At 37.6% G+C, this 72089-nt stretch overlaps 1 protein-coding gene across 1 annotated transcript; it reads left to right on the top strand.

The window, feature by feature from the left end:
* The first annotated feature begins 17114 nt into the window (after nt 1-17114).
* On the top strand, nt 17115-46469 carry LOC128103853 (prolactin-4A1-like). The gene is made up of 5 exons (XM_052728497.1): nt 17115-17175; nt 41975-42147; nt 43583-43687; nt 44804-44983; nt 46281-46469. Exons 1-5 carry the CDS (start codon nt 17115-17117, stop codon nt 46467-46469), a joined length of 708 nt encoding a protein of 235 aa, XP_052584457.1.
* Nucleotides 46470-72089: the final 25620 nt, after the last annotated feature.

The raw sequence follows: 72089 nt of genomic DNA, 5'->3' as shown, positions 1-72089 counted from the left end.
AAGTACTTTATACCTGGTGAACAAGATAACTGTGAGTTTAAACATGGTAATAGCACAAGAAGTTCAAGGAAGGACTCACACACTTCTCTTTAGAATATCTCTTTTCCTCTCTGTGCTACACCATAAGAATAGAAAAGGCCATGGTAGATCTTTGTAACAATAATTGGACAGTTAATTGCGTTTATCATGTGCTAAAGCAATTTAGATGGGATTAATAAGGAAAACTCAAGAAAAGACTGCAAAAAGAGGGAAGAATTTGAAGTGATCAGTGGTGGCTTCAATGCAAAGTTTCCAGTTAAAGTTTGATGAAGGGCCAGATGTAATACCTGTTTCTGGAAGACTGTGATGTCAATAGGATAGCTCACTGAAGATCCAAGGGGGTTCAAGAGTGAGTAGTGAGGGAACCTGTTCCTGTGGCGAATAAAATTGTTTTTGGAGGGAATCACTCCAGGCATTTCCTTTAGGAATAATCACAGCTACATGCATATGTAGGCACAGAGCACTGCTTCCTAGACTCCAAGTGTTAAAATTTGTACATATTAATCATTTACAAGCCTACTGAATGCTTCTGCTTTGATGAAAGATCACTTAATTCGCCAGAAATTTAAGACATCCTTGAAATTCATCAGAGACATTGAGTAAAAGGGACAGATATGGAGATAGAGACCATCCTTCATTATATTTGAGTTTAATTTCTGATTTTCATTTAAATCCATCTCATTGCCTTTAAAATTAACTTTTTAAAACAAATATTTATTTCAAAATAAAAAAATAACTGGACTTAGTTCAAGCAAGGAGTAGGTTCTGATGTCTAGAAAACAGATTATACAGGGTAGATTTCACATGGAATGATATTAAGCTTGGGTTAGGTGTTCTTTTGGAAAAACATGATGTATATCAGGGTTGGAGAATATAACCTTTGAATCTAAAATTAAGATGAACTTTATGTGCTCATGGGAAATGTGAGCCTTTGGATATAAACATTGTTCTCCCAGCTCTGGACCATTTCATCATACAGATATGGGTAATAAGCAGAATATGGCCACAGGGCCCAGCCTGAGGCCAGTAAGACACAGCATTCAAGGGATATGCTAAAGTCATAAAAATGAAAGTGACCCCAGTTACCCATTTATCCTGACTAGTACAAGCAATGGAAGCCAAGAATGATTAGTGGTTCTATGGAAATGCCTCAAGAATATGAAGACTAATATTCATGGGAAATAACATTAGGGAAAAAAACTTTTCTTTTTCTATGATAAATCTGAGAAAAAAAGAAACTTTGTTGACGAAGCTTATTGCAAGTTATATTGAAAGGGGAAACATTTTATTATGGTATGAAAAGTGGCAAGTCAGAAAAGACATATCTGTTGCTCCATTTCATTTATCCTTCTGATTCAGTCTGAGACATAACCCATAAAATGGTGCTATGTATGTGTCAGGTGGGTCTTCAACCCTAAAACAGCCTGATGTTGAATCTTCCTCATAGACATGCCAAAGGGTTTGTCTCCTAGCAAATTCAAGATCGTATCAAATTTGGAATCTATATTAACCATCACAAATTTAACCCATCAAAAAACACATAACCATACAATTTTTAAGCCATAATGTTCAACTCCTTTACCATTAAGCTTATGGTCTTGTCATAACACATATTCCATTGAGTTCATTAATGAGTCCCTGTAGATTTTTAGTCTTAACACTATTCATGAGTCTTATACACCTTCTGACACTCAAGAAAATCTCTTAATTGTGATATTCTATAAAAATCAAATGAATATACACAATTCATTGTATAAAGATAACATCAAGCATTGTCTAGAGTTGGCAAACCAACTTCCAGAAGACCAGTAATAGCATTTAAAAATAGAAAAACAGGTATGGTGCATGGTTGGTAAAGGACAACACAGTCATAAGGTTACTGAAAATCTCAAGGCAAGATTCATTAGTTCCCTGTGAGGAGTTCAATGATGAGGCCCTACCTAGTGACAACTGGAGAAATACAGACTATTGATAGTAGGTTAGATGCAAAGAGTACTAAATGGAAAAGACTGTGTGATGTACAGCTGCATGTTCTGGTGGCAGATAGCTAACTGGAGCAGAGATAGAAGACCCTCCAGTATTGCTTTTCACAATACCAGGTATCACTACGCTAGCTACTGCTATGAATTATCACTAAAGTGTACCTGGACTACTAAAATAAGACATTTACCAAGCCAAGCCAGATGTACTGACTCATGTAAGAGTGGTACATGTGCTATAAGTTCAGCCAAACACATTTAGATTTAAATTAAGCCTAGTTCCATGGATAAAACCTATGTTTACTGGTCTAAATGTGGTTGAAAATCAGTAAACAAAGATGCCTTCAGCTCCAACAGAAAGGCCTTTGATGATTTTTTTTTCCTTAAATGAATGCAATTTGCACACACAAAGCCCTCTAAGCATTTGTATTTGGGGGGCTGGAGAGATGGCTCAGAGGTTAAGAGCACTGACTACTCTTCCAGAGGTCCTGAGTCAATTCCCAGAAACCACATGGTGGCTCACAACCATCTATAGTGAGATCTGATAACTTCTTCTGGCCTGCAGGCATACATGCGGGCAGAACATTGTATATGTAATAAAAAAATAAACCTTTTAAAAAAATTTTATTTGCAACCTACATTATTGCTTTTATGTGCCTAGTATGTGGAGGCAAATATTGTATAGTGTTTCAGAAATACTAACAAAGACTCATATAGATTAAAATGGTCAGGATATAGAACTATCACCTGTCCTTATGTTCCAATTTTCAGAAAACAGTTAAATCATTACATACATATATCAATACATCCAAGGTTCAGCGAACATCTAAGAAGTAGTGACTGAAATATACCTGGAAATGGAGAAAAGATCTTGGACATAGCTATTTCCTAAAGCATTAAATTGTTGTTAGTCTTCATGAAACAGAGATGGTTGTAGTCATTTATAACATGATGTGGATTCTAGTCCTGGTCCTAAAATAAGTTAAACAATGCAAATACAATTATGTTTGTCCTTATGATAATGAGGCTGCTAATATTCTCTGAAGGGTAAAAGCAATATGATCCTCAACTTGAATTTCAAGCATTACTTTTTCCTGTGCCCTAGCTGAGTGTTGTAGATGTAACAAGCCGTCTTATTAAATAAGAAACACAGAGCCAATACAGAGATGAAAGCCAAGAGGTCAGAGCAATAGCTCAGAGCTAAAAACGTTACCCTTCAATGTCGCTGTTGCCCTATCTCTCTGAAAGAGTCCTACTTCCTGTGTGTCTGTCTTTTTATAGTGTTTCTGTTCTGCCTTCTCATTGGTTGTAAACCCAACCACATGACCTCCTAGTCACTGCCTGACTGTACAGACCTCCAGGTCTTCTATGGTTGGTATTGAGATTAAAGGCGTGTATCTCCATGCTGGGTGTATCCTTGAACACACAGAGATCCGCTTAGCTCTGCCTCCCAAGAGCTGGGATTAAAGGTGTGCACCACAACCACCCAGCTTCTGCTAAGGCTTGCTATTAGCTCTGACCCCCAGGCAACTTTATTTATTAACATACAAATCACATTTTAGTACAAATAAAATATCACCATAGAGTATTGTCTTGGGGATGCTATTGCTACACTATAAGGGAGATATGAAGTCAACTAAAGGCATGACTACATCAAGAACACTTTCCTGACTTGGCAGCCAAACTGTGTTAGAACTCCTCAGAGATTTCTCTGACTCAAAAATTCTCCTCTAAATAACTGTTCCCTCCATTTCATCTAATTGACCTTAAAAATTACATGATTTTTTTTTCAATTTTACTTCTTTTTTTTTTATTTTGCAATACAGTTCAGTTCTACATATCAGCCACGGATTCCCCTGTTCTCCCCCCTCCCGCCCCCCTCATCTTTCCCCCAGCCCACCCCCCACTCCCACCTCCTCCAGGGCAAAGCCTCCCCCGAGGATTGAGATCAACCTGGTAGACTCAGTCCAGGCAGGGCCAGTCCCCTCCTCCCAGGCCAAGTCAAGCAACCCTGCATAAGCCCCAGGCTTCAAACAGCCAACTCATGCAATGAGCACAGGACCCGGTCCCACTGCCTGGATGCCTCCCAAACACATCAAGCCAATCAACTGTCTCACCCATTCAGAGGGCCTGATCCAGTTGGTGACCCCTCAGCCATTGGTTCATAGTTCATGTGTTTCCATTCGTTTGGCTATTTGTCCCTGTGCTTTATCCAACCTTGGTCTCAACAATTCTTGCTCATATAAACCCTCCTCTTTCTCACTAATTGGACTCCCAGAGCTCCACCTGGGGCCTAGCCATGGATCTCTGCATCCAGATCCCACAGTCTTTGGATGGGGTTTCTAGCATGACAATTAGGGTGTTTGGCCATCCCATCACCAGAGTAGGTCAGTTTGGGCTGTCTCTCGACCATTGCCAGCAGTCTGTTGTAGGGGTATCTTTGTGGATTTCTGTGGGCCTCTCTAGCACTTGATTCTTCCTATTCTCATGTGGTCTTCATCTACCATGGTCTCCCATTCCTTGTTCTCCCTCTCTGTTGTTGATCCAGCTGGGATCTCCCGCTCCCCCAAGCTCTCCTTCCCTCGACCCTTGCCCTTCATTACCCCCACTCATGTCCAGGCTGTTCGTGTAGATCTCCTCCACCTCTCCGTCATTGGGCGATCCCCGTGTCCTTCTTTGGGTCCTGTTTTCCAGGCAGCCTCCCTGGTGATGTGAGTAGCAGTCCAGTCATCCTTGTTCCACATCTAGTATCTTCCTATGAGTGAGAAGTAACCCATTCTCAGCACTGAGCTTGCTATTTTTTACAGTGTAGTGACTATTATGGGCATTCTTTTTCCATTATAGTATAACAGGTATCTTTAATTGTAGCAGGGTCCTTGCTGTTGTTCCCTTTGGGGGTGGGGGCCAAGTAGGCACAGAGTCAAACCACACAGACTCCAGGAGAATGTGGAAACAACAAGCTCAGTTTATTCAGGAAGAGGCAAGCTTTATATACCCTCCACCCCACCCTGGGGGGAGGTCTAATGAATATGCATCAGCTGGTGTGACATGGCTGCCTCTCATTGGTCCAGGTCATCTCCAGATAGTGTTTCAGCTGCTGTTGCTAAGACCATCAGGCAGACCCAGGCTGGCTCTCAGAAAGTATCTTTTTTACTTGTTTGAGCCGTCTGGCCCTCAAGCCTTTTAGGGATGAGTCATCCCACATTTAATTATGTGTGTGTGTGTGTGTGTGTGTGTGTGTGTGTGTGTGTAAATATATATTTAGGGAACTTCTATAATAATAGCATTTGATATGACTTTTTCAAAAATTCTTTAGTGTTATTTATTTTTCACAGTATTCCCTGCTCTATGCTGCCCCCCATACTCCAATTTAATCATTCCTGATCCATAGTTCCATTTTAACTCTTGATACCAGAGATTTCTTTCTCCCTTCCCTTGATAGCCACTCCTCTGTGGATTTTTCTAATGAAATATATACATCTGAAGATTCAATGCTAACATCCACAAATAAGAGAAAACATGAGGCATTTATTTCTCTGTCTGCATTACCATACTCTACCCCCATCCATTTATCTGTGAATTTCAAAAGTCTATTTAGCTTAATAACTGACTAGTTCATTGAGAAAATATACCACTTTTCATCCATGAGTTGATGGACATCTAGGCTGTTTCTGTTCCATGGATATTGTGAATAGAGCAGCAATGAAATGTATGAGAAGGTATCTCTATAATGGGGTATGAAATCCTTTGAGTGTGTGCCTATGAGTGCTAGGAATAGTGCCCATGCAATAGATAATTTTTTTTTGGCTCTTTGAAGAAGCTCCACATTGATTTCCATAGTGTTCTCATCAGTTTGGCCTCCCAGTATCAATGAATAACTCTTCAAATTCTCCATATCCATGCCAGCACTTGTCATTTTTAAAAATCATAGTCATTCAGCCTGGGATAAGGAGAAATATCAAAGTATTTTTAATTTACCATACCATGATAGCTAATAATGTCAAACATTTTATATTAATGTTTCTGAGCCATTTGGATATTCATCTTTTGAGAACTTGCTATTTAGTTCCATAACCTATTTTCAATTAGGTTATATTTATTTCTTAATATTTAATTTTTAGGGTTCTTTGTATTTCTAGATACAAACCTTCTATACTATTGAGTCTATAAGATGTATGGCTGGTAAAGATTTTTCTCATTCTATATGCTAGCACTTCACTGTAGTGTTGGTGCCCTTCACAGTAAAGAATTTTTTTTTTTTAGTTTCATGAGGTCCCAGTTGTTAGTTATTGGTTTTAACAGCTGTACTATTAGAGTTCTGTTCATAAAGTATTTTACTATAGAAATACATTCAAACGTATTCTCTATTTTCTCTCCTATCATATTCAGGGTTTTGGGCCTTATGTTAAAGTTCTTGATGCATTTGGAGTTGAGTTTTGTGCAGAGTAAGTGATGAGGAGCAAGTTTCTTTTGACATGTAGTTGCATGGTTTGATTCATACCAATTATTGTAAAATGCTGTCTTTTCTCTAATTTGTAGTTTTTACTTTTTTGACAAAACTCATGTAGCTGTACATGTGTAGACTTATTTCTGAGCCTTCAATTCTGTTCCATTGAGCAATGTTTCTGTATTTATATTATTAACATAGTTTTGTTACTACAACTCCATAGTACAACTTGAAATCTAGGATAACGATGCCTCCAGCAGTTTTTTGTTGTTATTCAGTATTATTTTGGCTCTTCTATGTCTTTTGGGTTTTTTTAAGGCAAGTTTAAGAATTTTTCTACTTCTGTAAAGAATTTTGTTGGAATTCTGGTGAAAATTACATTGAGATGCTATATTGTTTTTGGTTGGATGGCCATTCTCACACTATTAATCCTGCCAATCCATGAGAATGGGAGATTTTCCATACCCTGGTGCCCTCCTCAGTTTCCTATTTAGTATCTTAAAGTTTTTATTGTAAAATGATTTCATTACCTTTTAGTTTTTTTCCAAGATATTTTATTTAATTTTTAGGTCTAGGGTATTGTGGATGGTATTGCTTCCTTGACTTATTTTTTCAACATATTTTCCATTTGTATATAGGAAGGCTACTGATGTCCGTATGTTAATTTTGTATCCTACTACATTTCTGAATGTCTTTATAAGTTGTAGAATATTTCTGAAGGAGTATTTAGTATCTTCTATATAGAAAATCATATCATCTGCATAAAAAGATACTTTGATTTCTTCCTTTCTAATTTATATTCCTTTAGTATCCTTCACCTATTGCTCTAGCTAAGAGTTCAAGTACTATATTGGATAAGAGGGGAAAGACTGGATATCTTTTTCTTATTTCTGATTATTTTTGGCAATAGTATAGATTTTTCTCCATTTAATACAGTGCTTAATGTATATTGCCTTTATTATGTTGAGATATATTCCCCATCATATAAGTTGTGCCCTTTAGTACATTTATATGATTTTATGCATGTTGAATCATCTTTTCATCTCTGGGATAAAGCTGATTTTATCACAGTGGATAATGTTGAATTCAGTTTGCAAATACTGTACTGAGAAATTTTGCATGTATGTTCATCAAAGATATTGGCTTATAATTTCATTTTTGTTGGTCTGGCTTGGATATCAAAATAATAATGACTTTGAAAGAATATGTAAATGGTCCTTTCTTTTCTATTTTGCAGGCTAGCTTAAGGAATAGTGATATTAGTTCTTCATTGAGGTCTAGGATAGTTCTGTCCTGAATCAATGTGGCTTTTGAATTTTTTCAGTTGAGAGGTTTTCAATTGCTGTTTCTCTTTCACTTGATGTTATTTGCCATTTTAAGTTATTAACTTCACCTTGACTTAGATTTGATAGGTTGCATATATGTAGAAACTTACTCATTTTTGTTATTTTTCTTTATTCTTTTATTTTCTATTTTTTTTTGTTTTAAATACATCCCAACCTCAGTTTCTCCTCCCTCCATACCTTCCACCTCCCTTCACTCCCTCCCAGATCCACTCCTCCTCAGTTTCCCTTCAGAAAAGAGCAGGCCTCCCAGGGATCTCAGCCAAACGTGGCATCACTTACAATAAGACTAGGCACAAACCCTCATTTGTCAAGGCTGTGTATGGAAAACCAGTAGGAGAGAAAGAGCCCCAAGAGGCAGCAAAAGAGTCAGAGACACACACCCCCATTCCCAATGTTAGGAGTCCCACAAAACATGAAGCTAACAACCACAACATATATGCAGAGGACCTAGCGCAAAACCATGCAGGCTCCATGACTGTCGCTTCAGTCTTTCTGAGACACTTAAGAACCCTGCTTAGCTGACTTTGGGGGCCATGTTTTCCTGTTGTTGTCAATTTGGTGAATTATAACTTTTAATAATGTCCTTAATGTTTGCTGTGATGTCTCCCTTTTCATCTCTAATTTTATTAATTTGGAATATCTTTAATGTTTTTGCTCAAATTTGATAATGGTTTGTTATCTTTTCAAAGAAACAGTTTTATCTCATCAGTTCTTTAATTTGACTATATGTCAATATCTAACTTTTTTAAGGTACATTTATTTTTATTTTTATTTTTGTGTATATAAGTGTTTGGATTACATGTGGGTTTGTGCACTGTATATGTGCCTACTTCCCACAGAGGCCAGGAAAGGGAATCAGATCCCCTGGAACTGAAGTTATGGATGGTTGTGCTTTGCCATGTAGTTGCTGGAAACTGAACTATGTCCTCTGCAAGAGAAGCAAGTGCTTTTAAATAGTTAAGCATCTTGTCTAACACTGTATTTGATTTTTAGGGATGATGATTGTTCCTGTTTTTCTAAGGCCTTGGGGTGCATCATTAAGTTATTAAGTTATTTGAAATCTTTCCAAGTTTTTATATAGATGCATAGTGCTGAAAACATCAGAATATTTTAATTGGATTATTTGTGTTTGCTACATCTGTTGGGATTGAACTATTCTGTTGTGTTTTTTCTTTAATGACTATAAGGTTTTCCTCCTTATCTCTTGTGATTATAGTTGGCTTGAAGTCCATTTTGTCAGATATTAGAATAATACACTTGCTTATTTCTTAGTTCCATTTGCTTAGAATACATGTATCCATTCTTTTACCCTAAAATGGTGTTGTTGCTGGTTATGAAGTGTGTTTCTTAGAGTCAGTAAAAATATGGATCTTGCGTTTTTTTTGTCCGATCTGCTGATGTGTGCCTCTTCATTAGGAAGTTGACACCACTAACGTTGAGGTATTTGTGGATAAATTATATTAATCCCTGTCATTTTGTCACTTTTCAGTGTTTCATTGGATCTTTTGATTACGGGTCCTTGTGTCTTCTTCAATGTGTTTAATCTTCACTTCAGACCTAAGTGTTCCTTTCAATATCCTCTGAGGAGGTTTCTTCATGGTTGTAAATTCCTTAAATCTCTTTTTGTCATGGAAAGTTTTCCTGTCTCCTTCAATCAAGACTGACAGTTTTAGGAGTATGGTAGTCTTAGCTGGCATCGGTGCTGTTTCACAACTTGTAGAAAATCCATCCAATATTTTCCCATTTTCATAGTCTTCATTGATAAATTAACTATTGTTCTGATGATGAGCCTTGCTATTTCTCTTCTTTTTGTTGTGGTTGTTTTGGTTTTGGTTTTGTACAATTAGTATTTAGACTGCTATATGAAATAGAGAGTCCTATCATTTGTTATTCTGTATGCTTTGTGGACCTTTATAGATATCTTTCCTTAAATTAGGAAAATTTTCTTCTTTAACTTTATGAAAATATTTTCTGTGCCATAACTTGGGTTTCTTCTCCTTCCATAGCTTTAATTCACAATCTTGATGTTTTTTATAGATCCTCAGAATTCCCACACATTCTAGATTTAGCATTTTGTTTTGTTTTATGGGAGTAGATTTATTATGTCTACTCCATTAGATTTATGGGAGTAGACATCTCTTCAGCTGAACTATCTAGTTCTTCTGCCTTATATTCAAACCAAATTTTCATATGTCTTCTACTTAATCCAATCTGTTGGGAAGGCTTTCCTATGATTTTTTTCTTTAAATTCCTGAATTTATCATTTCATGCTTTATTTCACTTTACTTTTTCATCAAAGCATCTCTTTATTGAACTCAATTTTCATCTTAAATTATTTTCATTATTTATTATTTCATCTAAATGTCTATTTAATGGTCTTCAATAAGACACTTATTCCTATCCTCTATGACTTCCTTAATCATTATTGCAATTTTTTTTTTTTTTTGGTTTTTCAAGACAGGGTTTCTCTGTGTAGCTTTGCTCCTTTCCTGGAACTCACTCAGTAGCCCAAGCTAGCCTCAAACTCACAGAGATCCACATGCCTCTGCCTCTTGAGTGCTGGAATTAAAGGCATGCACCACCACGACCCAGCCATTATTGCTATTTTTAATCCATTCTCTTGCACATTATATAACTATTGTTTGTTTTTCAGGGGACATTACTAAAGGAGAACTAATTTTGAGTGGAGAATAATTGTTTTGGTTGTGCAAGTTTGTGTGTCTGTGATGAGTACTAGGTATTACACTTAGGCCATTGGTGGTGTTTCTTAGTATGAAAGTCTCGTCTCTGTATTGTTGAATGGGTATTTGAGATACATGGTTCTAGAGTTATGGAGATGGATTACAGGAATTGGCAGCACGAATCTTTTGTTTCTGTCTAGAGAAAGGGCTATAATAAAGAGTGGGATGAGTGGAGTTGACAATATAGAGTAGGGATGGGTAGAGTTGGCCAGAGTAGGTGGAATTGACTATAGGAGTTTAGGCTGTCTGCCTAGAGATGAGATGGCAAAGGCACTCAGTAGGTGTGAGGTGGTTTGTGGTCCAAGTCTTGGCTTTCTACCTGAAGTGAGTATATGGTGTGTTTAATAAAAACGCTTCCGTAGGCTCATATATTTGAATCTTAGTCCCAAGTTGGTGGACTGCTTTGGAAAAGATGAGGTAGTGTGGCTTTGTTGAGGAGGTATGGCACCTGAAGCAGGCTTTGAGGTTTCAAAGGCCCCCATCCGGCCCACTTTCTCTCTTTGCTTCCAAGCTGTGAATCAGGAAGTCAGCTCTCAGCACTGCTTCAGCACCATGTCTGCCTTTGGCCATGCTCCCTTCCATGATGATCATGGACTCACCCTCTATAACTGTAAACAAACCCCCAAGTTAATGCTTTCTTTTAAAACTGCTTTGGTCATGGTATCTTTTTACAGAAGTAGAAAAGCAGTCAAGGGGGGTGGGCTTGGAAGGCATACAGAAAGGTAATCATAGTACACAATTCCTCAGACAGGTCAAGTTATGCCTTTATTTGTTTTATAGTCTTTGCAGGTAAAGTGAATTTGTAAGAACAATAAACTAATTTTCTGAATGATTTGTCAATTTGTACTCATCATAGACTCTGAAAATCCTTCAGATGATAAATGAATGTAACAAATACATACATTTTAGACATAAATAACTGTCATGCATAAAGCAGCTTTGGGAAAGAAAAGTATTGGTTGTTTTTTCTTTTGGGGGGGGCACCACCAGGTCCCAAATAAATCACACATGGAGGCTTATTCTTAATTATAAATGCCTGGCCTTAGTTTGGCTTGTTGCTAGCCAGCTTTTCTTAACTTAAAAGTATTCTATCTACCTTTTGCCTCTGGGCTTTTTCCTTTTCTTACTTCTGTATATCTTACTTTCACTCTTACTCTGTGGCTGGCTGTGTGGCTGGGTGGCTGGCCGCTGAAGTCCTCCTCTCCTTGTTCTCTTTCTCTTCCTTCTTCCTTTTTTCTCCCAGATTTCTCCTATTTATTCTCTCTGCCTGCCAGCTCTGCCTATCCTTTCTCCTGCCTTGCCATTGGCCATTCAGTTCTTTATTAGACCAGGTGTTTTAGACAGGCAGAGTAACATAGTTTCAGAGAGTTAAACAAACACAACACATCTTTGTATCATTAAACAAATGCTCCACAGCATAAACAAGAGTAACACATCTTAAAACAGTATTTTATCTCATCCACTTCTCCTTCACAGGGTCATCCATGTGTTCCTCCTAGGGTCTTCCCTTGTTAGCTAGCCTCTCTGGAGTTGTGGGTTGCAGTCTGGCCATCCCTTCCCTCACATTTAGTATCCACTTATGAGTGAGTACATACTATGTTTGTCCTTCTGAGTCTGGGTTACCTCACTCAAGATGATATTTTCTGGTTCCATCCATTTGCCTGCAAATTTCATGATATCATTGTTTTTTACTGCTGAGTAGTACTCCATTGTATATATGTGCCACATTTTCTTTATCCATTCTTCATCTGAGGGGCATCTAGGTTGTTTCCAGGTTCTTACTATTATGAATAATGCTGATATGAGCATAGTTGAGCATGTGGCCTTGTGGTAAGATTGAGCATTCCTTGGGTATATGCCCAAGAGTGGTATAACTGGGTCTTGAGGAAGACTTATTCCCAATTTTCTGAGAAACTGCCATACTGATTTCCAGAGTGGCTGTACAAGTTTGCATTCCCACCCAGAGGGTAAGGAGTGGGGAATGAGAACATAGGGAAATGGGAGGGTCAAGCTGGAACAGGGACAGAGTGGGAGGGCAGGGAGGAAGATACCATGATAGATGAGGACATCATGAGAGTAGGAAGAGGCAGGGTGCTGGGGGGCTGGGGGCCTCTCAGGAATCCACAAGGTTGACCCCAACTTGGTCTGCTGGCAGTGGTGCAGAGGGTGCCTGGACCAGTCTACTCTGGTGACCGGCCTAGCAAATAACCTAGCTTTCATCATAGAGCCTTTGTCCAGTGACTGATGGAGGCAGATACGGAGATCCATGGCCAGGCACCAAGCTGAGCTCTGGGAATCCAACTGATGAGAGAGAGGAGAGATTCTGCAGGCGATGGACATCGAGATCATGATGGGAGGCTGTGCAGACTTGACCGGCCACACTAGTGGAAGCCCATGAACTGTGGACTGGTGGCTGTGGAGCCCCGATGGGACTGGATTAGGCCCTCTGGATACAGAAGATGGTTGTTTGGCTCGAACTGTTTGGGGGGCACCTAGGCAGGGGGATCGGGATCTGTCCCTGGTCTATGGGCAGGCTTCTGGGAATCCAGTGCCTGAAGTGTGATGCCTTGCACAGTCTTGGTGCAGTGGGAAGGGGCTTAGACCCGCCTATGCTCAGTGTGTTGGGCTCTGCTGACTCCCCGTGGGAGACCTCAATTTGGGGGATGTGGGGATGCAGGGTGGCTTGGGAAAGAGGGCTGGGGGGTGGAAGGAGGGAGGAGGGGGGATTTGTGGGTGGTATGTGGAGTGAGTAGAAAATTTCTTAATAAAGAAAAATGAAAAAAAGATATTTAATATCAGAAAAGTTTACATTTTTTATAATTTTTTTATTTTAAAAAATTCTTTCCTTTTACATACCAACCTCTGTTCCCCCTCTCTCCCCTTCTCCTGCTATCCCCCTCATGCACACCTCCTCCCATCCTACCCCCATCCCCTCCTCATAGAGGTTAAGGTGTCCCCTTGGGTAGTCAACAGAGACTGGCATACTAAGTTAGGGCAAAAGTTTTTCAAATTAGTGTCCCTAAAGTTAAATAAATTTTCCCTTTTTCTCACACACATGCTGGTCCATTCATTCCCTTGAGAGTGCAAACTATTGCTATTTTAGAATTCTGCTTTCACTCCATTTGTGAAAATAAATTTATGAGATATCATTACTGATCACTGTAAAAAGTATAAAAAAATAAATACTCTGAATGTGTGCTGTACAAAGCAGGGATATAAAATAGAATAAAGCTCCCAGATCCAGCGTTACACTGTCCTTAATAACATGGTGGTATTCTTTACACACAGCATCACAGGACCTGGGGTGAGGTCCACAGTCCCCAGTGTGAGTGTGTTGCTGCCTCAAACGGCAAGATTGGAACAATGAAAATCACATAACCTTTGTAGGCCATTTTATCATCATAGTTTTATGATCATAAGAGGTCTAAGCTGTTCTATACATTAAATTTGGGGTTTAAAAAAGGAACCTACTATTCTGATGAAAGATGAAATGAATGTTATTATGGAGCCAAGTTAGTGCTGCCAGGCTGTGCCAGCCTGTTTTTAGATGCCATTCTCTTCATCCTCAGTTTCAGTAAATTTGAAGTTATATGTTTGTTTTCATCAGGAAATAAGGTTAAATCAGAAGCAAATGCCCAAACTGTGCTCTCCCTATGACATTGCTGTACAAAATGTCATTAGATATTGAGCCACCATTACAAACTCACGAGTGTCGTATTACTGAAAATCAGAAAAATCCCTCAGGACATTAAAGTATTTACCCTGGCTCAACCTAGGATCCAAATGTTAGAAGAACTCAGAAGTGCTGCAGGGAGTTACATGAAAGATGAGGAAAGTCACTGTCATTTCAAAATCTGAATCTGTGTAAATATAATTAATTAGCGAAGTTTGCACAGTGGAAGGTGTTTAGTACTTCTCACCAGTGAAAATATTAACATGCACAAAGAAGGCCGCTGTGAACAGACAAGGCTTCTACTGAGAAGGTGACCCAGAGAAGATGGCACGTTAGCTTCCCTCCCATTGTGCTGGTGCTGGTGTCCAAACTGCTCCTGTGAGAGAATGTGGCCTCAGTGCTCAAGCGTGGCAGGAGGAATCCACAATGCAATTTTCTCATGGATGGACTGTTTGGGGAGACTGTCACTGTATCGATAAAGACCATTTCTAAAGCTTCAAGATCATTGGCTGACTTTGTTAAGTACCCACATTGACTTCTGGCTCCTTTCCATAAAGGGTCTTCATGTGAATAGATGAGATGAGATGTAGTGCTAAGGAGAGAGCCTCATGATCCAAATGTCAAACAACGTACTTTCATAGCCAAAAAAAAGCAATAGATACTAATACCTTGGATAAGAAAATATGAAACTCAAATATTTGCCAAAATACATTGATTTTAATTTTTTACTATTTGTAAATTATCACTTTGTTTTATGGTGTGACACAAGGCACTGACAAGCATGGCTGAGGGAGAGAGTTGATTCTCCTTCCTTTATTTAGTTAACATAATTCTATTGGCATTCTTCATTTGGGGCACTGTAGATATACAGTAAAGGACACCTGCAGTGTGTTGAATTATAGTGATTAAATAGAATGGCAGACTCTGAGGCTAGGTCTGTATGTGAAAGGAAATTAATAATTCAACAAGGATAGGGGAAATTTCACAAGGCCCCAGCATAGTTGAAGAACTATAGACAATCAATAGCTGCTGAAAGAAGGAACATCAGTCATCTTCAGGGAGGAGTCCCTGATAGTTTTGCCAATCTCGAGTGTCCAACCCTAAATGCATGTACATAAGAGCCACAGCAAACAGACTCAGTGGTTCTACAAATATCTACATATGCATAACAATTTTAAATATGAAAGAAGAGGTCATGAATATAACAGAGATTGGGGCCATAGCAGGAAGTATAGAGGTGAGATAGAGGATGTAAATGATATAAATAGAGTACTCATGAATGAAAATGTCAAAATAAATAAAAAATCATAAATTAAAATTGTTAGTCTTCTTCAGATATCTCCAAATACTATGAATCATTTTTAAAACAACTCCAATGTGACGTAATAAAAATGAGATCTAGTGTGGAGAGACAAAAATGTCCTGTCTGTATGAAAAAGCCTATTTAAAGGCTACATGTTACCTATCCTGGTTGATTCAATAAAGACAGAAGGGAGGAAGAACTCCACACATTTACAAATGTGGCTCAATTTATATTTATATATTTCTTCCATCTATTTTATAATTTTTTACCATTCCCTTTGCATTATGGGCTATATTTATAACACCCTTACACTCTTTCCAAACTATCCAGAACTTTGACAGTAGTATTTTTCTGGTTAGTTTCTATATTCAATTTAACACAAATTAAAGCCATATGGGAAGAGAAAAGTGAACTGAGGAATTGCACAGATAAGAACTGGCAGTTCTCTGGAGGAATTTTTTTGATTGTTAATTGATGTGGGGTAGTGCCTCCCACTGTGGGCAGTACTACTCATACACAGTTGGTCCTAGGAAGCAATAAGAAAGCAAGTTGTGAAGAATCCAGATAGCAAGCTAGTAAGCAGATTGCCTGCCTCTGGCCCTGCTTGAGTTCTTACCCTGATTTCCTTCAATGATGAACTGTAACTTTAACCGATTCGCTGAAATAATCCCTTTCCTCCTCTCATTGCTTTGGGACAGAACGTTTGATCAAGGTATCAGAAAGCAAACCAGAACAGAAAGTGATGACAGGGGAAGCAGAAGGCCACTGAGGTGTGCCCAACCCTGTGGTTTGGGGAAGGATTCTGAAAGTTTTGGAAATCTTGGGATAGAAATCCATTTAAGGCTTAGAGCATAAAATGTTGTTGTTGTGTGTGTGCTTGGGAGATGATAATGCTGGTAAAAGTGCAGATGGTGGAGGATCGGCTTGTGAAGTTTCATAGGGAAGCAAAATCTCTCTCTCTCTCTCTCTCTCTCTCTCTCTCTCTCTCTCTCTCTCTCTCTCTCTGCTGTGTCTATAATATTTTAGATTAAGAGTCTGTGGAAGTGAAACGTTGTCTGTTTCACTGGGTGTCTTGGCTAGGTTTCTATTGTTATGATAAAATCACAGACCCAAACCAAATGGGCTTACACTTTCATATCACTGTCCATCCTTGAGGGAAGTCAGGGTAGGCATTCAAACAGGAACCTGAGGTAGAAACCAAAGCAGAGGCCATGGAGGAATGCTGTTTACTGGCTTGCTTTCCATGGCTTGCTCAGCACACTTTCTTATACCACTTAGTGCCACCTGCTCTGAGATGGCACCACCCACAGTGGGTTTGGCACTCCCAATCTATCATTACTCAAGAAAATGCCACATAGACTTGCCTACATTTCAGGCTGATGGAAGAAAGCACTTTCTCATCTGAAGTCTTTTCTTCCCAAATGCCTCTGCCTTGTAGCAAGTTGACAGAAAACCATCTGGCACACTGGGATAATGGCTGCTGGTGAGCTGAAGCTGAATAGTTGACCGCTATTAACAACAACAAAAAACCCAGTAGCATTAGGAGAAACCTCCTGATATATATATTTCTTTTGGGTCAGCGAACAATGGCTGTGGTCCAAAGTGACAGAGGCAGAACATCAAGCTGGCAGTGGAACAAGGCCATGTGTAAGTGTCTCCCTCATGGTACTTCCTCTGAAGCCTGAAGGCATCATGGTGAGCACCAAAGGCTTGGTATTGTGTGAGGATTGGTGGCCCTGCAGAATAACCCTGAGAGGCCACTCATGAAAGTGCAGCCTTGGTTTCAACAGAGACCCCAGGGTATTGGAGATGCCAGTTTTAGTCCTGTATGTCAAATGATAAATTTTAGGATGGGTGAGAATAGCCAACTAGGAAGAGTGTAGGAGCTTTGAGAGTTAGATGATTAATGGTGAGACTACAGATCAATGTTTAAAATTTAGGTAAAATGATCATTTCCTTAGTATATTAGTTTCATTTGTAGGAACTTTAAAAATTAAATATCTATCGAATGTATTAGCATTCTGATATTTATTAGGTTTTACAATTTGGCATCCACAAGAAATTGAATATTTCATCATTTCCAGGACACACAATCTGCCCCTAGCCTAGAGTTCAAAATCAGGGTCTTCAACACATGCCATAATGCTTGCTTCCTTGCTCCAGAAAACAAGGAACAAGCTGAATGGATCCACATTCAGGCTATTTTTTTGCAGTTCTACTGAAGCCATACATTGGCTTTGTTATTGATTGTCACAGAAAACACAGCAGGTATATTAATGACACATGCAGGAAAATGAACAACAAAAGGAAAATTATATTGCACAGCTGATAGATTATAAGTGAAATCTGGTAAGTGGCATTTTAACAGTGTGAGGATCCTTGCATAATACCTACCCTCAAGGTTATACTTACTACTCGGTAGGAAAGTTTGAAATGACATTGACATTCATGCTTAAGCACACATTAGTATAAGCTTGTGTGATGCCAACACAATCGTATTTGTCATGTGTTACTATTGCCCTCTATGTTGACAGAGGTTTGTATACGTACAAGTCCACTCACTTCTCTTGGTTTTCACATATCTCCTGTTTCTATTTCTGTTTCTTTTTCCAAGATGCTTGATTGCTCTGTCTATACCTGGGCCATAACTAAAATCCACCTGAAAAAATGTATCTAATACATGCCATGTGATTTTCCTCATTATACAACTGCCCCTCTGTGTGATAACAGGGCTTCATTCCACGCCAGCTCTAACACACACTTGCTGTTATCTCTCACTTCTGATCTCTTGCCATAAATCATCTAAGATGATTTCTATTGAATATTATTATGTATTTCTATATACTCCTGCACTTACAACCCATCCTCCATGTTTTGCTCAATAGTATAGCAATGTGAGGGCCAAAAATTTCTTATTTAAATAATTGTAATATAATGGAATGAAAGTAAGAATAAAAAAGGAACTGGAAGACATTTATGAGTGATATCACTTCACTAGAAGCTCCATAAAGCACTCTAGTGACATTTCTGGATTTAATCCCCTCTAAAATTCCATAACAAGTGGTCAATGGCTACATTTATACTTCTACTTCTATCATCTTCAAAGAAACATTTAAAATATGCATGTGGGTTGCAAAGGGAAATTGTTTTGCAGCCTCTCTGAACAACTGCTATGTGAACCGGCTGTATTCCTCTTGTTTCAGAGTGATTATTTAATTCTAAGTGTTCAGCCACAAAGCCTAGTAAAATTGGTATCCAGAATAGTGAATGCCTCAAACAACCCTCTGAATTATCTGGTAATTGAAGCATCTTCAAGAAGTAGCTTTCCTTTTTTTCTCATCTTCAATTTCAGTTACAGCAAGGAAAAAAAAAACATAAACAAAAGAACAACAAAAAATCCTATAAGACTTAGAAGTTGTTACACAATTATTCCCCAAGGTGAGCAGTTGCTTACACTTCCCTGCTTTTCTCGTTCTCACATGAGGTGTCCTGTGCAAAGGGAACTGAGTTTTAAGCACTTCTCTTTGCAAGGAAGAAATGCATTTTAGTTTATCTTCAAAGACACATCGTTTAGTAAATACTTAAGTTTGTGTAGTGATTTGAATAAAAATGGCCCCATGGGCTCATAGGGAGTGACACTACAGGAGGTGTGCCTTTTTTGGAAGAAGAGTGTTGTTGGGGATGGGCTTTGAGGTTTCAGAAGCTTAAACCCAGACCCAGTGGCTCTCTGGCTCTCTTGCTGCCTGCCCATCAGTTTGTAGAACTCTCAGCTACCTCTCCAGCACCATGTCTACCTACACTCTACCATGCTTCCAAACATGATGATAATGAACTAAACCTCTGAATTGTAAGCCACCCCAATTAAATGTTTTCCTTCATTAGAGTGGCTGTGGTCATGATGTCTCATCACAACAATAGAAACTCTAACTAAGGCAGTTTGTATCCATTATAAATTTCAGCTTCAGTTACAAATAAGAAAAAAAAAACAATTTCTATTTTCCACTGTAAATTTACTAATTAAATACTCACTTGTTGTCTATGGTGGAGTAATCTTCACTATTCTCAATTCTTTTTTTTAAACCAACATTATTATTTTATTCTGTCCAGTACTGATTAGGACTCCCCTTTTCAGAAAAAAAGTAAGTCAGAAGATGACTGGAAACAAGGGACAAGCCTCTGCCTTTGCCTTTTCTCACCTTCTTTTCTGTGTATCTTCTCTGCATATCTAATCTCCTTTTGCCCTTCTCCTGTAGAAACAGTTTTGATTACAAGTAGACCCATGTGGGATAACTTCACCATATCAGGTTCTTAAATCATATCTGCAAAGACTCTTTATCCCCATAACATAACATTTACAAGGTCCAGGACTGAGGATTTGATATCACTTGTTGGACATTATTAAGTCCACCACAGTTACTTATTACATTCTCAATTCTAAATATAGTATTGAATTCCTGAAATTATATTTCTCTTTCAAAGCATAGCTGAAGGCAGGGATATATTAATTTATCTTGTATCTTCATAAAATACAATAATTATTTTGCATTAATATAACTGTACAAAAAGTCTTTTGTTATATAGATTTGGGGTACTAAAAACTTCTGTCTGATAGTCTACAAATGTCTGTGCAAGAGGATTTCTGCAGCCCACATACATCAACTTAGAACTCACAAGTACAAATAAAGGCATTAAAAATCATAAACTCTTTCCCATTTAATTAAATCCTTGTTGACTGTATACATCAAAAGCTCACTATTCCTGGGTTATTGGCAGCTTGAACCTTCTGGAGGGTACTTTCTGCAGAAACCCTCATCCTGGGATCTCAGTAGGAAACAGCTGCTCCTTGCAGTTGTTTAAACTTTACCTTCCTAGGCAGAAAGTTGAATACCTAACTACCTCAACAGATGATCTTAGACTGGTCATTCCTGAACTATCTGAATCTCAGTCATAAAGTCCAGCTTTTATAGGGCCTAACATTTAGGATACTGAACTGATTTGCTCTGAAATATGAGGGATAATAATGTAACATCAAATTCATGATAGATAAAGAATAGTTAAAGGCTGAGGACATGTAATATTCATTTAGTAAAATAAATGAAACCAGTTTTTTCATTGTCCATGTGTCAAATCTATGTCTAAAATCAAGGACCATCTTGCTGGTTGTCCATCTGCCAATTCCCACAAGAGCATACTTTGTCTGGTATGTGATGCATGAAGGAAGCCTATTGATTTGTGTTCCTGGGCTATATGCATGAGTGTGTGTGTGTGTGTGTGTGTGTGTGTGTGTGTGTGTGTGTGTGTGTCTGCACGCGCATGCGTACGAGCACGCACACGCATGCATTTGTATCTATCTTTTCATGCATCTTTTCATAATCTCCAGCATTTAGGAAAAATAGCTATCAAAGTTCCTAAACACATGAGGTACTTGACTAACTCTCCCAGTGATTAGATCCAGATGGAAAATGGAGGAAAGGCAAACTACCCTGCCTAGAGCGGCATCCTTACAGTCAGACAACAACTCCTGAAAACCTAGCAGAAGACATTCCATCAGAAATATCCTGAGATGGTGCATTACTGCTATAAGACTTCCTTTATGTTTTTCCCTTTGAATGCATGTTTGGTCCAATGGATCTCTTCTTTAAAGATAAAAACTGAGTGAGTCTTTCAAGATACCAAAATCTAATAAATCAAGTGAACAAAATTTGTTTTGTTGATTTAATGTAAAATCTGTCTATACTATTGATATATTCCAAGGAAATATTACAGGAATAACAGGCATTCGGCATGCAACAAAAACATTTTGCAACTTATCTAATAATTATAAAATTTCAATGTATCAAGTTGTTATAACAAAAAGAATAATAATTTGAATCAGTCCCTCCAGTTTTTCAGAAGCATATAATATGTGGTATTTATTATGAAAACTAGCCATTCTTGATCAACCCATTGATGTTATGCGCTTAGCCCTTCCCTCAGTACTCTGAAATTTTCAAAACCTGTGAAATGTGTTTAGATACACATGGAATGGCTCTGAATTTCTCTACATTTTCCTTCAACAATACTACTCTGAATTATTCTTCTTAGCATCACATTAGACTTATTCTATATGTTTAGTTTGTTAGAAGCAAATAAAGAATAGTCTTGGTATCACACAAAGAACAAATGAACAAAACAAATGTAGCTCAGCAAGGCAATTTATTTTTGCAAAAAAGTCTGCACCAGAACCCAAACCAGGCTAGCAAGCACATTTAGCAAAGATGGCTTCTGATTTTTATTCCTGCTATAGATGGTGACAGTACTGTATCTCAGTGGTGGGAGCTCAACTTCACAACCTGATCTGATTGTCCAGTTGACCCAAAGGGGTAAGGGGTCAGGAAACATAGGCTTGCCAAGATATACCTTTGATAGAAAAAAAAATCTTACAAACATACAAAGCTTTCTAGGACAATTACAACTTCATCTCACATTTGCATCGTTTAGTGCTACCCCCTAATTCTCTGTATCTAACACTTACATCATTTAGTACTATGCCCTAGTTCTCTGTATCTCACACTTACATAGTTTAGCACTGTCCCCTCATTCCCTGCATCTCACACTTACATCATTTGTACTATCCCCTAATTCTCTGGTTGTTGAAGTCACAAGTCTAGGAAGACAGGGATGAGCAGGTTTTTTGATTTTTCCCCTTCTTACTTACGAGTTTCTATTCCTTTGATTTTTTGATACTTGGATAGAGAATTGAGAGACATGAGAAAATTATGACATCATTGACATGATAGTGAAAATTTATTGCTGATTAGAACACAAAATTAATCCCCTGAGAATAGCGGTTTCCTCTTCATAGGACATAATAATTATTTCTTAAGACACACACACTTGAGATGGCTCAGAGTTCAGTGTCTGGCAATAAAACAGCTGTATTATATATGGTGGCCTTTCCAGTCTCTGCTGCTTCTCCCCTCCCTGTGAAAGATATTGGTTCAAACTATGGTTTCTGCTAAGAGGCAGGCAAGAATGCCCCAGTTTGCCGGGCGGTGGTGGCGCACGCCTTTAACCCCAGCACTCGGGAGGCAGAGCCACGCAGATCTCTGTGAGTTCGAGGCCAGCCTGGTCTCCAAAGCGAGTTCCAGGAAAGGCGCAAAGCTACACAGAGAAACCCTGTCTCGAAAAACCAAAAAAAAAAGAATGCCCCAGTTCACAAACACCCTTTGGAACAGACTGAATCACTCCTGCTTCCCTCTTGGGTTCTCTATAAATTCGTATTTCTTCTGTTCATGGGCTACAAAGTTGTTTGATATTCTAATTACTTCACAGACATTCACCTAAGGAGTGACATGTCATTTTCCCTTCCTTTTGATTGTGTGAATAATTTTCCCTATCCAACAATCAAGAAGACATTTTCTTCAATAAGTCAGGAGAGAAGTGATATTTTGAGGTAGTTCAGCTTGTCTTCTGTATCTAAGAAACACAAGATTTTCACTTCTTTCACTCTTTAATTTTTAGTGGAATTCTGGTTGCCAGACAATCTTACAGCCCATGAAAATGAATACTCCTTTTGGGGTTCTTAGTCTTGTTAATAAAAGAATTCTTGAACAGACTCAGAAGAAAGCTTGAGAACCATTTTATTAAAGTTTGAAGGAAAAACAACAGAGTAAGCAAGCTGTGAGTCTTGGCAGTTGCCTGAAGGTTAGAGAGAAGTGAAAGAGAGAAGAAACTCACGTCCTATGTGTGAACTAGGATCCAAGAATCCCGGCAGTTTCAGCACAGGAATTTGGCAAGTAGTTGTATGGCAGTGGGGTGGGGCACTTCAGAGACAGAGAGTAACTTCGTCAGTTTGACAGCAGCATTAGAAAATAAGAAATTTTATCTTGTTTTCTATTATTAAAACTTCATTTTTTACATATATATTTTTCTACAACATAACAAAAAATTAAAAATAACAACTTAAAAGGACTTGAGACGGATTTAGAAAGAAAATAAGGAGTAAATTAATATCAAAAAAGTCTTTAAAATATTTATTCTAGATAATATGATAGCCAAAAAACTGCAAATGTAATTGTATGCCTCTTAACTCTCTTTGGAGGTCAAAAAGAGTTTGATCAAAAAGACAATAAATTAAAATTGGATTGTTTGGAAGTTTTCATCTAAAATTATTTTTGATACAGCCTGAGAATCTGTCACATCAAACTGTCTGCAGAATATAGCAAAAACTAAAGCCTTCCAACAAGTTCTTCCTCCATGGAATTGTTATGATTTGGTTTTTGTTTCATTTGCAATACCTGTAGGATATAAATTTTCAGTCTTACATGGGAAAACCCAATTTTTTTCTACTTCCGGATTTTCTATAATTATTTCTCAGATACTTCTAAATACCCTATTACCTAGTTGAAAAATCTTTTAAAACTTGTAGTTAAAATTGTCTTCAGTTTTAAAGATCCCAAATCTTAAGTTAAAAAGATTTAAGTTCAAATCTTTAAAGGTTAAAGACCACTGTTCATTTAATAGATTTTGTTTGTTCTTTAGTTTTATGCCTGCCCTTGGTCTGATAAACGATCAGATTCTGGCAACAAAAATAGCTAAAAGAGAGAGACTCATGAGAACCTTTCCTCTATTAAAGGCATTGTTTTACACAGCATAAACCCAAATTTTATACTGTATTCCAAACTTCTAATTCATAGTTAGTAATGAATGGACATCAGCTTGACCTTTGTAAATACAACTGTCTGTGCCTTGGACATCCTCTGCTGTCAGGTATGTAAAGATCTGTGCTCAAAGTGCACCACAGGCATGTATAATGCCTCACCTTAACTGGTGAGTGACAGAGCACAACCCCAGGCATAGCATGCGGCCCTGGAAACGCCAGCAAATTACCATTGTATCCTGTCTGAAACTTAACTTTGTCAAACAGCTCTTTATCCACTTCCTTTCTAGACTCTCATTACAGCCAAATACGAATAAGGTTCTTGCTAATGCTAGCAAATGATCTGAGAAACTTTAATATTAAATATGTTAGTGAAATCCCTTACTATCGACAATATCGAGCTATTATGGAACAACACTATCAGATACTGAATTGGAAAATAAGTAAGTAAGTAAATAAGTAAGTAAATAAATAAGTAAATAAGTAAATAAATAAATAAATAAGAAGGGAGTATTTGCATCCACCTATATCCTCACATGCTACTTAGCTATGCTAACTTTAAAAAAAGTAATTTTATTTTAAAGGATAATACTTTTTTTCTGCTGCCCAAAAGAATCTGCCCTAAAGGAAACACAACCTAAAGTAAATTCTAAATAAAAAGAAAGAGCCCTGTGTTCTAACATCGAGATGACGTTATTCTTGTGCCTTTCCAGTAAATGAAGAAAGTCCCAGATGGCTCCTGATCTGATGCATTCAACCAGGACATCCAGAGATCACCGGATAAATGAAACATCTGAAGGCAGATGACAAATCCATCTAAAGGAAATGTCTAAAGAGAGAGAGTAAGCCGATAACTTGGGGAGACATCAGGACTTTAACTCATCAAGCTAAGACTTTGGAGAAACAAGGACTAACCCCAAAATGATAGTTATGTTTAATTACTGTATTGCATGTTCACTCTTGTCAATGCAGAATCCAAATGCCTTTTGTCAGGGGAGGGAAAAGACACACCATGATAGGAGACAATGTGATACTGTTTTGCCACGCTAAGGAATGTTTATAAGCATTGATGTGGAATATGCCATATTACACCCACTTTGCTCACGGCAAAAATGCTAACAGACATTAATCAAGAGGTGGGTGAATTGAAGATGGCTTTCTCCTTTCCTCCGTCCTCTGTTAGCCATTCTCATAATTCTCTTATGCTTTGAATTAGACTACCTACAGAGGCAGTCCATTTAACCTTGGCCTCTATTATGGCCACTATTTTTCTTTAAAAAAAATTAGAAGGGAGGAGATGTTGGAGGCACAAAAGTCCTTGTACCCACCAATCACCAGGGAAAACAGGAATATTAAACACACAGGGGCCTCTTCTTTATTGAGGGAATAAAATACCTATTTTTCTGCCCAGGAGGCTGGGAGTGGATTTTGTTAATGGCCTGGTGACCTTTTTACTATCTGTAAAGGTAGACCTCACCCACATTTTTGCTACAGAGGCAGACCTTGCCAAAATTCCCCAGAATGATTATGCCAGACTCTTCCCTCCCTAGACTGTTACTCATCCTTAAGGGAGATGTCATATGTATTTTATAGTCTGCTGACCTACCTCTATGCTATCAGTCAGACATCACATTAGATTCTAGGCCTTTTAGCTCTAGAACCCACCCTCATGGTCACATGTACTTTGTAAAGGAGTTTCTATGGAGCCACACTTTAAACTTTATTGTGTGTCTGGAATTGGAACTTGACTGTTTCCTGAGAACCTTTTCCCAAATTGTACTGTGTTTTAAATATGCTGACAATGAGCTGCCTGGCATTAGACTCCCCAAAGTCTAATCAAATTTGAAGAAGTCATTCTGACCTGGTCTTTTATTCTCATCTCTTCATGGATAACTGCCTTCCTTGACACCTGCAAGGTCCCTTTCAGTACATGTCACCCAAACCATGGAGACCTGGAGATCCAGTCCGGAAGCCAGGGGGCCACTCTGGGCTTTCTCCTGCAGTGCTCTAGCCAAGCATACAAGTGTAATGCAACTGTACCATCTCTGCATACTGTGAAACTTCCAAAAACTTTGACCTGTGTCGGGATAGAGACATGAAATGTCTCTAAGTTTCTCTAATTACCATCTCCGGCTACATTCTTCTGACTTCTCATCTCCTAAATATCGCCTTAGACGCTTTTCCAGTATTCTTTTCACACTGAACCTAACAAGGCTTCTCTGGATTCTTTCAACTTCATCTCAGGATGAAATGATTTAGTGCTTTCTCTTAATCTTCTGGTGGCTGAAGTTACATAATAAGGGAGGCAGAACTAAGTAGTTCCTACAACCTTCTTCTTCCTTATTCTGAAATTTCATTCCTTTGACTATGTAAGAATTAGACCAGTGACTGGGAGCAACTCTAAAGTTCTAACATCATTGATTTATGGCATGATGTAAAAGATTTATTGCATACTGGTGCTGAAAATAAATTCCCTAAGAGACAAAAGCCTGTCATGGACACTCCAGTGATTTTTAGTGGGTATATCTCAAGGTATCAAATCTTCATCAGGAGAAATTCCATGGTTGCATTCCCCATAACAACTGCACTCCTCTGCCATCTGTTACCTCCTTTACAGTCTGCTCCTATGCCCTCACTATTAAAGAAGAGTGATTCAGAGTACGATTTGTCACCTGATAGAGTGAAATCACACTCCTCATGACTATTTCACTATCCTGGCTCATTGATGACCCCCTCCTGAGTTTCAGATCTATTTTCTCTCTTTTTCATTTAGATCCACAGTGGATCAGAACATCAAAATAATGGGTGTCAATTGACCTGAGGAAGGACTTACCACTTTAGCTTTTTTGGAGCCCAACAGTAATACCCTCTGCCATCAATCATCATAGACCGAACAAAGCAGTCATTTTCTCTGTTAACTTGGGAGATACATGATTTGTGGAGGGTAGCTCTGTTTGTCAACTGCTCTAAAGCAACTTAAAATATGTGTTCATCTCACTATCGTAGCATCATAAAAGGATTGCCACTCTGTCTTTAAGACACATCACAGATCTTGCAGAGATTTCCAGACAATGGGAGACAGCCCAGTCAGTATCCTCTCAGACTCATTGTTGATGGCTTCATTCTTTTGATAGGTAGGAAGCAGAAGCTTTTTCAAATTCTTTTGGAAGTGAGCTTGAGAGCTTCTAACCTCTTCTGTATGTCTGAAAAACACACTGCTTTTGTAAATGCAAAATGGTAATAATCTGATAGAAGAAGGGAGAGATTTAAGTGTTTCTCTTCAGCATAGCTACTCACTCGCTGGCTAGGATAACATTTATAGTGGGAGGTCTGGGTGAGTCTGAGTGACAGATTGGAATATAGATCAGATTAGTAGGATGCTAAAAGAAAAAGTCAAGATTTTTTGAAAGGAGTAAACAGAAAAAAAATATAGCAATTGTGCTGGCATCACAGCAGAGTTCCTTAGAAGAGACACACAGAGCAGGGGGTGCATTGTTCATGGGTCGCGGGAGGCTATAAAGTTTGAAGGATAGTTCACAGGGGCAGGAAGTGGTGCAAGTGGGATTCCCAGCAATGTGCAGGATGTTGCTGCTTTGGTGAACATCAGACCAAGTGAAGATAAATCCATGTGAATCCCAAAGTGTACTGTCAAATAATGAGCACAGTAACTGTCTGCAGAGAATGAACAGTGACAGTGACAAAGTTTAGCATGTCTTATGGGGCAATTGTCCCTGCTTCAGATAATGCATATAGTATATAATGTCCTTTTCTCCACTGAAAAAAATTATGCTGGGGGTGGTTTTGCTGCCAGATTCAAGGTGCATACCAGAGTTGGAGACTTCTGTCCGGGCTGTGACGTGTAGGGTGAACTTGTGTGGGAAAAGAGAACATCTGGGAATGGAAACTTTTCTCCTAGCCCTAAGCCTTTTCAGCAGGTAGATCTGATCAATGAAAAGGCAATGGCCCAGTGTGGCCTAGAGAGAATGCAGACTGGGCACATTCTGAAGATACAGGAAAGAATGCATCCTGTTCGCCCTTTGACCTAGGCCAGATGATGTGAGCTGTTCTCCACTTATCATTCCGGGTAATGAAGCCAAAAGGCTCACTGATAATGAATGACAGTTTATTACAGAGAGCTAAGTAAAGCAATGACTCTCATTTATCCTACTAGATTCAATGGGAAAAGCAGAAAAAAAAGAAACAAGTAATGATATGATTCTGTTTTTATTAGAACATTCTAACTATTTTATCCTTTTAAATGCTAAATCCTTTTATGTCATAATCTGTATAATGGCTAGAGTCTTAGCTACAGCAGTAGAGAAGGGGACTACAGGAGATGCAGATGTGGCAATCAAGGGCCAAAGAATCCCTAGTTGAAAAGCAGAAAAACAAAAATGTCTTTATTTAAAAAGTCCACATAGCCCCATGAGAAGATTCTTTCTTGGGATAAAAACTTTCTGAAGGTTCCAAGACATAAAATCAACCAGAAAATAGGTAGCTTTCCTCTATGCCAATAATGTATCTCTGTAAAATGTAATTAGAAAAAAGCTACATTCACAATAGCTTCAAGGTAAAATAACTAGGAATAATCCATCAAAGGTAGTGAAATATTTAAGCAAAGAAAAATTTAAAACAATGGAGAAATAAATTGAAGAGCAAACTAAAAATACCAAAAGATGGAAAAGTTCCTATGCCCGTGGATTAGCACAATTGACATTGGAAAAAATGGTTCTATTGCCAAGATTTGTTTGCATATTCTATGTAATCCTATTAAAATATGAGTGACTTGCTTTCCAGACCTACAAAAGAGAATCCTAGAAGCTACCTAGAAGAATTGAAAATTTTTGAATAGCCAAAGCAGCCATAGAACAGTATTGTTTGCATGACTACAATTATTTTACCTTTAAAAAATTCAGAATCTTAGTAATGAAAACTCAAGATACTGGTACAAAACATAGAATACCATATAAAACCCAGGAAGAAACTCATGCACATACGGCCACCTGTGTTTCAATATATATATGCCAAAAACACACATTGGAAAAAGCCTTTCTAACAAACAGCACTGGTGAATCTGTATCTATACATAGAAGAAGTAAATCTAGATACATATCTCTCATCCTGTAAAAATCTCAAGCCAAAATATATCAAAGACCTGAATGTAAGATCCAAAACCAGGAGCTGAAGGTTAAAACATTTCAAGTTATACGCAGACAGGATTTCCTCTCATGGACTACAGCTGCAAGTCATACTATCCTCCCCTGACCCAAAGACAATGGGATTATATGAAATTTAAAAATTTCTTCATATCGAAGGAGAAATAGGCAGAGGGAAGATAAAGTGTACTAGATGAAAGAAAATAGGTACTCATACATCTGACAAGGGATCAATATCTAGACACTTTAGATAATTCAAGAAATTAAATACCAAAACAATCATCCAATCAAATGTCCAAATGAATTACATGAGTGCTAATCAAAGAGAAAAATAAATATTTGAAAAAGTGTGTACTCTGGACAACAGGAAAATGGGAACTAAAACTACTTTGCTATTCCCTCTCACTCCATCCCAAAATGGCTACAATTTAGAAAACACAATGAGGAACCATACTGATCAACATATGGGAAGACAAGAAGCATTATAAGTTGATGGTGGTAACAAGTGACACATCACTTGAGGAAATCACAGTGAATCATTATTATGGAAATTCATAAAATTCATGTAAGTCTTAACATATGGGGTAGTTATATTACCATATATATGGTAATATAATGGTAATGTGTATGTGGTAATATATATATGAATATATATATATTCATATATATATGAATCTAGGTCAGCATATGCACTGGTTATTTTTGTCTACTTGACATAAACTAGACATACCTGGGAAGAAGAAACATCAACTGAAAAATTACCTCCATCTGATTGGTCTGTAGACATGTCTTTAGGGACATTTTCTTGACTGTTCTTTGATGGAGGAGGGCCTATGAAACTGTGGGTGCTACCACCCCTGGCAGAATGGCCTGGGCTGTTTAAGAAAAGTAGATGAATGTCACCCTGAGAGCAAGGCCATAAGCAATGGTCTCTGCTTCAAGCTCCGGCCTTGAGCTCCTCACCGGGCCTCTTTCCTTCATGGACTATAACTTATTAAATAAATTAAGCCCGTTCCTTCCACAGGTTGCTTTTGGCTACGGTGTTTATCATAGCAACAAAGAGGCAAAGTGGAGCAGCATGGAGCTAATTATAGATCCGTGTTTATTGCTGTGCTAGTCCTAATACAAAAGATACTGAAACACCCTACATGTCCATCAGCAGATAAATGAAAAGAGAAAATGTTTCTTTATACCAATGGGCTTCTCTTCAGTCATAAAAATACAATTATGCATTTCTAGGAAAATGTAATGATCCACATATTAAACAAAATGAGACAATTTAAAAATACATATATTGTGTATTTCCTTTCACATGTGGATTTCAATTTAAATATCTATACACACACACACACACACACACACACACACACACACACATGAAAAGAAACTAAAGGTGAGTTGCAATGTGGGCGAATCCTAAAATGAATGAGGCTGGAAGAACATGGCAGGATAATGAAGGGCAAGGAAGACTAGTTTTATTTCATAACTGGAATCTAGGTGAATTTATACATGTGTGTGTATATATACACACATACACATCTGGAACAGGAAAACAGGACTGTATGGGGCAAGAAGAGGACCAGGTACACTGTGAAGAAGGAGTAGAAGAGCATACTTTGCCAGGAAAACAACAGGTAGTTCCAATGATACAAACATCAATGTCTTCAGGGTAAAGGAAAATAATAAAAACAGACAGAAATCATAAACATACACTTTTCAGAAATTGTAATATGGCCATATTAATATCTGTATTTCAGAAGAATATTATTACAGAAGAGGGCTATTAAAAACATTACATAAGTACAAAATCTGGAGCAAATAAGAGAAATAATTTTTTATATTATCTGGTTTTTATTTGTTTTGCTATATTAGCTAAGAATTACCTTGAACTTGTGAAATTCCTGCCTTCGTCACCCAAGTGCTGAGATTATAGGTATGTGCCAGCATACCCAACTTATGCGGTGCTGGGAACTAAATTCAAAGCCCAGCACCATACTTTTAAGATGCTGAATGGAGCCTGTCTCCTAACTGTAAGTAGGTTCTTCTTCCACTCTCCTTCAAGAGTGGTACAGGCAGACAGTAAGGAGAATTAATGGGAGGTGCTTTGTGGTCAATTCTGGTAAAACTACTTAAAACCAACTGACAGATGGGATTTAAATAAAAAGACTTTGAATTCTCAGTAGCTGCAGCGAGCTACCTGAGAATTTTTACAGCAGTTAAAAGTGTTGCTGCTCAATGCTCTGGAAGGCCTGAGTGTGCCAATCAAGAGCCTTCACTTCCAGAACAAATCTGCAGGTATGCAGGATGTTATTAGCTCCACTACTGAATGCCAGAGTGTAGGTGGGTCTCTGAAGAGATTGGTAGTCCCCATGACTGGAGCTGGAAACCCCCACAGGCCCAAATTCCTGTCTGGAGTTAAGGTGTGGTGGTGCCTTGGAGGCTGAGGTAGGAAGATATCACTCAAGCCTGTGGCAACTGGTCAAGTCTTGGAAGCCAGCTTCATTCAACTCCCTATTTGGAGCATGAGGCTCAGTTTTGAGGACTTGATTCCACCCAGGAAGAATCCGGCAAATCTGCTCTTTGTGGGAGCCTCTGTGGCCCCTGAAGTCATAAATCTTCCTTTTCCTTTGAGTTCCAGGAATCTGTGCATGGAAGTCAAAGAGGTGCCAAATTTGGTAAGAACCAGCTGGGTCTCGTTAGCTGAAATGCTAAGTACATCTAGCCAATCAGAGAAGAGCTGTCATAAAGCCACCCTTAGTTTCCGTTGTGATGTCAGCCTTGGTAGGCCTGCTGCTTTTTTTTTTTTTTTTCAGTCTGGTTCACCTTAAGGCACTCTCTGTCAAAAGTTGGAGCACTTCCGTAGCCTAGGGTTTCTGTTTCCGCTGACTCTTTCTTGCCCTTGGGACTTGAGTTTCCTGTCTGTTGGCCATAGAACCAGGTATCTGGTCTGAAGCCCTTATCTGAAGGGAAACTCCACATTTGAGGAACTGAGGCTATTACCCCTACCCAAGCACTCTACAAACTTAGCTACATCCTTAGTCATACATAAGAATCCTAAATGTCAGCCGGGCGGTGGTGGCGCACGCCTTTAATCCCAGCACTCGGGAGGCAGAGCCAGGCGGATCTCTGTGAGTTCGAGGCCAGCCTGGTCTACCAAGTGAGTTCCAGGAAAGGCGCAAAACTACACAGAGAAACCCTGTCTCGAAAAACCAAAAAAAAAAAAAAAAAAAAAAAAAAAAAAAAAAAAGAATCCTAAATGTCAATATAACAAAGAAGAGAAATAAATGAAGAACTTACAGAATTGAAAGAAACTCAGAAGTACATCTGTAATTGTAGTTTGGGCATGAAAAGTCTCTGAGAAACTAACGGAAAAAACTAGGGGGGACAGTAAGTAAGAAATGATCCAAATATCCTCCCAATCTCACACAGAACTGAATAGTAAAACACAACACCCACAAAGGCTATGGCAAAATCACCACCTACATAAGTGATATATTGAACCACACATCAAAGTCCAAAAAGATTGAGTCCTGAAGCTGCACAAAGTCTTTTTTGATTGTTGCAAGCAAGAGCACAGTAAAACCACCCAACTGGACCAGTCCATGAGGAGAAAGAAAAGTTTATTGGGGAACAAACTGCCAGTATCTCTCTGAGAATAGAGGACAGCGATTTGACAGGACAGTCAGCAGGGTAGAGGTCTTTGAGTTGACACAGGCTGTTCAGATTAATCAGGAATTAAATGCCTTGCCTAAGGTAAAGTCCTTCCCTTTAGGACATTGTCACCAGTACTGTCATTTTAGGGACCCTCTTGAATCTTACAATTACAATGGCATAAAAGCAAATATCAATAAACTAAATGTAAGAAAACAATAGAGAGTCATGGGTAAATTAAATAGCATAGTTCTAAGAGAACCACAGGTAATAAAGGTAGAAAGATAGAAAAATTAAAAGTAGAAAAAGCTAAGTAAAATATATTACATCCAAATAAGAGGCCCCTAAATCAATACTGTGAAGGAAATTTGTAGCACTAAATGAAAGTGAGGAAAATGTGAAATCAATCATAATATTTAATAAACATGAAGAGAAAATTTGAAAAAAGAAGAAAAGGAAGGACATGATAAATATAGTTGTGAAACACTTTCTGCTCTTTCATAGGACCGAAGTGTAGATCCCAGCAACCATGTTGGGCAGCTCACAACTGCCTTTAATTGCAGCTCTGGGGGAATCTGATGTCCTCTTTGTCCTCCTTGGGCACCTTCACATATGTGGTAAACAGACAGACCACAGACCAAAATTAAAAAAAATGAATCTTAGTTAAAAAAAATAAAAAGACTAATCAGATCGAAACAGTCACAAACCACAAACTACCATGGCTTGAATGTGAAATGTCCCTACAGGCTCCTATGTCTGAACACTTGTTCCCCAGCTGGTCGGGAAAGAACCTTTAAAACACATTTGAAACTCTACAGTTCAATTACTACTGGCTGAGATAAAAAGCAGTTTTGCAGAGTAAAAGGTAAAATTCAAAAAGAAATCAAACATAATCTATCCATTACTGCCACAAATATAAGTCAAAGCAATCATCCTAAAAATGCTCACGTATATATGAGACACAAAAAGACAATTATTTCCTCACACAGTAAGTTAAAGTCTATAAACACAAAGTGACCACAAGTACATGAGACAGTTACTTACAGGAATTCTAGGAGCTGGTTTGAGGCTTCCTCGTTGCTGTGCTTGTAATAGCACATCTTGATGGCTATGGCCACCAAACTTAGTGCAGGGAATGTGTGTTAGATCAGTACTGCATGCTGCTTCTTGGAAATTTCTATCTCAGATTTTAGATACACCTCTTAAATATGTAAAGTAAAAATTTCCCAGTGGAGTAGACCACATAGCATCTACAATATGGCTCAAGAGTTGCAACACCAGAAGTGTGATGTAGTTTAAGATGTAGGTGCAGGATGATTAACCATGATTTACATCTGTGAGATGAGGTACTGTGAGGTGAATACTTCCAAGGTAGGAATAGGTCTATTTTCCTTCTGCTTTTCCTATGAGACTGCTATACATCATGGGATGGCATTTCCTGAAACCACTTTCAGAAGCTAGTCACCTAGTGCTGCTCAAGTCTCGGGTAGCCAAGCCTCTAACAGTGTTGTTGCTTCAGCTATCAGATAATCAGCCCCAAGTAAGCCAATTATTATGGGGAACTGAGATGTGGTTGCCTCTGCCCTGTATTACAGATGTACTTTTTGTGGGATGTAAGATTCTGACCTACTCCATGCCTGGCAAATTCCTATGTTGCCAGGACCACTCACTCATTCGGTACATGGAGAGTGGAAGACATGTGTCTTTCTTTACATTATGCTTCAGCCTCCCAAACCCTGCATGCCCGACCTGTAGATCTCTGCATCATATCCAGTCATGGTTGTCTGGGATGGTTTCCATTTGCTGTAAATAAAGGTTTCTTTCCTAAGAGTGGTACTACACTTATCTATGGATGTAAGAGCATGATTTAGGATGGAGTTAGGAATGATGCTCAACTAGCAAAGTATTGGTGGTACATTCCTTTTTAGTGTCCATGACCTCACCAGCCCCAGTAAGCTGGCTAGGTTTTCAGTACCTATTGGTGAAATTATTAAGGCCACTCCGCATAGTTAAAAGGGAGATTTATTTAGTGGGTGACTTACAAAGAAGGGATAGGTAGGTCGCAGGGTCTGGGGAAGGTATATCGCAGTCCAGTGGTATTCTCTGGAGCTCTACTCGGTCAACCTCCACCATCCAGGGTCCTGGAACATCGAGAGCGCTGGCCCATCCAGATCTCGGGTTTCCAGGCGCCTCCCTTGGCCCTGCCTTGTAGGCGTGACAGTTGCCAAAGCCTCAATGGGGGTTGGAACTTCAGATCAAAGCTGGAATGGCTACCCACTACATCTCCCCCTTTTTGTCTAAATAAGAAGCTTCTAACCTAATACAAGACTATATTCAAAGTAATGGTTATCAAATATTGTCCAGGAATAATGAGGGATAATGACCTAGATAAGATGGAACTACAACCAATGTGAACAATATCAAGCAAGAAACACATACTAAAATCCAGAGAAGTATAGAGCATAGGTAAATGGCATGTTACAAAGATCATTCCAAAAGGTGTCCTATCCTAAAGAACCTGAATCTAATACTTAATACATTCTATCTAAGATAAAATATATATACTAAGTTGTAACTATAACTGCTAGTCTTCAATCCCATCAAAGACCTGAGAAGGAATATAATGGTACCTGAGAAAGGGTACTGGGAAGCTGAAGTGGGTGGAGCCTCAATGGGGGTTGGAACTTCCAGATCAAAGCTGGAATAGCTACCCACTACAAGTACCAGTCATGACTTCCTTCCTATTGAATGGGCCTTATGTCCAATTAGACATCTGTTGGTTGATACCAACATGTGAGGACTGCTTAGTGCATCTTTATGCACATCTTGGCATATTAGTCATTGTCCTGGTTGACAGGTACTGCACCTGGGTAGGACTGTCTAATTGCTTCCCTTCCTTGGTACCTTACATAGTATTTCCTGGTATCATGAGTCTAGATTACAGAAGACTTTTCATGTAATATCCAACTCAAATTATCTCAGGCTTGTGTCCTAACTACGCAATGTCTTCAGCAGTAGGGGTCAATCCTCTACTCCCAGAGAGGCAACCAAGGGTTACACCAATAGTCTCTATTGTTTTGAAAGTCACTTGGATCACCCTTACCAACCATTTGAAAGGATGTTTCTCATGCCTGATACTGGAGTTTTGTTAGTCTATAGTTACTGTGGGGATCATGGTCAGCTCAAATTACTTAACTTCATTTAACACACACACACACACACACACACACACACACACACACACACACACACACAAGCACACTAATATCTATTGTGTGTAATTTTAGGTAAATATAAAACAATATTATTTCTTGAGACTTTATCAAACAACCTTGGTGTTATTTGTCCCCCTTCTCTGTCTGTATTGACCTCTCTCCCTCCTTCTCGTTTGGAACCCCTTCTCTGTTTTTCCATTTTCTACTTCATTCACATTACTTGTATCCTGCTGCTTCCCTCTACAGTCACCGTCCTCCCTGTCCATGTCTATGGTCCCTTTATACGTCCCTGTTTTCTGTGATTATTCCATGTTTGTATATTCATGTGTGAGATTGAGAGCTAGAAACCTCAGATGGTTTGGTTTAACTAACTCAACATAATCTTTTCTAGGTCAATCCAATTACCAGCAAATTTCATTTTTTTCTTTAGAGCTTAATAATATTCCGTTGTGGAATATTATTCCATCACATTTCCATTACCCAGTCATCTGATGGAGGATATTTAGGTTGTTTTCATTATCTGGCTACTGTGAAGAGGGTGGCAACAAAGATGCCTGAATAAGTATCTGTGAAGGAGGATGTTGAGTCCTTTAAGCACATGCCAAGGAGTGATAGAGATGGGTCATATGGTAGACTTCTTTTAGTTTCTCAATGATTGTAGTAAATTCCAGAGTGATTTTATCAATTTGCATTCCCTCACCAATGTGGACACATGACCATTTACAATAACATCAAAAACAGCAATATATCTTGGAATAACTCTAACCAAGGAGATAAATGACCTCTACAATGAACAATTCAAATGTCTGAGGATAGAAAATGAGAAAGATAACAGAAAAATGTAAGGGCATCCCATGTTTATAATTCGCAGAATTAATACTGTGAAAATGACCATTCTATCAAAAGTAATCTACAAATTCATTGCAATTCCAATCAAAATACCAACAGTCTTCAAAGAAAAAGACCAAATCATTCAAAAGTTCACACAGAAAAATCAATGACCTAGAATAGCCAAAGAAATTCTGGGCAATAATAACAATGCTAGAGAAATTACCATTCCAGATTTCAAGATACCTTATATACCATAGTAATACAAACAATATGGTATGGCACAAAACAGATATGTCTACCAATGAAAGAAGAAGACCTAAACATGAATACTCATAAATTCAGCCATCTGATATTTGACAAAGAAGCAAAAAAAAAACAACAACAACTGGAGATAAAGAGGCAAAGACAAAGAGGAAAAAACAAACTGTTTAAAATAACATCTTCAACAAATGGTGCTGGGGAAACTGGATGTCTACATGCAAAAGAGTAAAATTAGGCCCCTAACACCTGCCAAAAATATTAACTCCAAATGGATCAACAATCTCAACTTGAAACAGTGAAACTGACAGAAGAAAATAGGCAGTACCCTTCAAGATATGGGTAGAGGGAAGAACTTGCTGAGTAGGATGTCGTTTGCCCATCCTATTGGAATTAAGGAATTAAAGCCAACAATTGACAACTGGGACTTCATAGAACTAAAAAGCTTCTGTTCCACTAAGAAACAATCAAATAAGTGAATAAAAGAACCCATGGAATGGGAATGAATCTTAGCAAGCTATACTTCTGACAGAGAATTAACATCCAGAATATACAAAGGACTCAAAAAGCAGAGTCAAGGAAACAAGTGACCCTCTTAAAAGTTGGACTAGGGAACTAAACAGAGAATTCTCAATAAAAGAAATAAAAATGAGTAAGAACCAATTCAAAAATATTCATAATTCTTAGCAAAAATGCAAATTAAAACAACTTTGCAATTTTTAATCTCACCTAAATCAGAATGGTTAGCTCTTTGGAAGTATGTATAATATGTTCCTCATAGCAGGCAACGTGCAGTAGCTGATCACATTGCATTCATAGTAAGCAAGTGTAGGGGCATGGCAAGAAGTGATCAAATAAGAGAAGAAATTCAGTAATTTTCCAGCTCCAGGTTTAGTATCTGATGCTATTGATAAAATCATTGGGCTCTAAGAGTTTAGGGAATTCTTCCTGTCCAACTCGGCTGCTTGCAACACACATAACCTCTCTCTTAAACCAGATCCACTCCGTACCCTACCTTTTCCCAGTGGTCCTGTTATCTCCACTACTGTGGAGTCTCCATTGAAACTTGGGTGTACTTTCGCAGCTTCACACAATGGTCTTTCAGGACATTCTTCTTTGATAGACACATGGGTTCTATCACTTTACTATTATGAAAAACTGATTTGGTGAACACTGATGGTTCAAGTATGTCTGCAATGTTTTCATTTGGAGTCTTTTCTGTACACCCCTGTAGATGTAACCAACCGTCTTATTAAATAAGAAACACAGAGCCGATTCAGAGGAGAAAGCCAAGAGGTCAGAGCTAAGAGCCTCACCCTTCCTGCTTCAGCGATCCTCTTCAGTCAAGAGAGCTCTCCGAAAAGGGACCTACTTCCTGTGTGTATGTCTTTATATACTCTAGCTGTTCTGCCTTCTCATTGGTTGTAACCCCAAACATGTGACTGCCTCGTCACTGCCTGAATGTACTGTCCTCCAAGTCCTTAAAGGCGTGCGCCACCGCCGCCATGCACTTGCTATGGCTCTAATAGCTCTGACCCCCAGACAACTTTATTTATTAACATACAATTAAAATCACATTTCAGTACAAGTAAAATACCAACACACACCCCGTGGTGGGGTCATTTGTAGGTCTAATTTAGTTTCTTGGAAGAAATTCAATCTGATTTCCACAGTGGCTAGAATAGTTTGCTTTCCCATCAATAGCGTGTAAAGGTTACATTTTATCCAAATTTCCGACTAACATGCAAACTGTTGTTTTGGGTGAATGCTGGAACCAAATGAACATTAATTCATAATCCTGAAATACATGGGGGATAGTTAGCCATGGTGCACAGAGGAGGATACAGAACTTTAAAGGGGCACAGGTTTTAAACTTGTCCTAGGAGTAGAAATTATAAAAAACCACATATGGTATCCAGTGCACATTATCTCCATATAAAGAAATTGTGCTGTGGTAGGTTGTGGTGGAGATGCTTGATGCATTCCAGGGGTAGAAAATATTGCTTAAAGGAGTGACTATAAGTCTAATATACATATTTGGGGGATATTAGATCTGGTGTGGGTAGGCATTCAGCCCTATGCCCCAAATAAGTACCAACAATAGGGAGCCTGTGGCCAGAGAGTCTGCCTGGAGCAAACAGATGAGTTCGGCAAGTGTGAAAAATTCTTGTTAACTCAATGACTAGGATAAGCAGTTAGAGTTGCTCCACTTCCTTCCTGGTTCCATGGCCCTGTGGGAATGCCACAGGATGAGGAGCAAATTGCCTAGTGAGGAATGAGAGTGCATTATTGAAAGCTAAGTAACACAGTATCCCTCACCCACAGTGCTGTAACCAGGATGCTCTTGGGAGGAAACAACTGCAACAAACTTTGAAATCTTTTGGGGCTTGCTAACTTGTTTGGTATCATCCTTCCTTAGATGTTGAATATGATTATCAGTTTGCATTTGTTTGAAACAAGCAGCAGTGCTCCTTCAGAGGTTGTCTTCATGCTCTGAAAAACATTGCATTATATAATATTAACATCCAGTAGCAAATAGATATGGAAATTAAATTAGAAGAACAGCAAAGATAGCAGACATAGTAGAAAAAATATTCCCACAAGGCATAAGCTTATTGAAAAATCCCAGTTGAAAGTGATTAATGTCCTATGCAGTGTCATATAGAGAGGTCCCTATGGCCCATTACACTACACAGGCTGTTGTCATTGATGCTGGATCATGCCAAAACTAGAAAGTCAGATTATTACTGAAGATACCACATGACTATGGAGAAAAAGGGGGAAACTAAGCTGGATATCCTGTCATGCTGTCTGAATTTCATGATATCAAACAGCACTTGGCTTGCTACCGGGATCAAGTACATCAAAGGACCTAATGAACCATTTGTTAACATACTTCATGCAAGATGTTATGTGAAGAATCAACTACATTCTGATTGTATTTAAATCCAGGTCTACAGAAGGAACTAATGTTTAGTGCAGTTTAGAACTAATGTTTAGTTTCACTGTGAAGACTGAAAATCTAACAGGGATGTCCTAGATTCCAATAGGGAATCTTGAACAGTTGTTTCACTAAAAGGATATGATGTGCCCATGAAATTATCTTATAATTGTGTTTTTACAACCATATATTACTTCCAATTTCAGCCTAGGGTATAGTATTTATAGTTTTCCATTGATAACGGCAAAAGGTTAACTGTTGAAAATAAGTTAGTCTTGTCCGATGTTTGAATTCTAGGAAATTGATGAAATACATATATAATACCACCAAGGTTCTGAGAAAATTACAGAGGTGGCATAACTGTATAAGAATCTAAAGAAAAAGGCCAAGAATTGAGGCATAGTATTCTTCTTGTGTTGACCTTTAATATAATTTCTTCTTCAGTCATGGCTAAGAAATAAGCAAAGGAATGCACATATAACTAGGTCTATGGCCGTGTTCATGAGGCCGTTAGAATTCCCTGAGGGAGTAGAGTCACAGGAATCTCATTTGGGATTCTGGATACCCTTCCTCCAATTCCCTTGCAGTATGTGGCCTGAAGGTGATATGATAGAGTATATAGGAGGTGGAAAGTTAACTGAAGGGAAGCCTCCTCCTTGGGTATCCACGCTGCAGTGAGACATTTCAGAGATGCAACTGTCTTTGCCTCAGCAATGCTTTGCCTGTAAGTATTGTTTTTACTCATGTTCCTCGAGATACGATTAAGAATTGCATTATTTTACCAAGCTGAGTTTAAATGGCCTATGCTACTAATGTCATTTGATGCCATATTTGTCCTGAGTTCGAAAATGGGAGTGTTTCTGATACCAAGTGTGTGGAAACCAAGAATGTTTCTGTACAAATTCCATGCAAAGTGCAGTTACGAATCAAGGTATGATCAAAAATTCAAAATTGAAGAAATGGAGATGTTTGCTAGAATGAGAACATAATCTATAGGTAACAATCTTTCTGGGGTCACCTCCATGTGTTGCTAAATATGAATGACTCTAAAGAAATTTTCAATGCAGGAGACTGATGTTGACAAGCATAACACATGTGCATACCACACATCTCTGACAATCTCATCCTGCCAAAATACCATTTCAAAAGAAAAACATGCAGGGATTAAGTATTTGACTCTATAGTCTTCATAACATTTTCAAGAATTAGTAATGATGATAAGATATATTTTACAAAAACTTATATAAAGAATATTTATGGGCATGTTTTATAGAGAGATATATGTTGTACATAAAATAAATTTGGGAAATTATTATGAATTTAGAAATTTTGACATAAATGATATAAATTATTTGATGATGCCTCGTTTTTAGTTAAAATTTTGGAAATTAACTTGTATGCCATACAATTTTGGGCATATCTAGTTTTTTCAGCATTTCTGCTTAGGGATTTTACCATGCATGAATCTTTACCAATTCCCTGTTTTTATATTGGACATTTCCAACTACAGTTATCAAAGGTTATGTGGCCATTAGGATCTTGAACTCATATTTTATATCTGAAATCTCTCAAGTTAATGTGACTAAAGCAGATAGACTTAAATTTCATACATACATACCTGTTCATCCTTTTGAAAGTGCAAAGTATTAATATGTTACAACTATGTCTCAGTCAATATAATTCAAGGCAAATTGATGATGACTCTTGATAGCCTCATAGGAAGAGACCTCAAAGTGGTCTTCTTTGTTAACAGGGACACTGTTCTTGCTGCTGATACCCATAGTCCGAAGTGAGAACATGACCTCTGCTGTGAAGGTTAAAATGTTGAATGTCTCCTACCACTCTCCCTTTGGGGAAATGTTGGATCAGGCAATCAAGTCATCCCAGTATATGAATCGCCGAATTTCAGAACTGTCCACTCACTTTGTAAGTATCATGGTTGGTTTCTGAAGACTTTACAGGGTGTTTTTCATGCCAATAAAGCTCAAATGAGAAAAGTATCATGGGCCAGTTTCAACATAATATTCCTTCATAGGGGAAACCTTAAACTACTGAAATGTGGAGTAGGACAGCACAGTTTGATGAAATGTCAAATGTTTGCTAAGAATACAATGACTTTTTCTCAATATTTTAGCTTTAACTTACTCTTGTAACACAAAGACACAAAGCTCAGGAGTATAAGACTGAGGAAATACTTTGGTTTTCTATTCCTTTGTATAGGAGACATGTGTCCTTCGATGTCCTCCGTTTAGGACACTATAAATATCCAATAAAGGAGAACTGCTTCACAATGGATTCAGGGGATTGAATAGAATTAAAGAGACTGAAATAAATGATGAAGAAGAAAAATAATCAAATTACTTCAGAAATCCCCAAATGCTAAGAGGTATCATAGAATTAATTACAAGACTTGAGATTAAGATGGTGGATCTAGTTTAGAACTGAAAGCAGATCCTCTACTCATGGTGAAGTAAATTTGAAGACAAAAAACAAAACAAAACAAAACAAAAAAAACATCTATTTTAGAATAATTAATGAGGCAACAGTAGATGAGGATTTTAGTACATCAATTAGCATGTAAGAATGTGGCTGAAGGCCTATAATATATATTCCTACATTATACTCACTAGCTTTTCTATCACTCAATATCTATACTATCCCAGCAATCTTTTAGAATTATCACAAATTTTCTTAGTAGTATTTTTTGATGATAATGTGTCAAATAAGTATACCAAAGTAAATGCAATAATTAAATAATGGCATATTAGTCAATGTCTTTATGATTAATATTTTTCTATTTTAACTGGCTTATCATCTACGATTTCCTAGTATATTGTATTTGGTAGTTTAGAACTCACTTTACCACAACACAACTGTACTGAGAATTTATGACCATCTTGGTACAGGACAGCTGTGCAGATACAGGGAGATTTGAAAGTGAAGTTCTACTGGTATGATGACTAGTTAAGGAACATCAGTTTGGATCAAAATGTAATAAACAAGTTGACGAATAAAAATATTTAAGAATTTTTGCAGTGGCACAAATATTACCATATACAACACTTATTTTTTTTTTGTTTTTAGATTTTAGTGTCTCCTTGCCACATAGTAACTTTTAGAAAAAATGAGAATAGTGAGGAGGGAAAGAGATTGAGAGATTAGAAAACCAGATAAATCAAAAATGAGATTGCAATTAAAATGGAAATAAGTCGATTGAAAATTACTTGTCTAACTCCTTATTTTTATTTTTAGGATTATTTAATTTTAAAATCAGACAGCTATCAAATACATCAATGCCCAAGTCATTGATTCATTTACTCAACTTAGAAATGACAACTAATTGAACTTTTCATCATTTCAGAATAGATTTTATGCCAGCGGTCGGGGGTTTAACAACAAGATCACTAGATGCCACACTTCTTCCCTCTCTAGGCCAGAAAACAAGGAGCAAGCCCAAAATACTGAAGTGAGTTCTCAGCCTTGGTTTGTTACCAAAACAACTGAAGACTGCAGTGCACTGGCTTTGCCATGCACTTATATTACCTGTATTATATTATAGTATAATAGTATATGGCAATCAACTTGCAGAAAAAAATAAAAAATAGATAAGGAATGGGAAATCAAAGAACAATCCTATTGAAAAACATTATGTAAAATCATTGCTAAGTGATATTATAGCAGATCTAAACACTATCCATTCAGAAAAGCCATTTTACTAATGCCTTGCCCTTGATCTTGTTCTTACTGTTCTGTAGTGTGAGCCAACTCTGAGATAATGGCTCAGCATGTACAGATGTATATGTAGATGAAGCACTAATAGAGCTGTGCTCATCATGTGTTACACTAAGTCCTGTGTTGGAAGAATTTAACATTACTGAACACTATACCATCTATTCTTGACATTTGTATCTTCCCAGGATCTACTTCTATTTCTTTACCTAACTGCCCATTCCTCTCTGACCTCTCTACTTTTACCTATGACATAACTGGAAGCCTGGAAATCACTTGAAGAAAGGGGTCCTGTAAAATGCAATATGATGTTCCTCAAAATAAAACTAGCCATTCTTGTAATGAGGACTTTATATGCAATGCTTGCTCTAACTTATAATGGTTATTATCTCTGACTTCTGATTCCCTTCCATGAAGCAACTTAAGTGATTTACAACGAACATTATCACATATCTAAAATTTCCCCACAGATATATTCCACCTTCCTTGTTTTTCTTAATGTTACCAGTATTTTATATGTCTACATTCTTATTTATTACTTATAAAATAATTAATAATACAATAATAGAAAGTAAAATGGAAGTCTAGGAAGAAGTTACAATGATTAAGAGTTACTACTTAGCTGGAAATACTTTTCTGATATTTCTGATTTAACCTTATCAAAATTCAATAGCATGAGGACAGTGGCTACAGTTTAAACTTATAAAATCGGTGCGAACAAAAGAATGTTCTAAATATGCATATCAATGACCAAAGGAGGGCCCATTTCAGCTACTTGTGCAAAAACTGCCTGTATCTTAACTCTGTTGCATTTCCTTTATTCTAATGTGATTGCTCAATTATGGTTCCTTAGTCGGAAGTCCTACTGAAGTTGGCACACGGTCTATTGCAATCCTGGGTCAACCCTCTGCACCATCTGTGGGTTGAAATGGGTGACAAGCTGGGATACACTCCCCCTTACCTCACAAAAGCCTTGGAGATTAAGGCTATAAACAGAAATCTCCTTGGGGCCATGAAGAAGATCACCAGCAAGGTGAGTAGCTTCCTAAAGTTCTTTGTCTTTTTTCACGCATGAACGGAGTAACCTGTGAAATGACAAATGAATTTTGAAACACTTCCCTTTGCAGCAAAGAAATTGAGGTATCCAATTAAGTCAATATCCTCACTACTACTACTCATAACCCCAACCTTCTCAAAGTCACTTTACTCAGCACACCACATCTCAAGGATCTCAGAAGAAGACAGTTGTTCCTCACAATTATTTGGAAAATACCTTTCTGGACCAAGAGACAAATGTGTAACTATCTCAGCAGTTCTTATTACAGTCAATGCTCAGCTAACTATATCTTAAGTCACTAATTCCTTACTGTGCCTAAGGATTTGTACACATACACTATATGAGGTATTTATTTAGTAGAAAGGAAGAAAAGGATGATAGTGTAGTATCTGAATCCATAAAACACAAAAGCAGTAGTTGGGGATAATTCTGAAGAAATATGAAGTTCAATAATTGACAGGATTTGTGCTAGCTGCTCCATGTTCCTTGATATCAAGTTACTAGCTGCCCGTGTGTCTGCCCCCCTGTGTTGTGTGAGACTTTTCCTGGAGAGACAAGACAAGCAGGTCTACTCACCCCAGAAAGGGAACACACGACAGACCAAAGTAACAGCTACATTGATGTCCAATTTGGTGAAACAATTAGCTTTTGCTGGAGTTCTAACAGGTTGAGAGTGACTTGCAAGAGAATGGGTGACCCCAAAACAGCTGCATCACAGAAAAGTCCTACCCCAACCCCCACCACAGGTGACAATCATGAAAGCTGGAACTGTAGAGCTCTCTGCACAAGTTGCAAGAAGCTCAACAGATCTGAGAGCTCTTCTCCCTCTAATTCAGCAGGCAAGCATCTACACAGCTAGTAGTTGTTTACTGAGTCTGTAAAGCCGGGAGGAGCCTTGAGAAGCTTCCAACATTCTAGTCTCTCAGACATGAAATTTGGGATTTTGTTTTGTTTTGTTTTGTTTTGTTTTTGAGTATTTTGAAGCTGCCCCTCTGTCTTGGGTGTATTTTTCATTTGGGAACCAATTATACAACATCGTGGAAAACACAAACTTCAGTGGATATCAGTTTTATGTCACAAAATACATCAATCTGCCCCACTTCTAGTTTTAAATGGCTAACATATTTTAAGTCCTCTGTTCCACGTAAATGAAAATCCATGGGTTTAATTGTTACAATATTAACTTCCCACAAAATTGAATTTAACATGTAGAAGAAATAGGATCCCAAACTCTCATCTATAATTAATCCTTAACTATTATTTTGGTGATTAGGCTAATTTTGCACTTGAAGAAAATGTGGACGCCCCTGCCTGGTCTGAATTGGCATCTTTACAGTCAACCAATAGAAACACTAGATATTTTGCCTTTTATAACCTGTTTCACTGCTTGGGAAGAGACTCAAATGATGTGGAAATGTATCTGAAGCTCTTGAAGTGCCGAATGGTCCAAAGCAACTGCTAAGAGCACATTCTTTCCTTCTGCCTCGGTGACAGTTCTTGATGGTGCACTCATGTGAAGCTTCTTTTACATACTTACATGTTGAACCTGTGCTTGAGTGTAATTGGTCTGTTCTACAAAAATAAAAATAAAAAAGTCTAAACAAAGTTCCTAATGATATCTTTTGTTGATTTAATACAAAGTCTACTAAAAACATTAATGAATTATTATTAAAAAATGTCACAGATAACCAGAAGTTATGCTGGCAAATAATATACTTCACAACATAATCTTAGAATCACAAAATTTTCCATGAATGAAGTTGTTAAAATCAAAGAATGATATTGCTATCAATCAGTCCATCTATATCTCACAAACATGGCGATCTTGACTTATGAAAGACAGACATTCTCTATCCCCCGACATTTTGTGGAATATCCACAGACAATAGTATTACAGTGCCACCCCTAAGCACTGTGACTTTTTCAAAAAGTCTGAAACATGAGGCTATAAACATGGAGTGGCCCTGGGTTTCATTACAACTGTCTTTAACCATGATCCTCTGAATTCTCATCTTTTCTGACCACCTTAGATATAAAACATGTGCTCTAGTCACTCTTGGTCAAAAGAGGGTTCTTAGGAGTAATTTCAATATTACCTCATCTAATATATTCCTGTCATTCTCTGGTGGTTCAAGTAAAAAGTTAGAGAGGCAAACATGGTCAGTTCCTACAATGTTTCTCCTTACTTCTTCCAGATTTCCTCTTTTTCTTTTATTGTCTTAGATCCTCTCTAGCTCAGATCATCAAAGATGGTATGGTTGTCAGATTGTTTTAGGGAATATACCACGGGTTTTACAGAGATTTCTATACAATGGGAACTAGCCCAGTCAAAATTTTCATATACATTAGATTAGATTAACAAACAAGTAAAAATGGGAAGTTACTGATAAGATGCTCTTAGAATACTAACCATGGTGAAACCCTGAGTCTATTATAACTTTTAAATTCTAATAACAAATATCCTCTGTTCTCCATCCATATCCCCTTACTATTCTTTTTTATTTCATGAAAATGTTCATTACATTAGAAGTATGCTTTACTTTTATCTTTTGAATGACTATAATACAGAAACGAGTAGAACTCAGAAACTATGGAGGTCAGAATTTAAAAGAAAATTGTCTACCAGATTTAAAAAAAAAAAAAAGACTTCCCATAGTTAAAGTTGTCCACCCAAATTGGTCTCATGCTTCATTGTCAGGGTTGTTTGATTTGAACCCAGTTCTTGCCAGTAACATTAATGATCACAGTCTTTCAGAGTATAGCATAACATGCCACAAATTAATCTGTCAATCTTTCTCTTACCTTTTGGATACAAGCAAAATATCACCTCACCCTGATATATTCTAACATTCTTCCTTTAAACGGCAGGAAAGTACAATGAAATTCAAAGTTTATACATAAGACATTTTCTGTTAAGAGCATCAAATGCTACTCTGCTTCACAAGCAGATTTCTTACACAAATTCATGCATATTTCTAACACAGAGCATGGTATTTAAAGGGAGGATTTGGTAGTGAACAACACTTTTAATTTTATGAAGCCTATTCATTCAAAGTACAAATTTAAAAATTCAGGTATAATTGGAGGGGTCAGTGGTTAAAGCCCTCTACCATATAGTGACATTTAACTGAATTCTGTAGTTCCTAGACAAAATGGTGGAGAGATATAGATAGTGGGGAAGAGTTAATAAGGAACAGTATAAAAGATACTTAATACAATAACTGCTCTTTAATTATTTTACTTCCTATTTCTCTGAAAAAATACCCTGACAAGAGCACCTAAAGGAAAAAGGGGGTGTATTTTGGACTTCAGGTAGAGGATGATAGATTCCATAATGGTAGGGAAGGAGAGCATGACAGTAGAACCCTAAACTCCTGATTTCATGTTCATCCACACACAGAGAGCAAAGAGAGGGAGATAAGGAAGAGGAGCCAGTCTATAAAAGCTCAAAATCTGCCTCCATCAAGGCTTTATCTCTCCCAATGGTTCCATAACATTTCCAAACACTGACACTAACTGGGGGCCAAGGTTTCAAATACATGGGGACATTTCCCATTCAAATCTCCATAACTACCTTTTCTATCAGAAAAGTCAATAAAAATATCATCAAACATGATTAATTTACAAGAAAGTGTAATCAGAGGCTTTTCTCTGTCCTGCTCCATCATGCAACCATTTTCAAGTAATCACTCAGAAGATTATATTAATTATAAATGCTTGGTCAATGGCTTGGGCTTATTACTAGCTAGCTCTTACATTTAAATTAATCCATAATTCTTTTTTTTTGTTTGTTTTTTCAAGACAGAGTTTCTCTGTGTAGCTTTGTGCCTTTCCTGGAACTCGCTTTGGAGACCAGGCTGGCCTCAAACTCACAGAGATCTGCCTGCCTTTGCCTCCCGAGTGCTGGGATTAAAGGTGTGCGCCACCACCGCTGGCAGAAGTTGTATTTTTTTTTTCGAGACAGGGTTTCTCTGTGTAGCTCTGGAGCCTGTCCTGAAACTCACTCTGTAGCCCAGGCTGGCCTCGAACTCACAGAGATTTGCCTGCCTCTGCCTCCCGAGTGCTGGGATTAAAGGCATGTGCCACCACCACCCAGCTTAACCCATAATTCTTATCTACATTTAGCCACATGGCTTGTACCTCATTTTCTATACATCTTGCTTCCTCCACAGCTGGCTGGAGTCTACCTTTCTCCATCTTTGTCTTCAGTTTGATTGTACCACTCAACCTTATTCTGCCTCGCCATTGGCTAAACAACTTTATTTATTAACCAATGAAAGCAACACATATTCATACCACACAGAAAGACCATTCCACAGCAAAGAATATATATATATATATGTATATATATGTATATATATACATATATATATGTATGTATGTATATATATACATATATATATATAAAACTTTTAACATTCTTTCATGAAACATAAAATAAATCAAAAACTTGAGGAAACTAGAAATCAAAAGAACTTACCTCAACATAAAAGAGCCTATATCTGAGAAATATATACCAACTAAATGGGGAAAAAATGACATTTTCTCAAAATCAGGAAGAAAATCATGGTGTTCATTTTCTCAAATCTTATTTTACATAATGTTTGAAATCTTAGACAAAGCAGTAAGACAAGAGAACTTTAATCATCATTAGATCACCAGAATGACAATAACTTTATCATAATCAATAATCTTACCACTGTGTTTTTAATTTATGTTCACAAGTGTCTTATTGAAAATATTCACTATGAGGAATTTATAAATACCAATACTCACTTTAAAGAAAATATTTAATATTTCTTATTATTTCATGTTGCTCAACACACACACATACCAGTAGATATATGTATATATTAGCAGGCTATGATTCTATTATGAGAAAGAGACAGACTGAGGACTGAGAGATTTAAGATCAGATTAGTCAATGAATGAATAAATTACTGGAAAAGACTGTGGAGGAGAGGATAAAGTAAACTGGGATTAAATTCCAAAAAAAATCAAGTATATGTATTCTTTTTTGAATTTCTAATTTTTTAAAAAATTATACATTTTTAATTAAAATATGATTACATTAATTTCCTCATTCTCTTTTCTCTCTCCAGCTGCTCCCAGGTCTCCAGGTCTCCAAATACTTCCCTGTGCAGTATATGTATTTTTTTTTTTTTTTTGGTTTTACGAGACAAGGTTTCTCTGTAACTTTGCGCCTTTCCTGGATCTCACTCTGTAGACCAGGCTGGCCTCAAACTCACAGAGATCCACCTGGCTCTGCCTCCCGAGTGCTGGGGTTAAAGGCGTGCGCCACCACCGCCCGGTCAGTATATGTATTCTTAAAGATTCAACATGATGTAGTAAGGAAGTATTATCTCAACAAAGAAAACAGATGCTGCTAAATTGCACCAAACCTTTAAAGGAGAGTTAACAGTAAGTAATATTGCTCAAAATATATGATAAATATGAATGTAGAAAACATTACCGAACTCAATTTATGAAGGCATATAACTGATACCAAAAAGTGGACACAACAACTGCAAACAGCAAAACAATAAAAAAAAATCTTTTATAGGTGTAGAGGCAAATATTTTCAATAAGATACTTGTAAGTCTAATTTAGCAACAGAGCAAAAGATCATTAACCATTGCCAAGGTATTATCTCTTGAAGATACAAGCCTGTCCAACAGTTATAAATCCACAAAGTAACACAGCAGGTAAAGAGACTAAGGAATCCAATCCACATGACAATTACAAATTTCAACATTCATTAAGAAGCAATAGAGAAAAAAAAAAGCCAGGCGGTGGTGGGGCACGCTTTTAATCCCAGCACTTGGGAGGCAGAGACAGGCGGATCACTGTGGGTTCAAGGCCAGCCTGGTCTCTAAAGCGAGTTCCAGGAAGGCACAAAGCTACACAGAGAAACCCTGTCTTGAAAAACCAAAAAAAGAAGAAGAAGAAGAAGAAGAAGAAGAAGAAGAAGAAGAAGAAGAAGAAGAAGAAGAAGAAGAAGAAGAAGAAGAAGAAGAAGAAGCAATAGAGAGCCAGGTGGTGGTGGTGCATGCCTTTAATCCCAGCACTCGGGAGGCAGAGGCAGGCGGATCTCTGTGAGTTTGAGGCCAGCCTGGGCTACAGAGTGTGTTCCAGGAAAGATGCAAAGTTACACAGAGAAATCCTGTCTCAAAAGACCAAAAAAAAAAGAAGAAGCAATAGAGGATAAAGATGACAACCTGAAAGCCAACATTTTAGTTTATGAGAAAAGACCAGTTTCTCTGACATCTAAAAGGAAGTGAGTGCATCTACTCTTTGAACTCTTACTCAATGTAATGCTCAAAGTCTTAGGTAGAGTAAAAGAAGAAAGAAAAGAAAGAAAGAAAGAAAGAAAGAAAGAAGAAAGAAAGAAAGAAAGAAAGAAAGAGAGGTGGGGGAGGGAGGGAGGGAGGGAGGGAGGAAGGAAGGAAGGAAGGAAGGAAGAAAGAAAGAAAGAAAGCAAGAAAGAAAGAAAGAAAGAAAGAAAGAAAGAAAGAAAGAAAGAAAGAAAGAAAGAAAGAAAGAAAAAGAAAGAAAGAAAAAGTTAAAATTACAATAAGAACATACTTAAATTTCAGATAATGTGATTCTATAATTTAAGAACTGAAATGAACCAAAACACTCACTCTTATGTCTTACTAAACACCTGCAGAAAGTTGCTTGATGCAATGTCAACATAGCAAAAAAATGTTCAAAGACCATCTACAGATCAATAATTTACTTCATTGTAAATTAATCAGAAAATACCCAACTCACTCTGACTTCAACAAATATAATATCATATCTAATAAACTTAACAAGGTAGGGTACAAATGTCTGTATTAAAAATCTATAAAACAATGAACACATATACTGAAGAAGAGCTTGTAAGATGGGAAGAATTTGTGCTTGGGGACTGAAGATTTATATTTTTAAAATTGTTATTTCAACAAAAACAGTATAAGAATTTGATAATAATCTTCATTGAAATATCAATGACCTTTTTACAAAAACTAGAAAATATGATACTAAAATTTGTATGGAAAAATAAGAGACCACGATAGGCACAGTTAACCTGAGAAAATAGATCAATGCTATTCCTTGCTCAGAAGAGTTTCAATTTCATGTAGTCCATGGACAGTTATGGGGATAACTTCATGCTTGGTGGTAGTCCATTTGAAAATTCCCTCAACAATGCATGTATTATGAAGTATTATCTCTACCAGCTTCAAAGTTTCATGTCTTCAACATGATGGTATTTAATCCAATTTAAAGTCGGTTTTATAAATAGTGAAAGAATCAGTTAGCAGAGAGAAGAACTAGCCTAAAAATGGGAGGAAATTTTGGGGAACTATATCGCTAAAAACGGTTGTATATACCCAAAATATAAAAAATGATTCTAAAAGTTAAACAGGAAAAAGTGAACCATCCAACCAATACATGGTGGAATGAATGAAGCATGTAGTTATCAAAAGAATAAATATAGATGACCAGTGATTTTTTTTAACTTAAGCATTATTAGGTGAGAGAAAAATAAATATAAACAGATCTAATAGTCATTACCACCCCAGTATGAAGGCCATCATGTAAGAACACAAATACTGGTGAGAACATAAGGGAAGAATACCACACGGGGCTGGTAAGAACACAAACTGATACAGCTACTATGGAAATCACTACAGAGTATCTCGAAGATTTGACTAGAGGCACCATAGGGCCTAGCTGGGCCACTCTAGTATGCATTCCAAAAGGATCGTAAGTCAGCATACCACAGAGATACTTGTACATCCATGTTTATTGCTGTGCTGTTCACAATATACAAGATATAAGAGACTGAAGAGATGGCTCAGTGGTTAAGAGCATTGACTGCACTTCCAGAGGTCTTGAGCTCAATTCCCAGCAACCACATGGTGGCTCACAACCATCCATAATGAGAGCTGGTGCCCTCTTCTGGCCTGCAGGCATACATGCAGGCAAAACACTGTATACATATATACATATATGATACAAAAATAGCCTAAATCAGTGATTCTCAATCTTCCTAATGCTACAACCCTTTAATACAGTTCCTCATGTTGTGGCAACATCAATCCTAAAATTATTTTATTGCTATATTGAAATTGTAAATTTACTACTGTTATGAATTATAATGTATATCTAATAGGCAGGATTTCTGATATGGGACCCTCAAAGGGGTCAAAACACATAGGTTGAGAAATACTGGCCTAAATATTTATCAACAGATAAATGTAAAATGAAACATGGTATATATACAAAATGGAATTGTCTTCAGCTGTAAAGAATGAAATTAAGTCGCCTGCACTAGAAATATATGGAAGTGGAGAACAACATGTTAAGGAAAACAATCCTGTTATTTTAAGCCAGTTTCAGAAAGAAAAGCATTGGTCATTGGCTTTCTTAAGAAGGAAGCAAATAAATACACATATAGGACATAAAACATACAGCAAGAAGAGGAACAATAAAGCACAAGGAAGGGCTCTAGAGGAGTTAGAAGAACAAAATCGGAAGATAATAAAGGGGAGGAATTAGGAGAATAAAATAAGATAATAAAGGGGAGGAAAAACAGTACCCCATTTCCTATCAAATACAGAGTCTAGGTTTCTCCCTTTTCTGTCTCTTGGACTCTCTGTCTCTGTGTGTGTCTCTGTTTCTCTTTGACTCTGTCTCTCTTTCAATCTCTGTTTCCTTTCTCTGTGTCTCTTTCTCTCTGTCTCTCCATTTCTTGATGTCTCTGTCTCTCCGTGTGTGTGTGTGTATGTGTTTGTGTGTGTGTGTGTGTGTGTGTGTGTGTGTGTGTGTGTGTGTGTGTGTGTGTGCTATGAAAACAGAAATGTGATTATTGAGGGTATGATGGGATCCAGAGAGGTATGGAAGAGAGGAACCAAGGAAGGCAGCATTGGGAAAAACAAGAACAAATTATGGTGACATATGAATCAAACTGGTATATAATGAAAACCAAAGTTAATACTCTAACTAACAGAAAGAAAGAAAAGTATAGAAATGAAAACCCAAGAACACAATGGAAGTTTACGAGCACATATGAAACAACAGCAGTTGAGACAACATGCACAAGCCCTGCACAAACTCAAGCCAGACAAAATGCCAGTATGAAGCGAAGTGGGCATAAAGTCCCACCCCTAGCAAAGGAGCTGTTGTCAACTGCTGAGCATCAGTTTTCTTTTTCTTTTCTTTTTTTACTTTAAATTTATTTATTTATTTTCATCCTGAGTGCAGTTTCCCCTCCCTCCTATCCTTCAAGTCCCTCCCTCTAGCTCCCCTCTGCCTCCCCCAATCCATTCCTCCTCCATTTCTCTTCAGAACAAGGCAGGCTTCCCATGGATATCACCAAAACATAGCATATCAAGTTGCAGTAAGACTAAGGACCTCCCTATGTATTAAGGCTGGGTACAGCAACCCACTATGAGGAATAGAGTCCCACAAGCCAGTAAAAGAGTTAGAGACAGGCCCTGCTACCACTATTAGGAGTCCCATAAGAAAACCAATCCCATGTGGACTCCTTAGCTGTCAGTTCAGACTCTATGAGCTCCTATGAGACCAGGTTAGTTGATTCTGTGGGTTTCCGTGTGATGTTCTTGACCCCTCTGCCTCCTGTAATCTTTCTTCCCTCTCTCCATCAGGATTCCCCAAGCTCAACCTAATGTTTAACTGAGGGTCTCTGTCTCTGTTTCTATTAGTTGTTGAATGAAGCCTCTCTGATAACAATTGGGATACAGATCTAAACAGAATTCTCAACAGAAATATCTCAAATGGCCAAGAAACACTTAAAGAAATGTTCAACAACCTTAGCCATCAGGAAAATGCAAAATCAAAATGACTCTGAGATTCTGTCTTAAACCTTTATCTTTCAGAATGGCTAAGATGAAAAGTACAAGTGACAGCTCATGCTGGAGAGGATGTGGAGCAAGGAGAACACTCCTCCACTGCTGGTGGAAGTGCAAACTTGCACAGCCACTGTGGAAATCAATATGGGGATTCTCAAGATCCAGCTATACCACTCTTTGGTGTATACCCAAAGGATGCTCAACCATATCACAAGGACACTTGCTCACCTATGTTCATAGCAGCTTAATTTGTAATAGTCAGAACCTGGAAACAACCTAGATGTGCCTCAACTGAAAAACAGATAAAGAAAATGTAGTACATTTATACAATGGATTATTACTCAGCTATTGAAGATGACATCATGAAATTTGCAGGCAAATGGATGGAACTAGAAAAAATTATTCTGAGTGAGGTAACCCAGACCCAGAAAGACAAACATAGTACATACTCACTTATAGTAGGATATTAGCTGTAAAGTAAAGGATAACTATGCTACAATCCACAGACCCAGAGAGGCTAAGTAACAAGAATGGCTTAAGGGGGGAGGGATGCTCAGATCTCCCTTGGAAGAGGAAATAGAAGAGATTTTGTGGGTGGACTGAAGGCAGGTAGGTATGGGAACATAAGGGGTCAGGTTGGGAGGAGTGGAAAGGGGAGCATTTGGGGTCAGGTAGAAACCTGGTGCAAAGGAAACTCCCAGGAATCTACAAGGATGACCCTAGCTAAGACCCCTAGCAACAGTGGATACACAGCTTGAACTGGCCATCTCCTGAGATCAGGAAAGACTTCCAGTGGAAGGATTGGGACTCCAATCCAGCCGCATAACCTTTGAGCTAAAGTCTGTCTTGCCTATGGGATTTGCTGGGATAAGGGCAGCATTGAGACTGAGGGAGTGGCTAACCAATGACTGGTCCAGACTGAGACCCATGACACAAGAGTAATCCCACCCCTGGCACTGCCTAGAGCATCAGAACTCAGAAGCTGGGTGACCCAGAGTCCTGGGATAGAACCAAACATGACTGGAGGGAAGAAAATGTCAATGCAATGATGCTGAATGATATTCTGCTATACTCAAAGATTGGAGAGCCAGTTTTCTTTAAGGGTATGACCCCTGGTATATTAATCATGGTCTAGTGGAAGGCCACACATCCAAAAGTATATGGGCAGCACAACTATTTTATAACTAGTTAAAAAGAAATAAAAGAGAACACAAAGCTGGCTGGGATAGTGAAGGTTGTGAGTCTGAGAAAAGTCTGGGGAGGGGGAGAATGTGATCAAAATGCCATGTATGAAATTCTCAAAGAACTAATTTAAAAGGAGAAAAAGGGCATTCCATATAATCATTATATTTGTAAAAAAGGGTCACTATTATTATCTGATAAAATAGACCTCCAAAAATTATTGTAGATAAAGAAGACATAAAGCCATTAACTTCTGTATCAGTCACTATTCTATCGCTACCAAGAGACCATGACCAAGGAAACTCTTATAAAAGAAAGCATTTAATTGGGGGCTTGATTACTATTTCAGAAGGTCAGACCATTACCATTGTGGTGGGGGCATGGTGGGGGCATAGTGGCACTCATCCTATTTGAGCAGTAACTGAGAGTTACATCCTAAACTGTAGGTAGTAAGGCAAAAAGACACAGAGCCAGGAGGGGACAAAGGCAGAGAGACGGAGACAGAGACAGACTGGGCATGGGCTTTTGAAACTTCAAAGCTCACTCTCAGTAACACATTTCCTCCAAGGAGGCCATACTTTCTCATCCTCAAATAGTGCCTCTCCCTGGTGACTAAGCATCTGTTACGCTTGTTCCATAAAACCTCATGCTGGTGACAGAAGCAAGAGGTATAAAGGATGTGATCTAGGTCAGTAACAGACTCGGCTTAATGGAGATTTCTTCTCAAAGCATCACTAATAGTATGGCTATACCCTCCTACACGGCTCTGGGAGTCCCATCGACATGAGACACAGTTCTGTTGAAGGTGTATGGGATGTTTAGTTTGTACCTTCAACAGAACTGTGTCTCATGTCAAACTAAACATCCCATACACAGAAAGCCTGGTAAGAGGGTTAGAATTCCTTCAAATCCAGAAATGATGTGTTCTAATAATTTTCCCTATGACACCAAACTCTGATGCACCTAATTTCATGGAAAACATACTAATGGAAATTAAAGACACAGATTAACACAAACCCAATAATAAGAAGTGATTTCAACAACCCAGTTTATCTAATTAATACATCATCTGCACAAAACATACAGAAACCTCAGAAACTCTCCAGCTACAATATTTCTTAAAGGAAATATGAATTTGGAGAAAGTCACTCCTCAAATTTTATGTACGTACACATATAATTAAATACCTAAATTTGTGCAAGAGTTGGTGTTGAATGTTACCTCATCTTAGTCATTACAACTCAAAATTATATGGTGGAGAGCAATGAGGATAGATAGATAGGATGAATAATGGAGTATTTTCTCTGAATTTGCCAAATGAAAATGGACTTGACATTGTGAATGTAATTCTTACCTAATAATTCTTCTTATTGTGTATAATTTTACTGTTTAGTGTTAAAACCCTCCCTTTTATTTAGACAAAAAGGGAAAAGGTTGTAGGATATTTTGATCACATTCTGACACTCCTGAAACTGACAACAAAGTTTACTTGGAGTCACAGGATGGAGCTAGCTACTAGCTGAGCAGAATCAGACATAGAGGTTTCAGAGAACCCAGGACATGTAGAGAGACACAGAGACACAGGAAGTATTAGGGAGGGGTTAAAAATATTCATGGCCAGTTTGAATAGAGGAAGGAGAGAGAGAGAGGGTCACTGGTCACTTCTCTTCCACTTCTCTGATCAATCATGTTCTAACACCATATCTGACTCTTGAGTTTTTATTAATAATAGAACAATTTAAGTAATCGTTATGACTTTTGCTTAATAATGAGACAAGAAGCAGACATTGTAAAAGGGGCTACAGAAGGCAGAGATGAATAGTAAATAGAGAGGGATTTAGGAAGGGATTTTCTCCTGACAAGGACACTAGAGTGTGTATTGTTTGCATTGGTAGATGCCTTAGGAACTCACTAATAAATACTGTAAGAAAAGTACCTGCTTCCACACAGGAGGGACTCAAGTTGATCTAATGGGCACTAAATCTTTGAATCAGCTCACAAGATGGTTGTAGGAAAATTTTCCATTTGTTTTGGTCTTCCATCCCATTCTAAGAATACCCAAGGGATAGAAATATAGAAGAAAGGAGAAAAAATAGTGTAAAAATCAATGATTTCTGAATTTTTTGCTTTATGAATTCAGATATCAGAGAATGCCCAAACAATCTTTGTTAGATAGTGAAGAACAGAAAGCATGGAGTGTATCTGGGGTGGATTCTAAGACAAGAATTCAGATGATTGTGGTTAAAATCAGTTATCCTGGAGCTCTAGACTTATTTCATGTTTGGATCCTGATACGTTCATGACTGAAATGTCATGGAACTTTGAAATAATGAAGTATGTAGGACCTGTATTATTTGCCATTATTCTATGAAACTGGATCCCAGAGAGTGGCCAGCTTTCATGGAGTATCTAGACAATTCCATGTTCTTGGTAGAAAAGACAGAGTTGTTAATAATAATATTGATCTGTAATTCTAAACAGTTAACTCACATTAACATATGATGGTTCAAAACTAAGCTACCCAATGTCTTATTTTCAACTAAAATTTGTTACTTGTAACAAATTTTATTAGGAAAGTCTCAACAATTTTGGTATATTTCCATTAAATGAAGAAAGGAATCTTTGACACATTGACTTATACAAACACTGACATTTCCATTATTTTTGAAGGAAGAAACTCATTATACACAAGCATACCTCGAAAGGTTCAAAATTATACAAAGCTTTGAAGGTATAACTAATAGCAGAATATCTCAGAATCATATAGTATGGATGGACACATAGCATTTATTAAGGATGATTTGGCATCTCAGGACTTCTACTAATTGACAACTTTTTCTAAATTATTCTGCAGGCAGTTGAATAGGCCATACAAAAAAAAAAGTTGAGAGTCTTCATTGGCTACTTTCAAGTATGCCTTTCCTAACCAGTCTGGACAGATATTTATTCTCTCTACTCCAAGATGGACCTAGTCACAGAAAGAATAGTAACTAATTATTTAAATCATTTATGTTTGTTGGTCCTTAATCCTTCTAAATGTTGAGTAAAGAATTGGAGGAAAGGACACCTTCATCCAAAGATATGAACTTTCATGCATTTGCACCAGGATACCATGAATCTGCTAGTTATCTAAGAACTAGGCACAAGACCCAAGTATATGTTATCTGACATGCTGATCCCAGATGAAGTGTGACTTTACAAGAACAGTTAGCTGCTAATTGACTAGAGACACAGATTTAACTGAGGGACAATAGAAATGCAAATATTAATTATGTCATGAAGGAACTTGCCCAAGTCATCAGTGTTATCTCTGATATGCTATTTCTAACTTGGTGATTTTGTTAGTAGATTGTTTTTTCTTTCTTGCTTTTATCCAAATCTACTCTCCATATAATATACGGACACAAACAGAGTAGATGCAGACTGTGCTTGATGACTTAAGTTGCAGACAGTCCAAGAGTGATTATGGTAAGACTAGCTGTAATACTGAAAAGACCTTGATTTTGCCCAGGAAAGGTGCTGTCCAAATTACTGTGAGGAACAGCTGACTTGAAATCGCTTTGTAGTAAAGTGCTAAGTGAAATACTGTAGAGAGAGTTGTGATTGACAACTACTCCTTGGTTATTAGGCCATCTACAAGATTGCATGTCCAAATTCTATTCTGGCAAAGGGAAAGGCATTTCAAAATTTGTCAGTACAGAGGTCACAGCTTTCACTATTGAGAAAAGCAAAGAAGTGTAGAGAGAGGACTCATTTGGCTGAATGTAGTTCTAATGTCCTTCAGAGTCTAGGGATTTTTTTTTTATCATCAATAGCTCTGACTTTTGATATGATAGCAGCAAAGGATTCTTTCATGTCAGCCATTTTGTCACTACCAGGCATCCAACATACTGATCATCAGTGTCAGAAGGATTTCAGGCTAAGAAACAGCAACTGAACATCATGTAAGTCTACCACTTCAGGTTCAGTTACATATGTTACCTAGAATTTTTGTGAGGATTAAATGAATCAATGTCTGTAGAGTCTCAGACTGTTTTGTATCATCTCTACCAGTGTCATCGCGCCCATAGTGGACATATAGAATTTTGGTGCTATGAATTAAATCTTTCAGAGGTAAGAGATTATGTTTGGTACATGCACATGTTTAATGATATTTAATATGTCATGGTAAAATTGGCTATAAAAGAAGGTAAGGAAGGAAAGATTATAGCACCTAAAGACTGGAGCTCTATAGTGTTTTAACCTTGTCCTCAAGCAGAGGCCATGACTTCACACTATGAACCCTGTACTATTTTACAAGACCTGCTTGTACAGTTTCAGAAGTCAGCAGAGTCACATAGGAATTAATAGGTAGGTAAAAAGTGGATATAGAACCAGCAGGATTTAGAGAGCTAAGAAGAGACAGTGTAGTGTTTAGTAATATAAAATGTCACCAAAAGAAGAGGATCGAGAAGATATAATAGATCTAACTCTATTTGCATTTCTTCATAAATTTATGAATATAAATTTATCCATGCATGTTCTAATCAGTTCAAAGTTTTCTACAGATGAAAAGATTTATGGATGGTGAGATGGTGAAGTAGTTAAGTACTTGCTTAGCCAGACTTATGATTTTACTTCAATCCTCAGAGCCCACACGAAGGTTGAAAGAATGACTGCCCAAAGTTGTCTGACCTCCACATGCACATGGTATAATCCTCTCAGGCTCACACAAATCACACACACAATACTAATAATTAAGAGAAATATAAAGAACAACAAGTTAAAGTCCAGTGGCAAGGACATGGTTGAAATAGGAGAAACATCATGAATAATTTATGGAACTGTAGCAAATTTACTTTGTATGTGATTTTACTTACATACATATTTTATCAGCTATGTAACATGATTTTTATTTTCTTCCCCATTTTCTTCAATTTTCCTACTAGAGCGAATACCTGATATATAGGTTAATGACCTATGGATAGACAAATCCAGCACACTCCATGGGTATCTAGGTGAAAATCATGAGCTGAGAACTTGCTTGCTTCTTTAGTGCTCATCTTTTAGTGTTTGCAACTGAGATGGATGAAATATGGAAGAACAGGGGTACCACGCTAGAACATTCAGCTAGAAGCATACTGTTTATCCTGGACATGGTAAAAGAGTCAACTGCTTAAAGTTTGGAAACTGAGTCACTTAATTGACAAGCAGAATGTTGTTGTGTCTGGTCTATGTGCATCTCCAAAAAATGAGCACTTCATAAAATTGGTAAATGTAGGAATCAATAAAGTGATATTTTGTCTACTTTCTGTCATTTGATCTTCAATGTCATTTTCCCACCCTACTTTTCAACCCCTAATCTCTCCACTTTACTACTCCATTTTCTTTTGTTTCCTCACTCACCTTAAAAGCATCTGGAAAGAAAGCATTAAAGTCAGAAATACTACAAAATACTAAATAAGATTGCCTTTCTCTGGGATTTGAGTCCAATATTATACTATCTATCTGCCTATCTATCTATCTATCTATCTATCTATCTATCTATCTATCTATCTATCTATCTATCTATCTGTCTATCTATCTATCTAGTTACCTATCTGTCTTCATCAATCTCCTGTTTCCTGTTTGTTCAGTTAGGCTAAAAATTATATTTTTTCTTTCATTTACTACTGATTCGATATACTTTGACCATACCCAGTTCATTTTTGAGCTGGGATACAGTTGTGTTGATTATAACAGAATCAGTCATAAAACAGGACCTCATTACAATTCTAAACCAGCTCTCTTTTCTGTAATTCTAAACTCATGACCTCAGATTCTTCAGACAATGACTCGTTGCTTTGGGGTTTTCTGAAAAGCTATTATTCTTACTTTTCCACTCCTTGCATTGCTTTACTAATTTTAATTCCTTCCAGGCAAACCTTTCACTGTAGTGCAGTCCATGAAGTCCATGAAGGGTTCTGGGAAGAAGCCAGAAGTAACTCACAGATTTTCTGGATGTTTCTGAACAGAGAGGATTGATGACCACAGATATGATCTATGCATGGTCAAATGGGTTTCTGATGATCAACTGGAAGTGCTCATTTGCCATGTTGTACAGGGCACAGGGGTCCCATTCTCCTTCTTTGACAGCAGCAGCAGAATGCCCCTGGTAAAAGCAAAGACTCACTGAGATGAGCCATTCATGTGGAGTTATGAGTCACTCTGTCCAGGGAAGCCTTATCTAGCTTCCATGCATGCTGTTGCACAGGGTGTTACTTTGCAGCTGGGGTGTGTAGACAAATTTCTAAATGGTCTTATTAAATAAGAAACACAGAGCCAAATACAGAGTTAAAGCCTAAGAGATCAGAGCAAGAGCCACAACTCCCTTTAGTTTACCACTTGTTGTCGTCCTTCCCCTGAGAGAGACCTTCTTCCTGTGTGTCTTGCGTTTTCTTTCCTGTTCTGCCTTCTCATTGGCTCTAAGCCCAGTCACATGACTTCCTCATCACTGCCTGTCTATACAGACCTCCTGGTCTCTATGGTTGGTACTGGGATTAAAGACTCAAGGGTCACCACACTTGTCTGTGTCCTTGACCACACAGAGATTCTGCCTGCCATGTGACTGGATTAAGGGTGTGGGCTACCACCACCTGACTTCTATTCCTGGCTTGCTAATGACCTCTGATCTCCGGGCAAACTTTATTTATTAACATACAAATAAAATCACATTTCAGCACAATTAAAATATCACTATCGGGGTGAGAAACTAAACATCCCTCACTCTGAAATTTTAGTTAAAATTTTTAGTTATGTAGCTGTATATTCTGAAAAATGGGTGACCTCTTACGTTTCTGGAATGTTCCCCAAAGTGCTCCTATTATTCACAAACATTTGGAAATGACTTTAATCCTGAGTGTGGGTATGTAAATCATTTTTTTCAGATAGTTTAGTGTCTCATATTTTGTTGTAATTTTTATTCATCAGACTTAATAGTCTTTTAAAATCAGTGTCCAATGTTAGTATATGACAAGGGCAACATAATTCTTCTGCATGCTTCATCATCATGCCTTATGAGACTCAACATGTTTGCTGGATTCCTAACACTGAGGATGATGTGAGTCCTGTCACTAACATGATGCTCAGCCTGGAGGTGCCAGCTCATCATAATAAGCCAATGGATTTTTCCATCTGCTAAAAGCTTTATATTATCTTTTTACAATAACCCATTGGGTGGACTGGGACTTCATAATTGTCATAAAAGTGTGCTGATAAAATAGCTTACAGAGGTTAAATGATTATTCATAGTTCTGTTCCTGCAGTTTATAGAGACAGAGTGTCAGCACTGTAGACTTGAGTATCAGCAGTGTCAGTGTACATGCCTGTGACTCTCACAGTATTTACCTGTGAGGCAAGAACCACATGAGCAATCATAAGGTTTATTTTTCCCTGCGGTTGGTGCCATTCCTTTTTTGTAGAGCAACAATTTGTCTTTGATACAAGATAAGAGAGATCTTAGGAATCTGATTTTTTTCTACGTTTTCTGCTTTGTATTACATGCACCCTTAACATTGTTAGCAATGGCTAATGGTATTTTAATTAATTATCTTTTAATCAGATGGACAAATACCTACAACTACCATATCACTAATTTACTATCTCAAGAGGAAACAACATGAAAATGCCATTTTCTAAAAAAGGTTTTAACTTTAATAATACTGCTCTGCAATAATTTCTCATTTAAATATGTGTCTCCATGTTTTGAAATGTCCAACATAAAACACAGGAATTTTGCATGAGAAAACAGCTAAAATAAAATACCACAAATAACTAAACATACAAAATTGTGCAGTACACCAAGCAACAAAAATATTTTTAGATGAAAAATTGGTGTGTTTTCAAGCAACCCACATAGGTATGTTTCCATTTGTTATCTGATAGATTTAAACAGAGTATGATGAGTTCAAATATACCAATGATTTCCATAACATAAATTTCATGGCTGTTAATAATTCATTCATTTTTTTTCTTGGAAATACTGTCAAGAAAGTGAAGGCAAACAACACTAGCCTGACTTTCTTTGAAATGTTGTTCAGTTTGAACCACATTGTTAAAACAGTAAGTGATACATCTACTAGCATAATCTGCATAAGGATTCAGAATTGAAAATGTCATTAGGGTGGTTCGCATCAGTCCAGTCATAGCAAAGTCCCAGGAACCAGAACATGTCACTTTCTTGTTTTTAAAGTTGTGACAGGTTGAACTCATTGCTCTTTATGTTTTCATTGCAGTAAAAAATTTCAATTTCAGCAAGATGACTTTTAAAAATTATTCTAAGTTTTTTTTTAATTTGTGTGTGTGAATGTTTTGACTATACATATGTCTGTTTGCCACCTATGTACAGTGTCTCTGGAAACCGGAAGAAGGCTGCAGATCCCAGGGACCAGAGTTACACACAATTATGAGTCACCTCATGGGGGCTGAGGATTGAACCCATGTCTCTGAAGAGTAGCCAGTGTTCTTTACCAGGGAGTTATTATTACTCCAATCCCCAAACAGACTTTTTCTGAGATGATTATTTCTTGTACTGGAGCAACCTATGCATTGGAGATATAATGACCCTGTTTGCTTTCAATTAGATACCACAAAACCATTCTGCTCTATATCATTTCAGTTAAGACAGAACAAAATGTCTCTAGACGATGTGACATGTGTCTAAGACAAGGCAGACTCCCTATTGAGAATCACTTATCTACAGTCTGTTTACAATTGTGTAGTTCCTTTGTAGGGCAATAATTAGGAAGTTCTCAGCAGTGTTGCTTTTCTCCTGAATAACTATCACTTCATGCCACATAGGGCAGAGACAGTACAACACAAAGTTGTCTATCATAGCCCAATTGGAAACACAATGAGATGATCAGTCTTAGAGGAAACATGAGCAAGGAGTTACTTAAAGAAATTTGTTTGCAAGAGCTGCATCTCTGAAAAGTCCTACTGAGGCATGGACACTGAGTCAGGAATGTTGCTTCTCTGGAAGTCTGACATCAGTTAACTTTCTACTTTCTGTATAACCAAGTACACTACCCCCAAGGTCACAGTCCACTGGAGGGCTGAAGAAAGCAATCTTTCATCATTGGTGGCAGTCTATGGCAACCACTTTAGAGAAGGTTAGAAGGCTCAATACCAAATACTAATCTGACTAGTTTTATCTGTTTTTCTTTTTCTTCTTCCTCTTCCTCTTCTCCTCCTCCTCCTTCTCTCTCTCTTTTCTCTCTCTTCCTTCCTTCCTTTTCTTTCTTTCTTGTCTCTTATTTCCTTGCTAATTTATGTTGTAGATTACCACAATCACCTCTATTTATGACAACCAATGGCTGTCATGCTCAGAGGAAAATAGCTACTTCCAAAACACTGAAACTATTTCCTCAATTCTCACATTCTTTCTATGACATATTTTGTCCTGTCCCTTGACTATGGGAGAGTTGAAAAATGTGGATTTCATTCTTTTCTAAATATTGAACACATTGTGCCAGTCACTTATCCTTAGCATTTTGAATAAACTAAATCCCTGCCAATAACCAACAAACAATATAAACAATCTGCCTTTGTATCCTAAGCTGATAACTGCAGTAATGTATAAGTATAAACACAAATGTTTAGAGTCCAATATGATAGAGACATCATATCAATTCAATTAAACAAAGGTAATGCCTATTATATTGGAGGCTAGGACATTCCTAGCCACAGATTATCAACCTGATCTACAGCACTAAACATTGTTCCCTCCTACATTAGAAGGCTTAAAGACAATCAGAGTACTTTAGCTACTTTCTTAATAGTTGTGTCATGATTGGACCAGAAGTTACATCTTGACTAAATGGTGGGTTGAATTATTATGCAAATGAATCATTTATCACAATAGTCAACAAAAGACTATCTTACACTATGAAAACTAGCTAGTACAGTAGGATTTTCCAGATCAGTTTCAGCATGACATCTCCATATCTTGCAGTCAAATGACATTGTGTCTTCATAAATAAGTTCTCACCACTTTGTTCTGGCATGTATTCAACAGCAGTACCCATATTCTGTATAGTGTAGAGGGCCTTAGAAGCCTCCCTAACTAAAAACTAACAGAAAAGTAATCATCTTGACACTAACATTTTTCTATAGCTTTATGACTTTTGTGTGAATATTTTCCCATCATGAACACTGCTTTCTTCAAAATTCTTGTTGTCTATATTTACTCTTCTTTGATGGTTTTCTGAATCTGAAAGTAAAAGAGGCTAGCATTAGATAATGCATCCCTTTACAGAGGGTGGACAGGATTTTGAAAAGCCCTTTGCTGTCCTCTCTAAATTTGGTATTAGAACTTAGCATCTCAGTATACTTGAGAACCAATCAGCAAGTTCTGACAAGGTTAGAAAATATCTCATGACTCATCTCAATTTTGTCTTGCAAAGTGCAGTATTGGATTTAATGGTTTGGATAATCCATTATAATTCTATGTGTGATTTGGTTTTCTGAAATCTGTAAGACACAGTGATTAGCATTATATAGTGGATGCTTTACAAAGGAGATAATCTAAAGACAGGCATTTATTTCACATTGCCATCTTTTCTAACTTACAAATTAGTGCCTTTTTTTGAATAACTTTTAGCTTTGGGTTTCCTTGGCTCCTCCCCTTCCCCCTCCTCACACTATTTCAGTTATTTTAATTCTATTCCTTTCACACCATTAATACAATGCAATTCTCTTTTAATTTATCTCCAGTGGACTAAGTGAAGGATGCCAGTGAAGACTGATGCTCTGTATGCAAAAACTGCACCTGTGTATGTATGTTTTTAACAATAAAGCATGAGATGAGAATGTAAACAACAAAAAAAATCCAAAATATCATCTTTTCTTTAGCTACACAGTTTTTATGGTTTTATGTCACAGATGGAAATTTAAAGTGCATTTTAAAAGACATATTACAAAATAAATATTAAAAACATTGTTCTTGTTGCTGGCCTGATATTGCTGTTTCTTTTGTTGTTTTATTAAAAAATAAAACTCAAGAGAAAGGATTAGGGAATAAACCTGAGAGTTCCATGGAGCAATGCAGAGATGATCATCTTTCTCTCTCCACTCCTGGATTGAAATTGCCATGCTACCTCTCTGATCCTCTTCTTCCTCCTCTCTGATCCTCTTCTTCCTGCTCTGTGTGACCTTATGTCTCCCTTTGAGGCCAGCAGGGAACTCTATGGTCCACTCTGGCTGGCCAAATATGGACTTGACCCTCTGAACTGAGGTCCGACTCTCTTGGTGGTCTTGAAGCAATCAATACAAGCAAATCTCCCCTAACATTTTTCCTATTTGTCTAAATAAAAAGGAAGGGTTTTAATTCAAACACCATAAAACTATATACAATAAGAACAATTACCAAACATTGTCTAAATAGAAAGCAAAGATATTTACTATAAACAAAATGAAACTATATACAAGAACAATTATCAGGTAAGAATTATATTCACAATGTCCAGGCCATTTGCACTTGGCAAATTCAGAGAAAATACTCCATTATCTATCCTATCTTCAAAAGGAGTCAAAAGTTTTGTACCTATTTTACTTTCTATCCTAACATGTATTACCAACCCAAAACTATCTTTTTAAACCTCAAAATATTTTCTTAGATAAACAACTTAAGCTTTTATGTCTCTCAACCTATTATACTTTACATTTCTTTTGTAAGTTTCTTTTAAAAACTGATATCAAGGAAAACTGTAACTATAACTATCTAGTCTTCAACCCCATCAGAGAATTGATAAGGATATAATATTACTGACTAAACAGGAAGTGTAGAGCAAACAACTTCCAAAACTATAGAAATGACAGAGATATCCAACTGCCTGGACAGTCACCCAAGTTTCCTCTGCAAAACTGGGGCATCCATCTTCAATCTACATGCCTACAATATCTGATTTTTTGTGATACAATACAAGATTTTTTGTGAAAGCAGGAACTTTTGAAGGACTGTCCTACCTTGTCTTGGTAAAGTTCGTCAGTAACCTTCTTTTGTGCCCTGCTTGTCCAATTTGGACAGCATGCTGTCAGCAGTTAAGTCAAAGGCATTTTCTTGCCCAGTGGTTAACTTTTCCAGAATGAAAGCAAACTCCCTATGGAGGCTCTTCAATGTCCGTCATCTTTTTTGAACTAAATTGGTGCTGCCAGGAGTAGACATATCTCACTGTCATAAAAAAACCTCATGTTCTTAAAACATTTTAAATGTCATATTCTGTAGACCTTTGAAGTGTTTGAAGACCATCTATCTATTTAAAATATATCTCTGTTTGACCCAGAAAATATACATAACATGACTATAACTTTGATTGTTATAGATGACTAACTATTAACATGTCTTTTTTATTATTTTTAATATCTTTCAAGGACTAGAACTTTACAATATATTTTTAAATGAGATGCATAGCTACCATACCTTAAACAAGAATAGAAACATATAATACAGTATAATAGAAATGACCTTAAATTTATATCAATATACAAAAATCCATACCAATATGAAATAGCTCAGTTGGTAGAGCATGAGACTCTTAATCTCAGGGACATGTGTTTGAGCTCCACGTCAGGTGCCAGATGTAATGATTATCTAAATTATCCTGCTATTAATAAAAACTTGGGAGTCAGATATGAGGTTAAAACCTGATTGATCAGAGAAGTGGCAGAGATATGACCAGTTACCTGCTGTGGGATGGTCTGTATGTCAAATGTGTTGCTGATTGGTCAATAAATAAATCACTGATTGGCCAGTGGCCAGGCAGGAAGTATAGGTGGGACAAGGAGGAGAATAAAGCTGGGAAGTGGAAGGCTGAGTCAGAGAGACACTGCCAGCTGCCATGATGACAAACAGCATGTGAAGAGAAGATGCCGGTAAGCCACGAGCCACGTGGCAAGGTATAGATTTATAGAAATGGATTAATTTAAGCTGTAAGAACAGTTAGCAAGAAGCCTGCCACAGCCATACAGTTTGTAACCAATATAAGTTTCTGTGTTTACTTGGTCAGGTCTGAGTGACTGTGGGACTAGCAGGTGAGAGAGATTTGCCTTGACTGTGGGCCAGGCAGGAAAACTCTAGCTACAAATGGTGTCCAACGTGTTGGCAAGAGTTTCCACCTAAAACCTGAGAAAAGATTCTAAAACGGAGCTAAAAACAGCTTCCTAATTGTCTCTCTCAAATGAGCGGCAGCTGCCAGTTTGAGCTACTGGTGGGTTCCTAGCGTGCGAGCTAGACCTGCCCTATGGCAGGAATGAGGCCTCTGCAGGTGGCACATTAAGCTGTGTGGTGGATTTAGCTTTTGCTAGTACAAAACAAAAAAAGAGGTTTCTGGGCTACACGCTGCTTGGATAAAAGCATAGAGACCCACGATAGCTCCCAGAGCTGGCAGTAAACATACCACCGCCATGTTGAGAAGCTGAGGTGGGTGGAGCCAGCAGCCACAGCTGCTGCAGTTTAAAGCAATAGATTCACAATAAGACAGATTGAGATATAATAGTTTACAATGTGTGTAAAATATACGTAGGCTTGAAAGAGACAAAAAAGGTGATATATAGAGTTATATAAACAAATACATAGTTTTAAAAAATAAAGTCTTTAAAGAGACAGTAAAATTAATATAAAAAATAAGCCATGTGAAGATGAATATTACACAGAGAATCTGGATTGTGTTGTCTTTGGGATTTTTAACTGCAGAAAAACATTTGATCGTAAAAGATGTTGAGTTAAACCAATATGTATATTTTAAAGATACCTTGACTTCAAAATTTGGATGTAAGGATGTGTTGCTTTGGAAAGGAGACTCTGCTTTTGTTCCCACAGAAAGCCAGAGGCTATGGATTTGTTCCAGATTAAGATACATCAAGTTTGACCAGCCAAGACCCCCTGAAAGGTCTCCGATGACACCAAGGCCCAGATGATCCAATATCCAGAATGGTTTGAAGGCAACTGGCTCAGACAATACAGCCTCATGGACTATTCCATAATCCTAAAATTTTCTTTGTGTCCCCATAAGATACAGCACCCCCCTCCAGCAGGAAGTAGTAAGAGAAGCTATGCCCAAATTCCCAGATTATATGTAATTTTACTTTGTTAAGGTTAAAACCTTCCTTTTTGAAAAAAAAAAAAAGAAAAAAAAAAGAAAAGAAAAGGGGAAGTGCTGTGGGATGGTCTATATGTCAAGTGTGTTGCTGATTGGTCAATAAATACATCACTGATTGGCCAGTGGCCAGGCAGGAAGTATAGGCGGGACAAGGAGGAGAAAAAAGCTGGGAAGTGGAAAGCTGAGTCAGAGAGACACTGCCAGCTGCCATGATGACAATCAGCATGTGAAGAGAAGATGCCGGTAAGCCACGAGTCACGTGGCAAGGTATAGATTTATAGAAATGGATTAATTTAAGCTGTAAGAACAGTTAGCAAGAAGCCTGCCACAGCCATACAGTTTGTAACCAATATAAGTCTCTGTGTTTACTTGGTCAGGTCTGAGCGACTGTGGGACTAGCAGGTGAGAGAGATTTGCCCTGACTGTAGGCCAGGCAGGAAAACTCTAGCTACAGTTACCTCCTCTCACTCTCGTTCCTCCATCCAAACTGGCTACAAATATGTCTAACACCTAGCTACTACTTCCTCTGTCTCTCTATATGTCCTGGGTTCTCTAAAACCTCTATGGCTGATTCTGCTCAGCTAGTAGCTAGCTCCACCCTGTGATTCAAGGTAAACTTTGTCAGTTGCAGGAGTGTCAGAGTGTGATCAAAATATCCCACAACACAAAATGGTTCTTTTACCAGCTGATACAGAGGAATCTCATTAATCATGACCACTTCACAGCAATTACTCTGAGGCACAGCTGACTTTAACTATTTCTCTTTTTCTCCCATCCACATAGATCCAGGATGGATCTGAAAGTCAAATTCATTAGCTGACATTCACCGGAGAAGTGAAGTGTCATTCCTCTCTTGTTTTCAACCCAAGAAATGATTTTCTCTACTAACAATCGAGCCGATCATCCGCACATGCATTCTTCATGAAATAATTAATTATAACACCCACTTTTACCCTCATAACTCCTAATATTTCAGGTACTCCATTTGGAGAAATTTGATGGTTGAGGGTAGTTCACCCTGTCAACTGCTTCTAAGCCTGCTAAGATGATTGATAATCTAACTGCTGGAAATCCTTAAAAATCAAACTCATTGCTACATTGTCTTTACAAAGAGTGTGTGCAGGGCAATGAACTAAGGAAGAAAGATTTCAAGATTTAAAACAAGTGAATGACAGGATGTGAAGGATAATTGCCATTAGATATTAAAACTAAGGGAAAACCAAAGTTTACCTTCAATTTATTCCCTCATATCAATTGGTAACCTATGTTCTCCTTGCACGTCACTTTTTTCTTACTTTCCTGATGTTTTCAATTTCAATAACAAATTCTTTGCTTCATCTGTTGGATTACCACAGCTTGAAAGTAAACAACAGTGGACTATTCTGCATAGCAGTAATGAAGAGAATTTTCAGTGACATGCAAAAATTCCCTGAGCTCATTGAAACATTGATTTGCAATAGTAGTTTATTCCTTTATACCAAGGGTTGTTTTAAAATCTTAATCTTGTTCCAGCCTCTAACTGTGATATTCTCAATATACCAGAACTCCAACTAATTTATAAATCCCTCTATTATCTATCCTATGAATGTAGAATCTCACCTTTTTCTGATAAAAGTTAGATATTTTCCTTCAGACTATGAGAGATTGTAAAATCTATAAATACATCTTAGTAACTGGTTGTTGAGAGCATATAATTCTATTTTGCTTTATTTAACAACCTTCCCACACACAGAAGGGAAATTTACTAAGGAAGATATTTGAGAATAATGCAAGTTAAATTTTAGGAAAATATATGTTACACAATGTTTATATTAATCATGAGTTTTAGATTTCTGATAAATCACTGATGGGGAGATAGTAAAAGCCCTCTACTTAATTCTCAATTTAGCTGAATTCAGTAGTTTTCTAAAAAGATTTAGGACAATC

This window comes from Peromyscus californicus, unplaced genomic scaffold (assembly GCF_007827085.1).
Source record: "Peromyscus californicus insignis strain IS unplaced genomic scaffold, ASM782708v3 Scaffold_8__1_contigs__length_139910024, whole genome shotgun sequence".
In the NCBI taxonomy this organism is placed as follows: Eukaryota; Metazoa; Chordata; class Mammalia; order Rodentia; family Cricetidae; genus Peromyscus; species Peromyscus californicus.
This window is presented reverse-complemented; position numbering and strand designations above follow the sequence as displayed.

Coding starts and splice junctions, on each gene's coding strand:
- LOC128103853 (XM_052728497.1), top strand. CDS start 17,115: ATGGCTGTGGTCCAAAGTGACAGAGGCAGAACATCAAGCTGGCAGTGG. Junction 43,688..44,803: donor AGCAAGCCCAAAATACTGAA/GTGAGTTCTCAG, acceptor ATGGTTCCTTAG/TCGGAAGTCCTACTGAAGTT. Junction 44,984..46,280: donor TGAAGAAGATCACCAGCAAG/GTGAGTAGCTTC, acceptor TTTGGTGATTAG/GCTAATTTTGCACTTGAAGA.